General features: G+C 38.9%; 2 protein-coding genes across 3 annotated transcripts; one reads left to right on the top strand and one right to left on the bottom strand.

Annotated features, from left to right (window-relative positions):
* The first annotated feature begins 14,804 nt into the window (after positions 1–14,804).
* tshb.S (thyroid stimulating hormone beta S homeolog) lies at positions 14,805–26,459 on the top strand. The gene is made up of 3 exons (XM_018249167.2): positions 14,805–15,142; positions 19,747–19,909; positions 22,501–26,459. Exons 2-3 carry the CDS (start codon positions 19,748–19,750, stop codon positions 22,762–22,764), a joined length of 426 nt encoding a protein of 141 aa, XP_018104656.1. The 5' UTR covers positions 14,805–15,142; position 19,747; the 3' UTR covers positions 22,765–26,459.
* A 15,755-nt stretch (positions 26,460–42,214) lies between these two features.
* slc25a22l.S (solute carrier family 25 (mitochondrial carrier: glutamate), member 22 like S homeolog) lies at positions 42,215–66,670 on the bottom strand. 2 transcript variants are annotated; one of them, XM_041583117.1, is made up of 11 exons: positions 66,567–66,670; positions 63,899–63,941; positions 59,194–59,279; positions 58,989–59,114; positions 58,486–58,541; positions 54,434–54,524; positions 53,631–53,749; positions 53,091–53,295; positions 52,528–52,682; positions 48,466–48,541; positions 42,215–43,195 (listed from the first exon to the last, which is right to left on the bottom strand). In XM_041583117.1, exons 3-11 carry the CDS (start codon positions 59,211–59,213, stop codon positions 43,036–43,038), a joined length of 1,008 nt encoding a protein of 335 aa, XP_041439051.1. In that variant the 5' UTR covers positions 59,214–59,279; positions 63,899–63,941; positions 66,567–66,670; the 3' UTR covers positions 42,215–43,035.
* Positions 66,671–70,505: the final 3,835 nt, after the last annotated feature.

Below are 70,505 nucleotides of genomic sequence, written 5' to 3'. Positions count from 1 at the left end.
ATGGTACAAGACAGGGATGGCCTTGTCGCCGTCTTTCAGGAATAATCCAGATATATCAGGTTTACAGATAAAAGGAAAAGAATACAAGTGCCCTACATTCGCAGACGATTTATTGATGTATATAACAAAACCTTTGGTAACAATACCAAATATAATAAGCTTATTAAAATGATTTGGAGAATTGTCCAATTTTAAAATTAATTATTCAAAATCAGAGATAATGAATATTAATGAGAAGGAAGAAATAGCAATGCTAATTAAACAAAACGTTCCATTTAAGTGGACCAATTCGACTATTAAATACTTGGGGGAGAACTTAAGAGGGGATCTTGAAAGAGCATATCAAGATAATTATGTTCCATTGTTAGCATCTATACAAAAGACAATGCATAATTGGAAAAATATTAAGATATCCTGGTTTGGAAGAATTCATGCTATAAAGATGGTGGTTATGCCCAAAGCCCATCTATTCCAAGTTTTACCAGTAGATGTACCTCTGCTTTCTTTAACACATTAAGAACAATAATTACAAGATTCATATGGGGAGCGAAAAATCCGAGGCTAAGCTATAAGATCTTAACAGAACCAAAAGAAAAAGTTGGAATAGGAGCACCAGACCCTCATTTATACTTTATAGCAGTTCATTTGGTTAGATTATTGAACTGGACTACAAGAAAAGAAAAGAAAAAGACTGGTGTGAATTAGAACAAGAGTGGTGTCATTACCCATTAGAAAATACATTATGGGATGATAAATGGGCAACGAATAAGTTAAAGGGATACTGTCATGGGAAAAAAATTTTTTCCCAAAATTAATCTGTGAATAGTGCTGCTCCAGCAGAATTCTGCACTGAAATCCATTTCTCAAAAGAGCAAACAGATTTTTTTATATTCAATTTAGAAATCTGACATGGGGCTAGACATTTTGTCTATTTCCCAGCTGCCCCTGGTCATGTGACTTGTGCCTACACTTTAGGAGAGAAATGCTTTCTGGCAGGCTGCTGTTTTTCCTTCTCAATGTAACTGAATGTGTCTTAGTGAGACATGGGTTTTTACTATTGAGTGCTTTTCTTAGATCTACCAGGCAACTGTTATCTTGTGTTAGGGAGCTGTTATCTGGTTATCTTCCCATTGTTCTTTTGTTTGGCTGCTGTGGGGGGAAAGGGAGGGGGTGATATCACTCCAACTTACAGTACAGCAGTAAAGAGTGATTGAAGTTTATCAGAGCGCAAGTCACATGACTTGGGGCAGCTGGGAAATTGACAATATGTCTAGCCCCATGTCAGATTTCAAAATTGAATATAAAAAATCTGTTTGCTCTTTTGAGAAATGGATTCAGTGCAGATTTCTGCTGGAGCAGCACTATTAACCGATTCATTTTGAAAAAAATTTTTTCCCATGACAGTATCCCTTTAAAGGACATGTCAACCCCCACAACAAAAATCGAATCATTAAAATGCCTCACTACATTCTTTACATACCTCTTACTCTTACTCAAACAGCTCAGCTGCTTCATTCGCTTGTTGTTCCTGCTTCTGTCCTGCTCGCTCAGTCCCTCTCCCCCCTCCCTTCAGAATTGTCCTTGGCGCTTGGCGATCTGCACACGCGCACTTACAAGCAGAACATCCTGAGCATGCGCAGTAGAGAGGAATCGGTGTTCGGATAAAACTTTCAACTTACAGCCACATCATCACTGACCCGTCTACACACACCTCTACAATAGATCCACCAATCGACAGATAGCATGGGGGGAGGGTTCCTATAGTCAATTTATACTAATGCTCTGCCCCCTTGTTCCTAACACACATTCCTTCTTATGACTGCACGAGCGGAGCAAGCGAGGACATGCAGGAGAGTTTAACAATTTCACCACCTTCCCCAACCAGGATTTTTTTCTAAGTAATTCAGCATGTTAAAACATATTCAAACAAGTTTAAATAAATTATTTTTTAGGGAATAAACTGAATGGAGAGGTCAAGTGGGAGGGGCTTTTGGCTCATGCCCATTTACAGCCGGAAGAATGTAATGCAGGGAAAATGGCTGCCGGGTGAGCTAATGAATACAGCCACGAACGAGGCAGCTGTGTGGGGCACAGAAGGCAATTTCAGGAGCGCAATTGATGCCGTTTGGGTTGGGTTATGTCGCTCTACCTAGGCATGCTATAACATAAAATAAGGTTGACATGTCCTTTAATGCAACAACACCCGTTATTAAGTACGACCCTGAAAATATGGCATAAGAATAAAACTGTATTGCATTTGACGAGGGCTCCCTATGTGTTACAACCTTTTAGACATAATCCAAATTTCCCTCCAGGTATGGAAAGTGGTGCATTCGCAAGATGGGAGAATTGGGAAGAAAGACCCACTAAAATATAGGATTTGGTTAAAGATAGTAAGGTGACTTCATTAGAGGAGTTGCAGAGGAGGTGGGGGAAAACACCCAAGAGACTTATGGGGATACTACCAACTGCACCACTTTATAAATATTAATATAGAAAAGAAGTGGGACAGACCCCCAACTGAGTGGGAGCGGATAATAGAGCTAGATCAAGAAGTCATCAAACCTTTATCAAAAATGTATAATATGGTACTAAACATACCATAGAATATACAAGAGCACACCTGGATAAAGGGCCGTGAAAGTAAAATAAGCAATATATAAAATGGTGACTAGGCGGCATTATACTCCCGTTAAACTCCAAAAGATGTACCCACATATATCCAACTTATGCTGGAGATGTAATAAAGAATATTGGTCCCAGGTGTTAGAGAGCATTTATAAAATAACATCTATTAAAATCAGTGCAGATAACTATGCAGTAATACTTTTGAATGTGTATCTAGAGAAGTCTAAGCAGATAGAAGATTCACTTACCTTTCAATTAATCCAGGCAGCCAAAGTACTTATTCCTAGGAATTGGAAGTCCAAGGACCCCTACACACAATAATTGGTTGAAATCTGTGGAGGAAATAAGAGGAATGCACAGTGCAATGTATTGGCAGATATGGCCCCCCTGGCACAGAGTTATAGAATCATTAGAAAGGGGAAATGAGCGGTAGGGAGTGATATAGGGTGAGTAACATGGGAGTTCTATTAAGCAAGAAATTGACTACTGTTTACACAGATGGTAATATATGATATGATAAATGTATCAACAAATTATATTATACAACCTAGTCTGGATGATTTGATATGTGATATTACCATTACCTTTTTACCTTTTTTTTTCTGTATCCTTTTTATGAGAAAATTGATAAAATAAAGAAATATTAAAAAAAAAAACCCCACTGTCCTGGTTCTACACCCTGCTGTGGCAAGCTAACCCTGATCGAATGGCTAAGACTAAAGGGAAGTGACAGAGTGAATTATCAAACCTGGAGGATGAAATGTGGGTATATGCCTTAAAACAAGTCTCAGATATTACAATGTCAGTCAGGGACAGGCTCATCCAAATTAAATTCATTGGCCAAACTGTACCCCCAGGTACCAGATACATGCCTCAAATGCAACCTAGTGGTGGGCACTTTCCTTCATGTCTTTTGGGAGTGCCCAATCATCAGGCAATTTTGTTCAGAGGTTTTAAGGTGCATTAATGAGAGACTGGCCCTCCCCCAACATCCAATGTCCGAAAGTATGTTTACTAAGTATTCTGGAGGACTTGGGTCTCTCGTCACAACAGCGGTTATGTTACCTACAGCTAATGCTTAATGCCAGTTTTGGTTTTTATAGATAATATTGATAACGTACCACATCATTGGTACCAAAAGATCCAGTTTAATTTCCATTTATTGCTTTCTTGCTCGGACACATGATTCCTCTAGATGTGATATTTAACGAAGCAACGTTTCTGCATTATATAAATACAATGAACAATCTAACCTTTCTATAACCTTTTTTTTATAACTGCAAAAGATACAGAAATAATCTTTTTGAGGGGTAGGTGACATTAATGCTCACACCATTCAATGAAATTGCTTTTTTAAAAAATGTATTAATTTAATGAAAACCAACTATAAATAATTCATACATGACCTTTATTTAACACAAAACAGATTGTTCTCTGATGTCATTAATATTTTCCAATGTGATACTTAGAGTCTGTTTTTTTCATGGCAACCAAGCTGTGCCCAAAGAAACTATGAATTGAAATCATTGCTCTGAAATTTAGCATAATTGATTGCCATATGGTTCCTAGATCTACCAACACTACTCGGGCTTTGTGCAAAAAGATCTCGGTCTTGAAAAAGGTTTGAACACTGAAAAGCTCTGACTTCCATATCTAGTGCCGACAATACACCAACCACTTCTGAATTGTTATGTAACACAATGGTCAAAGTAAAACAGATTGTATCAACAATATTGCCTGTGTTATGCAACCGGCTGAGACAACAAAGTGCTAGAGCATGTCCCACTTCAAATATTCCCCAAAAAAATTGTTAAACACACACTATATTTTTGGTAAGACTTTATTATTGTCCTGATATGTCTAATGTGGATCCTGTATTTTGGTGGTAACATTTGTAGCAAAGTACGTTTTTTATTTGACACCATTGGTCAGGTATTTGTAAGTGGATATAATCGTCATTTTGCCACAAGCCACAACAAAAGTGAAATTCAACCATCGAATGACTTTACTTTGACTTCGAATATCGAAGTTGAAGTTTTTTTCAGCGAATTTGACCGTTTTGCGGTCGAAGTAAAATCGTTCGATCGAATGATAAAATCCTTCGAATTGAACGATTCAAAGTATTTCATCCATCGATCGAACGATTTTTCTTCAACTTCAAAAAAAGTAGAAAAATGCTCTAGAAGGTCCCCATAGGCTAACATAGCACTTCGGCAGGTTTAATTTGGCGAAGTTTTTTAAAGAGAAAGTACTTAGATTATCGAATGGTCGAATATTCTAAGTATTTTTACTTCGAATCGAATTCGAAGTCGTAGTAGCCTATTTGAAGGTCGAAGTATCCAAAAAATTACTTTGAATTTCTAATTTTTTTACTTCGAAAATTCACTTCGACCCTTGATAAATCTGCCCCTAATTGTCAGTTTCCCTGCTGCCCCCTGGAAAACTGCAAGTTGGAGTGTTATCACCCCCCCTCCAGCAGCCTATCTGCAGTACAATGGGAAGGTAACCAGATAACAGCTCCCTGGTAGATATACAGTATAAACAGTATTTAAAAGTAGAAATCCATGTCCCACTGCGACTCCTTCGGTTACATTGTGTAGGAGAAGCAATAACCTGTCAGAAAGCAGTTCCATAGAACAGCACTGACTCTTTCTGAAAACACACAGCCAGGCAAAATCATCTGAGATGGCTGCCTACACACCAATATTAAAACTGTAATTGTACAAGTGTAAAACACACTTGTTGGGTTAGGAATTCAATTTTACATGGTAGAGTGAATTATATGCAGTAAACACTTTAATTAAGAAATAAAAACTACACCAGCATCTCCTGAAAAAGATTGGCTATATGCTTAAATCAATATAGTGAGTTTTGGCATTCTACATAGCTTAACATTTACAAAAATGTTACACTTTATATTACTCTTTTGGCATCTTTAATTCTGTCTACAATTGGATTTTAGTTCTTGTTGGGGGGGTGAACTGGAGTGAAGAAAAAAAGCTAAAAACAGATGGCTAATTACTTTAACAACTTTAACAAACAAAGTTTGTTAAAGTCAACTAATCTGCTCCTATTGGACACCTTTTGAAAGATTCATATTTCATCCCTTTGCTAACTTTGTATGAGTGTTAAGTAGTAACACATCTCACAAACATATAGACAAAGGGACTTCACACTAAGGATGGGTTTTGACAAAACTTCTGATGCTTCTGATGAACTGACACAGTAGCCAAGCTTTGTTTCCCTGCCCGCTTGTATTTAACATTTTAATATGGAATAATAAAGTCGTTTATACTTTTATGGAGTTTGATTCCACCGTGGATTTTCTTCCGGCTCAATCATCCCCATTATCACAGTTGAAGCTGATGGGTTTTGACAAAGAATGACTTGTAATAGTTAATGTTAATTAACAATTTTTTGGCACTCATTAAACAACATCAGTATGTAATAAGAGTTCTAAGATGTTTGACGTGACTAAACTATGCCAACATATTTAGTATTAAATGAATAGTTGAAACAACATTTACCTACAAGCAAAACTGCGACAAAATTTGGCCACAGAAAAATTTGCAGAGAAACAATGCCCATAAGAAAAAATGCCCATTGACTTTAATGCATTTGGACAAAAAATTCACAAGTCTGTACAAGGTTTTGCAACCCACAAAATCTGAAAAGAAAAATATAAGTGGGATTTCCCCAAAAAAATCAAAACAAAAATGAATACAGTTGAAATTATTTTTCAATTATTAGGACATGGAAAGAGGAGCCTAACACGTTTTGTGCCTGTTTGAACACATTTCTGTGTTTTTTATGTGTTATTACACGTTTGCGAATTAAGGTTGAATTGCCCTTTAAACTGCAAGTCACAGTTTCCCCAAGAGATCTGTTTATCTTAAATTGTTACAATTGCTTCTTTGATTATCCTAAATTGTTACAAAAGTATCTACTGTAAGTGCACTTGACACTATTCGGGGCTCTCTGCCAAAAGCCAATTAAGTTTTAGAAACGTATCCTTTTTCTGGGCTGTTCAGTGCAGGAGATCAAAGAGAAAGTCGGGACATTTCAGTAACAATCCGGGACTTCGGGTTGAGCTGTCAAAATCGGGACTGTCCTGCAAAAAATGGGACAGTGGGGAGGTATGCTAGTATTGAGTCAAGAACTGGATCAGTTCTTAATATATTAAGATTCTTTTCAAAGATTTTCCTAAAGTTGTGAGTTTCCTGCCCTATTTGACTCCCCTACTGTGTTTACATAGCTATTACTAGGCCCATAATTCAGTGCTTTAGAAAAAGCATTATGCAGGTAATTTTCAGAGTAGCCTCTAGCACAAAACCTTTGCATGAGTTTTTAAGGCTGAGAAATAAATTCTTGCAAGTGCATAACCTTCAAATTACCATAGTTTGGTTTTTATGGAGGGTGGAAGCTATCGTCCCATTTTTTTGGTGATAAAGGGTCTAAAAAGTTAATTGTAGGATTGAAGATATACGTACATGTTAGTGTAAGGCCCGAGGGCCCCGGGGTAGTAAGGACCAAGGAGGAGGTAACAAAGTCCGAGTTCGCAGTACAGAAGGAGTAGGCAGTAGAATAGTCGTAATCAGGCAGTAGAATCAGTTCAGGCAGACGAGGTTCAAAGACGAGAGTTCAGGCAAGGTCGGTACACAAGATAAACAACGATAAACACACCCAGGAATCAGCAAGCGAAAACCTATAATTGGGCATTGAGGAGAGTCTGAAGCTGCTTTAAATAGGCCTGGGTTTGGCGCCAATTTGGACGCACTGACGTCATGACGCGGACGCCGACTTACTGACGCCAGCGTCCTGACGCCGGCGCACATTCTGACGCCGGCGTCCGTTCCGACGCCGGCGACCAATCCGAGGGCGAAAAGACGCTGATGTCATAGTGCTGCGACCAGCAGGATCCAGGAGGCCGCCATCTTGGCCGCCATTTTGGAGAAGACAATCGGTTTCCATTACAGTACCCCCCTCCTTGGGGGGGGCCTCAGGACCACCTGGGCTGGAAGGGAACTGTCGATGAAACCTTTGGACCAAGAGAGGAGCATGGACATCGGAGCTTCTTACCCACGAGCACTCCTCAGGACCGAATCCCTTCCATTCAATGAGGTACTGCAGGGTGCCTCTAGAAATCCGAGAGTCCAAAATCTTCTTTACTTCGAACTCTTGATGCCCATCTACAATGGCAGGAGCTGGGGAGGAAGAAGAAGAAGAAGAAACTGCAGGTTTAAGCAAAGAAACATGGAAAGCATTGGGGATCCGCATCTCAGGAGGAAGTTGCAATCGCACAGCCACAGGATTGATGATCTCAGAGATAGGGAAGGGACCAATAAACTTGGGCCCAAGTTTAGGTGAAGGAACTTTGAGGCGAATATTGCGAGTAGACAGCCAGACCTTGTCACCGGGAACATACAGAGGGGAAGAAACTCTCCTCTTGTCAGCAAACTTCTTCTGTGCAAGGGAACTCTTCTCTAAGTTGATAATAGTAGCCTGCCAGATGGCCGACATGTGGGCGGCTTGATCGTTGGCGGCAGGAACATTTGTGAGCAGGAAATCTTGAGGAAAAGCCAAGGGGTTAAGACCATAAACACAAAAAAAAGGAGACTTTTCAGAAGAAGAGTGCAAGGCGTTGTTATGTGCAAATTCGGCCCAAGGAAGGAGGTCAGCCCAATCATCCTGACACAGGGATACATGACATCGGAGGAACTGTTCAAGAGCCTGGTTAACTCTTTCTGCCGCTCCATTAGACTGGGGATGATATGAAGAAGAAAACTGAAGGGAAATATTAAGGGCTTTACAAAAAGACCTCCAAAACTTAGAAATAAATTGGGATCCACGGTCAGAGACAATCTCAGCAGGAAAACCATGGAGACGAAAATATGTTTAATGAATAAAGAAGAAAGTTCTGGAGCTGAAGGAAGTTTCCGAAGAGGAATAAAGTGTGCCATCTTACTAAATCTGTCAATCACCACCCAGATGACAGTTTAGCCGGAGGAAGCAGGAAGATCCACGATGAAATCCATTGCCAAATGGGTCCAAGGGCGGGAAGGAACAGGCAAAGGTAAAAGTAGGCCTTTGGGAGGAGAATGTCCAGATTTGGATACAGCACAAGTGGAGCAGGAGGAAACAAAGTCTTTTCTTAAAGAAGGCCACCAGATGAGACGAGATAAAAGTTCAGTCGTTTTTTTAATTCCAGGATGACCGGCCTGCTTCGAGCTGTGAGATTGGACCAGAATGGAATGACGAAGCTCAGGAGGAACAAAGGCTACGCCTACAGGAGTTTCCACAGGAGCAGAAGCTTGAATAGACAAAAGATGAGAGGCAAGGGAAGGAAACAGGACGGCAATGATCTTTGTAGGAGGCACAATGGATTCTGGGTCTTCAGAAATGGGGTTTTCGGGGGTAAAACTTCGGGAAAGGGCATCCGCTTTCTTGTTTCTTGAACCAGGACGAAAAGTTAAGATGAAGTTAAAACGTGAGAAGAACAGTGCCCATCTGGCTTGTCGAGGATTGAGGCGCTTAAGGGTCTGGATATACTCTAGGTTTTTGTGGTCGGTGAAGATGGTTACAGGGACCGATGATCCTTCAAGTAAGTGTCTCCACTCTTCTAGAGCAAGTTTGACAGCCAGTAACTCACGGTTCCCTACATCATAATTTCTTTCGGAGGAGGAAAACTTCTTGGAAAAGAAGGCACACGGATGCAATTTACCATCAGAAGAGGATCTTTGAGATAATATTGCTCCTGCTCCAATATCCGAGGCATCTACTTCGATGAAGAAAGGTTGGAGAGGTTCAGGGTGCCTAAGGATTGGGGCAGATGAAAAGGATTCTTTAAGAGTCTTGAAAGCTTCCAAGGCTAGTGGAGACCAATGCTGAGGTTTACCCCCTTTACGTATAAGAGCAAGGATTGGAGCAATCTTTGACGAAAAACCTTTAATGAACTGTCTATAATAGTTAGCAAAGCCGATGAATCTTTGAACAGCCTTGACACTGGTGGGAAGAGGCCAATCTTGAATTGCCGAAACCTTGGCTGGATCCATCTTGAAGCCTTGTTGGGAAATGATGTATCCTAGGAAAGAAATGGTTGATACTTCAAAGGAACATTTCTCCAACTTGGCAAACAGATTGTTTTTTCGTAGACGGGAAAGAACTTCTTGAACCTGATGACGATGTTCTTGGAGGTTTTTAGCAAAAATAAGAATATCGTCCAAATAAACGACCACATATTGCCCCAACAGATCCCGGAAGATATCATTAACGAATTCTTGAAAGACCGCAGGAGCATTGCAAAGGCCGAAGGGCATGACCAAGTACTCATAATGCCCGTCACGAGTATTGAATGCGGTCTTCCATTCGTCTCCTTCTCTGATCCGGATAAGATTGTAGGCCCCACGCAGATCTAGTTTGGTGAAGAGGCTTGCACCCTTGAGCTGGTCGAACAATTCAGAGATGAGAGGAAGAGGGTAACGATTTTTCACCGTAACTTTGTTTAAACCCCTGTAGTCAATGCAGGGCCGCAAACCGCCGTCTTTTTTTTCCACAAAGAAGAATCCGGCCCCCGGCCGGAGAGGAAGATGGACGAATGAACCCCCTTTGGAGGTTTTCCTGGATGTATTCCTTCATAGAAGAAGTTTCAGAAGGGGAAAGCGGGTACGTGCGGCCCCTAGGAGGCATGGATCCAGGAAGCAGTTCAATAGGACAATCATAGGAACGATGAGGAGGTAAGGTTTCAGCAGACTTCTTGTTGAAAACATCTGAAAAGGCTTGGTAAACTGGAGGTAAAGAAGAATTCGGGGTCACAGAAGAAACTTTAATAAGAGATTTGACAGGCAGACAATTCTGTTGACAAAAATGACTCCAGCGGGAGATCTGAGCAGAGGACCAATCAATGACTGGATTGTGAATACTCAGCCAGGGCAGACCAAGTACAATGGGAGTTGAAGGGCAGTCAATTAAGAGAAAAGACAGTCTTTCTAGATGCATCGTTCCCACAGTAAAAGAAAGTTCCAGGGTAGACTGTGAAATAATAGCAGAAGATAATGGACGATCATCAATGGCAAGAACTCGCAGGGGAACAGCCAAGGGTTGAAATGGAATGGAATGCAGGGCTGCGAGGTTCGGAAATCTGGAGCGGAGTAGCTGGGACCGTTGGACGAACTGGTGCCACTGGAGACAAGGCAGAAAATTTCTCCAGGATTGCTTCTAGAGCCTGGCCGAAGTGGGTTTGCTGGGCTTCGTAGGTCTGCATGCGAGAAGCCAAACCACAAACGGCTCTGCCGACATCTGTAGGGACATGAGGCTCCTCAGTAGGGTCCATGGCCCAATTATAATGTAAGGCCCGAGGGCCCCGGGGTAGTAAGGACCAAGGAGGAGGTAACAAAGTCCGAGTTCGCAGTACAGAAGGAGTAGGCAGTAGAATAGTCGTAATCAGGCAGTAGAATCAGTTCAGGCAGACGAGGTTCAAAGACGAGAGTTCAGGCAAGGTCGGTACAGAAGATAAACAACGATAAACACACCCAGGAATCAGCAAGCGAAAACCTATAATTGGGCATTGAGGAGAGTCTGAAGCTGCTTTAAATAGGCCTGGGTTTGGCGCCAATTTGGACGCGCTGATGTCATGACGTGGACGCCGACGCACTGATGCCAGCGTCCTGACGCCGGCGCACATTCTGACGCCGGCATCCGTTCCGACGCCGGCGACCAATCCGAGGGCGAAAAGACGCTGATGTCATAGTGCTGCGACCAGCAGGATCCAGGAGGCCGCCATCTTGGACGCCATCTTGGCCGCCATTTTGGAGAAGACAATCGGTTTCCATTACAGTTAGTCCTGCAAAATTGTTGTTAGTGTGTTTCACAAACTCTTGGGACTCGAAAAAAAAGAGCCCTGCCAAATGTTGATTAGGTCATCTATAAAGCATTGGCATAGATAGAGTAGTTCCCAATATAAGGGGTGGAAATATTCATTCTGAGTTACTGAGACTAGAGACCAAATGGATTTTTTACTTAGGCACAAGGCAGCCTCTTGGGCTAAATTTAGACTTTGATATTTTCCTGCTATGTATAAAAGTCATTTTTTCTTTTTTTCCCTTTTTTGACGTATTTATATTTTATTATGTACTCCGTAATTAAGTTAATTCCAAATTAGTCTAATGGAAGTTTCTCTTTTTCTTGAATGGCACACCTGGTAGCACCGCCTACTAGTTTCCCATTGGCATCTTTTCTTATAAATATCCTGTATGTAGTATTCAATGTTTAGCTTATGACTAAGTGTCCCTGGTAGACACGAAACGCGTCAGGCCTTGGTTCTTAATTATGGAGAATAAAATGTGAGCTTTTTAACCTTTTACAATCTGACTCTGGCTCTACTACTTTGTTGTTCTAGGCTTGTGCCAGCCTCTTCTGATGTTTCCTCATCTATAAAGCAGCCAAAAAAAACTATATAATTTTTAAATGGGTTCTTAGTAGTGATGGACAGATCTGACCTGTTTTACTTTGCCAAAAATTAGCAAAACAATGAAAAAAATTTGCCAAATGCATTGAAGTCTATGGGCGACAAATTTTTTAGATGCACAACAATTTTTTCACAACAAAACCTGGAGGAAAATTTTGCTCATCACTAGTTCTCAGTATTGTAGATGTTTTGTTCTTCCCACCAACCCATGCCTTGTTTTTGGAGGTAAAATTTATTGTTGTACAGAAAAAAAGTTAAACTAAATTGTATTGCCTTCAACAGGAAAGATTGAAGGTGTGGTAAGTAAAAGTGCTGTATTTGCAGAGATGGGTATCTGACAGCATTTAGACCAATATAATGGGAAATAGACATGTAGAGGAGGTCCAATTATAGTGGCTCTTTCAGTTAAGTGAAGATAATTATTTCATAATGCATTGACTATCTATGGTGTGTATAAAAATCCTTATCTGACAACTGTCTTTTTGCTTCCTGATTATAATCGTCATAGTTAAGAGCCACTACCATGTCCCCACAGCATCCAATAACTACATAGAGTTTACTGAGCATCTGATCACATCAAATATCAAAAATGGCACATGGTAAGATTTGTTGCTCATGGTTGAATCTACACTACCGCAGGCAACAAATATCCCAATAATAACATCCCCTTCACTAACATTTTAATAACATTAAATGACATTACTCACAGTGATTCGGCTTAAAGGAACAGTAACATCAAAAAATAAAAGTTATTTAAAGTAAGGAAACATAATGTACTGTTGTGCTGCACTGGTACAACTGGTGTGTTTATTTCAGAAACACAACTATAGTTTAGATCAGGGCTGTCCCTCTGGCGTCCCACTGGTCGCATCTGGTCCGCTACCCCCCCTGCGTGGCCCCCACATGAAAGTCTGCCTGCTGTAATGCTTTACCTTGTGTAAATTTTAAAATGTATCAGTACTGAGATTAACTGGCCCCTGCATTGTTTACACCTCAAATACAGACAGGCCTGGATTTGTGGCAAGGCAAAATTTTACGGACAACATGCCGCCCAGCTGCATAGTAAGGTGCACTGGGGACGCAGAGGCTCATGTGTATGTGGACACACAGGGGGTGGGACGTGCACAGGAAGGCAGACAAGCAGGCACTAGGACCGATCGGCCTCAGTGCGCCACTGAGGAAAATCCGGCCCTGAATACAGACAGTAAAATCCTGCATTGTTCACATCTGTAACACCTTTATTGTTCACACCTGTAAAGCCCTTTGCTGTTCACACATCAGATCCTGACTGTAAGTGCCCACATTGTTCATCTGTTCACACCCCAGACAATGTGTTGGAGGGGCAGCAGCACTGTGTCACTGTGTAAATGTTTAAATTGGTGTGGCTTAAAAGAGGAAGCGCTCAACACTGGCTTCCATTATCGGCCCTCCACAACGTAGGCCAAAAAATTCCAGCCGGTCGGTACCACAGAATTTAGACTGCTGTGTAGCCATGGGGGCAGCTATTCAAAGCTGAAAAGGAAGAAAAGGCACAAGATACACAGCAGATAACAGATAAGCTTTGTATTATTCAATGGAATTCTTCAGAACTTATCTGTTTACTATCTATATTCTATCCTGTGTTTGAATGGCTGCCCCTATGGCTACACAGCAGCTTGTTTGTAGGCAAGTTTTGGTTTCATAAAAACCAGGTGTACAGCCAAACAGAGACTCCTATAGGCTGCCAGTCCATATAGGGGCTACCACGTAGCCAATCAAAGGTCATATTTGGAACCCCCAAATAACTTTTTTCATGCTTGTGTTGCTCTCCGACATCTTTTACATTTGAATGTGGCTCACGGGTAGAAAAGGTTGGCGATTCCTGGTCTAAACTATAGTTGTGTTTCTGACGCAAATACAACAGTTTAACCACTGCAAGGTAACACTATTTATTCAGTCCTTTTAAAATAGTCTGGGCTTCGTTCATGGCAAGTGGAAAATTACTTAGTACTTCACCATGCAGTCTGTGGTCCCATCAGTTAGTAGCTCTTAAGTCAGACCATGTATGGGACAGATTTCAGATTGTAGTACATTTTTAGACAAAAATTCACCCTGTGTGCTCAGACAGTGAATTACAACTAGAGATGCATCGAATCCAAGATTCGGTTCGGGATTCGGCCTTTTTCAGCAGGATTCGGATTCAGCCGAATCCTTCTGCCAGGCCGAAACAAGTCCTAATTTGCATATGCAAATTAGGGACGGGGAGGGAAATTGTGTGACTTTTTGTCACAAAACAAGGAAGTAGCCATGGTATTCAGCCGAATCTTTCGCAAAGGATTTGGGGGTTCGGCCGAATTCGGTGCATCCCTAATTACAACCTTTGCTAATGCTTATAATATGGGACTGAATCAGCTGTTTTTCCTTCTGTGAAAAATCGCTGGTGAAGAAACTGTTGAAGTAACATTAGACTTAGCTTACCCAAACAAAAAAATCACCATCCGCCTATGATTAAAGTGGCAAAATTATATTTTCACAGGCACTTTAATACCATCGCTTTTTAAAAACCACATTTATTTTTAAAAAACACAGCTTTTTAAATATGATCCATAGTGCAAGTCTTACCTCACTGAAACAAGCAATGCCACAGACATACAATACCCTACAGACAACAAAAACACAACTTCAAACAAACATTCTACAGTTTCACTAGGCCATATGTCAAAGATGTAATCAGTGCTAACCGACATGGTACATTCAGAGCCTGCACAAGGAAGCTGAGAGTATCAAAATCATTTACTTGAAATGCTGAGGGGGTTGAAAATGCTGATTAATTCAACCGAAAGTAATTAGTGTTAATTTGTTTTACTTTACTTTTTTCCAGCTTCTCTTCCTCATCTGCTCCGATTGAATTTTCTGCTGCTATAATGTGAATTTTTTAAAAAGATAACTCACAGATAAGGAAGCAATATTTTAATGCAGATTAAAGGCGCTCAAGGTGGAATTAGCCAGTAGGGTATAAAATGTTGGGCTGCAGCTGCTTTCATTTCTATTGCTGTTCTCAAACTGAATCAGGTAAGAAATAAAAAGCTATTTCTATATATTATAAGAATTCTTATATGTATTCTTATGTGAATAAATATTGTACCCTCTTAGGTACAAATATGTATTAATCAAGTCTGCAAAATTAGACAGTGACTGCCAATACCAGGCCTTATGTAGAGAAACGGAAGCATGAATGTATAGTAGTTGTTACCTATTGCTGTCTTATATAATAGTATATTGATTCCAGAGTATGGTATTTTGTAGCTGGCTTCATTTAGCCATGAGATATAGAAATGGGCAGTTGCCAGATATTTGGGTGTGGGGATTGTTATGAGAATATAACCTAGAGAGATGTCCCAGCCTGTTTCTTTAGGTCAGGATAAGCTGTTACATTTAAACATTATACAGCTCCGTGATGGAAACAGGTTAATCCATTCTAATGACTCGTGTGACAGTCCTGACTTTGACAGCTCAAAGTCACGAGTCCTGGTTTCCTAGTGTAATATCCTGAGTTTCTCTTTCATTCATTCCCTCCTTCATTAAAGCCAGAAAAAAAGCTACAACGTTTCTGAAACTTAAAGGGATCCTGTCATCGGAAAACATGTTTTTTTTCAAAGAAGTGCTGCTCCAGCAGAATACTGCACTGAAATCTAATTCTCAAAAGAGCAAACAGATTTTTTTATATTCAATTTTGAAATCTGACATGGGGCTAGACATTTCGTCAATTTCCCAGCTGCCCCTGGTCATGTGACTTGTGCCTGCACTTTAGGAGAGAAATGCTTTCTGGCAGGCTGCTGTTTTTCCTTCTCAATGTAACTGAAGGAGTCTCAGTGGGACATGGGTTTTTACTATTGAGTGTTGTTCTTAGATCTACCAGGCAGCTGTTAACTTGTGTTAGGGAGCTGCTATCTGGTTACCTTCCCATTGTTCTATTGTTTGGCTGCTGTGGGGGGAAAGGGAGGGAGGTGATATCACTCCAACTTGCAGTACAGCAGTAAAGAGTGATTGAAGTTTATCAGAGCACAAGTCACATGACTTGGGGCAGCTGGGAAATTGCCAATATGTCTAGCCCCATGTCAGATTTCAAAATTGAATGTAAAAAAATCTGTTTGCTCTTTTGAGAAATGGATTTCAGTGCAGAATTCTGCTGGAGCAGCACTATTAACTGATTCATTTTGAAAAAAGTTTTTTTTCCCCATGACAGTATCCCTTTAAGGCTTTTGGCAGAGAGCCCAGAACATTCAGCACCTGCACTTAGATCCAAGGGGAATGGAGATTTTCAGCTTAAAGGGCAAATCACCCTCATTAGCAAAAATCCCCAGAAATGTGTTCAGACTTTCCATAACCTGCCAAATTTTGTAAAATGGTCATGGTATTTATGGGGTGTGGCCACAAAATGGACGTGGTCAAAAAAATGTCACCACACTGCATACGGCAGAACTTTTTGTCCATCTTTCCAATTTTCAAATGTTGGGAGGCATGGTTTTAGCATGCCACATACCCAAATTCTTAACTAATAAACCAATATCACAATGATTTTAACTTCTGAATGAAGAACTTAACCTCAACAAGATAATAAAAATTTTGGAACATGGCTAGTTCTACCATTTTGTAACCCTGAGGTCCTGAGTTCAGTTCTAACCAAGCCATTAATTACAACTTGTTTGTTTGTTCTTCCTTCTGCTTTCTCCCAGACTACGAAATCATATTGGCAGCTTAATTTAAAGGGACACTGTCATGGGAAAAAGTGTTTTTTTCAAAATGTATCACTTAATAGTGCTGCTCCAGCAGAATTCTGTACTAAAATCTGTTTCTCAAAAGAGCAAATAGATTTTTTATATTTTATTTTGAAATCTGACCTGGGGCTAGACATATTGTCAGTTTCCCAGATGCCCCCAGTCATGTGACTTGTGCTCTGATAAACTTCAGTCACTCTTTACTGTTGTACTGCAAGTTGGAGTGAAATCACCCCCCTCCCCCCTGCAGCCTAACAACAGAACAATGGGAATGTAACCAGATAGCAGCTCCCTAACACAAGATAACAGCTCGCTGGTGGATATAAGAACAGCACTCAATAGCAACATCCAGGTCCCACTGAGACACGTTCAGTTACATTGAGTAGGAGAAACAACAGCCTGCCAGAAAGCAATTCCATCCTAAAGTGCTGACTCTTGCTGGAAGCACATGACCAGGCAAAATGACCTGAGATGGTAGAGTGAATTATTTGCATTGTAGACAGTGTAATTTAGAAATAAAAACTACACCATAAAAATCATGATAGGATCCCTTTAAGAAAAAGTGTGTTTATGTATGTTTCAATGTAACATTTGCTTTAAACACATTGTATAATGCTATAGTATATGGCTACAATCTTGCATGCATGGAATGTACACAATAGCTCATTAAATTCGAATCCAAGATGGAACATCCATGTAAGCGTATGTTTTACAATCTGAATTTCTAGATCCAGAGAAACCAGAGCTTTGGCTCTAAGAAAACAGAACTGCTACAATGCCTTTGCTGCTACCTTACTAAAAATAAGGCAAAATAGCTTAAGTTCTATAAAATATCACAACTAGGGATGTTGGAACACCAGGAGTCCATGAATACCCTGATCAGAAAAAGGCAAAATGACTGACATAAGATAGATATAAAGTATAAAGTATAAAGTAACCTGCCATTTCAACCTTGTGTATAATTGGTTGCCTGGCCATCTATCACTGTTCCATAAGATTTTGAGCTACATTGTTTACGGTCATTTTATCTTTTTTTTTTTTAACCATAAAAAACATCTTGTCGCACAGCTTCCCACCTGGCTTATGCACTCTCAGGCTCCCATACCTAGCATAAGTCTGGATATCCAATGGATAGCATATAATCCTTGGTCCATTCACTGAACCCGTCAAGTGAGAAGCTCTATTATGCTGAATACATTTAGGCTCTGAAAAAGTAGATCTGACAATACTCAGAAGGACATTGTTTTGCTTTATAAATCTAAATTTGAACAACATAAGTCTTAATTTCCTGCTGTCTACTATAAAAGCCCATATATCTGCACCCCTAGTGTTAATTACAATAAATGCATCTGTAACCCCACCTAGACTAGGCTAGACCTTGTCTGGCTAGGAAACAGGCAGAGCACCGATTTGACCCTCTCTCCACAGGATGGGCATTTGCTACATGAAAGGGTGAAGAAATTGTGTTGTGCAACTACACCTCACTTTGCTGCATGACTAAATAAAATAAATGGATGCCAGAAGATTCTTGAACAAACAAATAACAAGCTTTATTCTCTGAAAGCACAAATCAGGGTTTTCATACTCACAGTCCTTGAGGTTTATCACATACATGTCAGATAACATCACAGCAATTCAGAGCCAGCACCTTGTGACATACCTGGGGAGATAACATACCACATTGCTAGATGCAACATCGGGATCTTTGTACCATGACCTGAATCCCCACACGTTGGATCAGGTAAATCACTGATCTCAAATCCCTATGAGGCTGTGATCCCTACACTACAGGCTAGACTTGGCTGAGGGGAGAACTACCCCCTTGCTATCCCTCCTAGAAGGAGCACAGGCTGCTCTTGCTTACTAGTTCTATCTGCCTCAGTTTCCTAGAAAGTGCTTTACAGAGAACTACCCTGTCCTGACTACATCTCATTCACAGGGTCCCTGTATCCACCACTTCACCAACGGCCTTGCCACCCTTGGGGCCTGCCCTTTACTGGGGCCTAAGCTCCAGGCTGCCAGTGCATCCACTCCCTCCTGGAGGGGCAGGGGAAAGAGGAAGCTCCACCCTCTGCCCAGCACTATACTGAAATGTGACAGGAACTTAAAAACCCATAGGGGAGTGTTAACCTAATGGGTCCCTACACATAATTATATAAAAACATGTAATTAGAATTAAACAAAACAGGTATTGTTTGTCCATATATTGCAATATATTCAAGGTGGCCTATGTCATCCTAAATCATCCCTGGCCTGATCAGTTCTACACCCAACTTGCATCTGATTCATTAAGAATTAAATTGCTTCATTATACATTTTTCACAGGGATTTAGTTTTACCTGCAACTTAGACATTTTTTTAGTATCTTTAGTAGCTTAAGGCACACAAATGTCTCTTAATACATTGATGGGTTGAGTGCAGAGGACTCTTGTTTTTGTCTATATGAACTTTGTGGTCACAGCCTCATTGCATCCCCGCCTGATGGTTTAAAAATTAGCAAACATTAGGTAAAATAATTAACGGTTCAACATTTTCATTGAAGTCACTATAATGATATGAGCATGTTCCAAAATAAGTAGATTTAGTAGATTCACACACTGTTTCTTGCACAGAAGAAATGTATGGCTGCAGCAATATAAAACAACAATAGATATTCAAAGATAAGTTTCTTTATCCTGAGAGTTTCACTCTGGAATCCTAGCTGACAAGAAGGACAAATGGAAATATTTATCATGAAACCAGGATATATGTTCCCCTATGTATGCAGAAAATGGCTATTACTATTTTTTTTAGATTTTTTTTCATTACAATTCACTTCAGAGCATTTTGCACAAATCAATCTTGTCTATTGCACCACTTTATGTTTTTTTTTTTTAAATAATTGTTTTTCTTTTTCAGAATGGGAGCTATTTTTGTGACAGCTTTGCTTTTCTGCATGGCCATTGGCCAGGCTGTCTCAGTCTGTTTTCTAACTGAATATACCATGTATGTGGAGAAGAAAGAGTGCGCTTACTGCCTTGCCATTAATACCACTATTTGCTCAGGATACTGCATGACAAAGGTATATTTTCTGTTTAATTATTATTATTATTATGTGTGTGTATATATACACAAAAGCCATGACTATCCTGTTAATTGTATCTTTACAAATGGCTCTTCGTGATGCCATCTGCTATAAATGTAGCTCAGTGATGTAATTTTTTATGTCATTTTTGACACTACCCTAAAAAAACCGAAAAAGTGTGTATTATAAAAAAAAAGTACTCCTTGTTGGAAAATATAAGGATATTATAAGGATATTGGAAATATAAGGATATTAGAAGTAACTTCGGAGTTCCCTGGTCATGAGACTTCTCGATGACATAATATGATTATATATTTTACAATAGAGGGCACTTTATTCACTACATATGCTAATGAACTTGATGCATCGATTAGAGTACAGTACAAGTACAGTTATGCAACATTTTATCCAGAATGCTCGGGAGTCTATGGGAGATGGCTGTTCAGGGCTTTCTGGAAAACGGGTTTCCGGATAATGGATCCCATCTGTATATTTAAATGCTATTCCCTTAATTTTTGCCACTGCATTTTGTGTAAGGAAATACTTTAGCTGCTGTAGTTTTTCGCAGGCTGTAACAAAACATAGGAAACTATCTTTACCAAGTCTCTGGCTATCTACCCCCCTTGTGACAGTGTTACTGGGCAGCTAGACCACGTCCCTGCTAAGAATTATATAGTAAATGTCTATAAGTAATAAGGAAGATTATGGACATCCTGACCTTGATAAAAGTGAGGTTATAGCTTTTAGGATTTCTTGACTTAATACTGCCTTGATCAGAACAAGGTTATACATTTTCTTGAATTACTCTGGCATAGTGCCAGTAACCAAGTAACACTTGTTTACATTCAGCTTAACGTTTACTAAAAACACCATCCTAAATGGCCTTACCTTCAGTTACTTTAGTCAGCTCCACTGTTTCAAGAATACAGGTAAAATATCAATATATTTAGGACATGGGGGAGGCCCATTTATAAAAAATATCGAATTTCGAATTCATGTGAGTTTTTTAAAAACTCCCATAAACTCCCATGAACTTCGAAATTCGACCAATCGAAATTTATTTATTATTTAAAACTCGGGTGAATAGGATTGACCTGAAATTCGAGTTTCCGAGTAAAAACTCGATCCGAGTTTTATTCTCTGACAAAATACTCGAATGTCAGGAAGGCTGCAAACAACTACAAATTTATCCTTGGACATCTCGCATTGACTAAAACAGCAATTCGGCAAGTTTTAGGTGGCGAATTGTTGAATTCGAGTTCTTAAAGGGCCAGAGTATGATAAAACTCGAAAATCAAATTCAAATTTTTTGAAAAACTCAAATCGAATTTGAATAACTCCCTAGTCTAATCTGACAGTTTTGACCATACAATTTAATTTTTTTACTTTCAAATTTTGAATTCAACCCTTGATAAATCTGCCCCTAAGACATTTTGTGCATAATGCTACTAAAATGCCCTCCCCTTTAAATATTTCAATATATATAAGCTGGCCAACTGCATCATAGTTATCCCTGGTCTGACCTCACTCACTTTCATCTGACGCATTATTTCTTTAGAACTCACTTTTGCCTTGGCACAAATAAACACATTCTTCACATATATCAGAGTGCTGCTTCGTGATTGATTTGGATTACATGATTGATTGAGCTCAATTACAGATGCAAGCGAATTATCCAGTGAGAACCCTACCAACACATCTCAGTTATCTTGTGTCATCAATCATACTGTGAATGCAATTTGTGCTACTTTTATTATGTAGTCAAATATCAGCAGGATGGTATATTTCTATGTAGGTGTTTGTTGCTAAAAGCAAATGCTTCAGAACTAGGGGACAAGGGGGCCATGGCCCCCCAGAAGGGGTCAGGGCACGGGAAAAGCTTTGTACAACAGTGAAACCTAAAATAAATGTAAAGCCTCTGATTAAATAAAAGACAGTCCCATGTCCCATTTCCATTGGAGCTTATAAGGGGGCAAATTTTTTTTGTAGGGGTCCTGAGCTGGAAAAAGTATGCTACTGAATCCAACCTTAATGTTACTGGACTATAACTTCCAACATGCACTACACCATATTCATATGTTGGATTCTGAATAGTTTTGCTGAATAGTAACCTTTGCAGTAACAGAGCTGAGAAAGGGTCCACTTTAGCCCAGTACAAATAAAGCCACCAATATGGGTTATCAAAAATGAATAACCTGTTTCTTATTCATATAAAATAACAATATGAATCCCCACTAAGCTGATAATTTGTTTATGGACCCCTTTCCTTGAATTAAAAACCAGACAGGTGCAACCCCCAGAGAACATATTCAGCTGCTATGATATATAACGTGTTGCTTGCCAATATGTGTTGCTTGCCAATATGTGACTCACAGCATGATTGAAAATGGCCAGCAAGCAAAGTATTACAGGTCTAGAATGACTTGATGGAATGGTATTGAATATATATATATATATATATATATATATATATATATATATATATATATATATATATATATATATATATATATATATATAGTATATGCATATATAAAAAGATAACATAGTACACTGATGCTAACAGTGTTGTTTTATTTCATTCCTAGGATCCAAATCTGAAGGAAGGACTGCCTAAAATGCTCATGTCCCAGAAAGCCTGTTCTTACAAAGAATATATCCATAGGACAGTGACCATTCCTGGCTGCCCAATGCATGTGAACCCGCTCTTTTCCTACCCTGTAGCTATTAGCTGTGAGTGTGACAAATGTAACACAGGCTTCACTGATTGCATCCAAGATACCATCAAAATCAATTACTGTACAAAACCATTCGAGCCTCAATATCTCGGCTTCTCAAACTACATTCAGTAAAAATGTGTTTCACTTGTGAGTGGTGCATGAAAATATTTAGACTAGAAACGCGGTTGTACAGATTATTGAACTTTCTATGTTCCCCATTCTTATTCAGTGCTTTTGGGGCACATTACCACTAACATAGAATAAAATTATTACCAAGATTGATTAACATAGGTTTCTACACTGTTTTGTGGCAAATAGTCACAACTGGTATGAAACTTTTTTTTTTTTTTAAATAAAAAACCTTATTTATGAATGACAAGGTGCAAAGAGCTAGAAAATGGGTGTAAAATGTCCTGTTTTGTTTACATACATTGTGCACAGCTCTTTATGCTCTTAGAATGGAGAGTAGAGTTTTGCCTGACTCTAAACATAACACTGTCTGCATCTGGTAGTGCTGCATTCAGGGTGGTATGTGGATGTCTCTAAGAACCCCCAATTTAGCACTCATACAGACATGCAAGTTAAAGGAGAAGGATAGGTCCATTCTATTGGGGGTGCCAAATGTTAGCCCGCCCACCAAGGATACCCCAGGCCAGTGCTCCTGTTAGCAGAAAACTGCACCGACCTGGGGTACTTGCTTATGCGCATTAGAATTAAAAGCCTAACTTTAATGAAAAAGCTTTATCACTCTATTGTGCTCTACTGTGCAGGCATTTGCCACAGGATTTTGGAGAAAGAAGAAGGGAGGATGCTAAATAGTGCTCTGTTTTGGGGTATCATTGCTCGCCTTTACAGTAATATGAGGCAAAGTTACAAAATAAGGCAAAACCATTTTAAAAAATAAGAATATTCCCAATAGGAGTTACTGTATATGTTGTCTTAGGAAATCTGCCCTATACTATATAAACATTTCTGTACAATGCTAAAGTTAGGACAAAGATGGGGGATGACAACTGCTTGCGGTTAACAGGATTATCAGGAAGAAACAAGTGCAAAGTGTAAGATGTATAAAACTACACAAACAATATAGAATTCTAGTGGTTAGTGCACAGGTCTAAGGTCTTCTATAAACTCCTGCAACAAAACATCCAAAGGCAAAGCTCTAATGAGCACGGGGATGTCAAAGTATATTTTTATTCCATATTTTCTCATGTAATAAAGATGAAAGTTTTTGTTTCTAAATATTTAAATGAGAAGGAAAGGTGCTCTTTACTAAGGGGTGCCAAAAGTTAGTGATTGTATTCACTTACCTTACACCCCAGGCTGGTGCTTCTATCAGCAGAAAACTGCACTGGCCGGGATTTTCTCCAATGAGAATCACAGAGAGATCGGCTTCCTTCTTCTTCTTTCCTCCCGCGGGTGTGCATGTGCTGTAGAGTGAAAAGCTGAACTTTAAGACGAAGATGGGTATTTGGTTCTACTGCACATGCGTCTGCTCCGGGAAATTGGTAGAAAGAAGAAGGAAGCTGATCGATTGATGGTGCTCGCTGGAATAACCCCTGGACCATTGCAGTTTTATGCTGAGCACCGGCCCCAGATGTGAAGTTAGTATTTATAATCATTTGGAGTGCCTAATTTTTGGCACCCCCAATGAAATATGCATTTCCTCCTCCTTCAATAGTAATAATCTGCTTCCAGACAAGATCAGATTTGAGATTGTGGGGTTACAGATTTATTGTTTGAATTATATTCAGATCCTGTTCCATTCATCTTTCATTCAGACTAGGGGAATTAAACCCAAGCAACCATGTGGCAGTTTCAAATCAAACAATGGAACTGTAGAAGAAAAAGTTCTAAAGCAAAAGAAATAATAGGGATGGTCCTAGAATAATTCTGATTAATAGTGATGGTCCTAGAATAATTCTGATTAAGCCATTAAAAACTTACAGTAAAGGTTAAAAAGCGAATCCCTTAATTTGTCTTTCATCGTTAAATTGAAATTTTATATATATATATATATAAAACTTTCGGAAAAAAACCCCAAAAAAAATCTTAATTTACATTGATGATAATTAAACAATTGCTTGTTTCGTTGACCATAAATGCATGTATAAAGTAAAAGAATTTACAATAAAATGTCTGATTCTTAACTTATTAAAGGGCCCATAAGACTCGACTCGTCTTTTACAACTGCTTTTGCAGTGTCATTTTTCCCCCTAACAATGCAGGTTTTTTCCCCCCAGAATACTATTGTGGTTGTGTTCAATGGGGGCAGTTGCATCTGACATAATTGTGGCCAGTCAAAATGAACACAAAGACACATTCACATGAATGGGATGTTTTGGAAGCTATAAGGGACGGCAACTGGGCAAACTTAGTGCCTTTTATTACATATAGAGGTAAGGAATTGCACCAGTGCCTGTGGCAATGGCAGGTGTATAGTGCAACTGTGTAGGGCACAAGGGAGTCTTGTACTAAATATCCATCACAGTAAACACAGGGCTGTCCAGTGTTCCCTAGTATGTTCCCAACTACCAACCCTATTGTATTCAGCACAGAGTAAGGCAAAACTTGTGTTAAGTGTCCTTGTATAATCGTCTCTAGCCGGAAATGGCAGTAAGCATGCTTCACCACATGGGGAGGTGAGAATCCTGGAGTAGACGGCACTTGCAGGCAAAATGTGTGCATTTTTCTACACTTTTACATTCTCAATACACAGCTGTTGCAAAGTAATTTGAGGATCCAGAGGGAACATGAAGCAAGTGGCTAGTATCTTACAAACCCGGCAAAATGAGCTGTAAGTGATTAGACCCCCTACTTCATCAGCTTCCAAAATAAATCTAATTCAGTGAATCAAAGATAAAGGTTAGATCAGCACACCCCATCTTAATAATAGACAAGAGAGAAGGCCAAGGGCATATGGAGCGTGGGCTCTGCTGCTCTCAGCCTCCATATTTTTTTCAGACTTGGAGAAGCGGATCCTCCACATCTCCATAATTGTTATTATTATTAACATATATTTTTACAGTGCCAACATATTCCACAGAGCTGTAAAATAAAGCGGTTTATACAAAGAACATACAGAATTATGTACACAGCGACCAGTAACCAATACAAAAGGTGAAGAGGCCCCTGCCCAAAAGAGAACCACTTCTGATTACATGCAGGTACACAGAGCAGAGTGGAGGTTGGCCTGAAAATGCCTGCTTTCGTGTGTGTTTGGGCCCACATCCACCTACAGTGTGTGACTGCACAAAAGTGCATCTTATTCAGATAATTGAAGATGGGGCACGGGGTGGATCCCCTTCTCCCAGCCTGAAAAAAAAAAAGACACAGGTTGAGTCCAACGCTCCATCTGTCCTTGGCCGAAAGAGTACCGATGTAATCACAATTCATATAATAATATAAATAATGATAGCTTGAAGATTTACAGTTCATTACTGTGTCTTAACTGCAGATGAAAAATGGCATTGGCAAGTAGTTGTGATATTAAATATATGTAATTGCTAAAATGTAGGAATACGGAAAACTCTGTAACAGCAAAATGATGTAATCTGTATATCTTTGTATCTATTACCTGATATTGCTTATGTTGCTAAACCTGATTCTAATGAACAAGATACTGTTTCTCATCCTTGCAGCCCTGTAACCAATGATTTAACCTGTTGATCAGCATGGAAAGGATATCACTAAGCATGTATATGAGTATTTTATCTTTCTTGAAATGTATTTCTCCGCTACCTACAAGTATTACCTAATGCTTTTGTCTCCACAGTTCCTCTGTAAAACATTTAGGCAAAAATAAAGGTTTAAGTGTTGGCATTGAAGAGTGTATAGCCTAATACAGTTGGAATGCAGTGATCACATAACATTATTCACACAGGCTGCAGTTACCTCAACAAACCGCAACGCTGGGCCATATTTATATTTAGGGGTGCCTGTTTTTTTCGTTTCTCTGTTTTTTTTTTTAAAACCCTCCCCACCCTCCACCACAGATTTCCATAGGAAATATGGTGACGGAGCTGAGGGGGTGAGGCAGAGCCACCATCAGGTGGGTACAGGGGGTACAAGTGGCCCGGGCCTGAAGATGTGCCACCTCCATCCCAAGTCCCGAATAGCTGAAATGCAGAAGTGCCGAAAGTCCCGAAGCCAGGGCCGAATTTACATAGTGGGCGCCTCTAGGCCCACTGCCATTCATCGCCACTGTCCCCTCCCCTTTATTCGTGCAAATTTTTATCATCTGGACTGGAGCAATGGGGATTGATGCAATGGGAAATTTAAAAAATGATTGTATCTCCAGCACATCCCCAGTGTTTTTGAACCAATGTGGTTGTGGTTGGGCAGCATGCCGCCCCCCTAAAATCCTGCCTGGGCCCTGCCTAGGTGGCCTTTCGACAAATCTGGGCCTGCCCAAAGTGGCGAAAAGACCCGAAGCCACGAAAATAGCCAAAGTCCTAAAGCGGCGAAAAGACCCAAAGTCACAGAAAAAGCGAAATTGAAGTCCTGAAGCGGCGAAAAGACCCGAAGTCACGGAAAAAGCCGAAATTGAAGTCCTGAAGCGCCGAAAAGACCCAAAGTCACGAAAGGAGGCGAAGTTGATGTCCTGTAGCCACAGGTTCAATTCCTCTGAACACCAATGTGTGTGTTTTTTTGTTTTTTTAATCCCCTGGCCACCAATGTATTATTTTTAAACTTTATAGGCCCCTGCCACCAATGTTTTTTTAAAAAATATTCTTTTGGGCCCCAATTTTTTTTAACTTGTAAGGGGGGCCCTGGCGCCCATGTTTTTTTAAAAATTGTTCGTTGGGGCACCAATTTTTTACTTGTAAGGGGAGGCCCTGGCACCAATGCTTTATAAAAAAAACTTTTATTGGGGGCCCTGGCGCCCTTATAGGGGGGCCCTGGTCTCCAATAGCTTTTTATAACTTGTGTGTGGGGGGATTACCTTTTTTAACGCTGATGTCTGTGTGGTCTTTTAACTGTGATGTGTAGTGGGCGGGATCTGGGGTGCGGCTTGAGGGACGGGATCTGGGGTGCGGCTTGAGGGGCGGCTTGAGGGATTTCTAACGGCGGCCCTGGGGTGAGGGGTAGAGGGGCTGAGGGATGTGTTTAGGTCTGATGCCTAGGGCATCAGACCTAAATAAGCAATGTAATTTTCACCAGTGAATGACTTTGCTTTGCGAGCAGCACTAAACATTTGCTAAAACGCCATGGTATTTATTAAAGGGTTCAAATGTGAATGAAAAAAAGCTATGAATGATGTGCTACCTCAAAAAATATATATTTTTTGGACAAATACTAGCAGAAAAAAAATCAGAAAACTCTAAAAGTCCTAATTGATTAAAAAAATGGTCCAGTAGGATCAGCACAGGTCCCACTGACTTCTATGGGACATCAAGAGCTTTAACTTGGCCCTGGTTTGTATTAGAGTTTTTTGTGTTGTTTACACTTCATGAATCTTGAATGTCAGTAAGAATATGACCGCTCAAGACTCACCCCACTGCTTCAGTCTCCCCAATAAGCTCTATGAGCTCAGTGTGCTCAGCCACCAGCGCTCCAACTGTGATAAATCCAAAAGAAAAATGTTCCAGGCGGCAATCCGAATAAGTATAAAGAGGTATCTTCATTGTGTCTTGGTGGGTAACATCATCGCCTTACGCGTTTCGGGAAAGCATTCCCTTAGTCTTAGTTGCCTATGACTAAGGGAATGCTTTCCCGAAATGCGTAAGGCGATGATGTTACCCACCATGACATAATAAAGATACTTCTTTATGCTTATCCGGAGTGCTGCCTGTTACATTTTTCTTTTGGATAAATCTTGAATGTTTTGTATTTTATAGAAATTAAAATAAAATCTTAAATTTTCAGAGAATTGTGAAAAAAATTTAACTTTGACTGTTAGTAAACAAGCCTCTTATTGTCCGGTTTTGGTTGACGAGTGCTAGGTGGAAGCATGCTAGAAAACAAATTGGTGCTGGTGTCGTTAAAGGGGAACTATCGCGAAAATCAAAATTTATTATAAGCTTCATCGAAATTCGCCATCTAAAACCTGCCGAATTGCTGTTTTAGCCTATGGAAGACCTCCTAGAACCTATTTGGAGTCAATTGGTGGACGATTCAAATGCGCTATTACTTCAAGTTGTACTCCGCTCCTTCCCTCCCCACGTCACTCCCCCATCCCCTCGTCACTCCCCCCTCCCCTCGTCACTCCCCTCCACCCTCTCGTCACTCCCTCCCCTTGTCACTCTCCTTGTCGTCCCCTCCGCCCTTAATCTTCCCTATGCACACACGGTTACTAGGGGGAGGGGCGGGGGTACCCGACCGAGCGCCTAGGGCACCCTGTCAGCTTGTTCCGGCCCTAGTCAGGAGGACTGCTGGCTAAAACACTGACATATTAATAATAGTGCTCATTATAGGGGGGACTTTGTAGAGTTCAGTATTAAATTGAGGCAGTGCATATGGGTAGTGTGCTTGTAAAGTGGCAGTGCAATGGTAAAAGCCCACCCTAATGACCAGTCATTTTCCCTTGGCAGTTGAATATGAAAGACCATACAGGCAACTACATCACCCTTTATTGCCATATCTGTTGCCAATGTCTCTAATTAGACTCTAGATACACTAGGTTAATTGTGGGTTTGGCCACTGGGGCAAGGCAAGGAGACATCTATGACAAGAAGCTGCACCGCCAAGAATCACAGTACATCTCTGGCATATTTAATATCCAGCACTGGCCATGGGCTAACATTGAAAAGCAGGACTTAACACTTCCTGAGCAACTAGTGAACGCCACACAGTTTCTCTATGTTTCTCTCTGTGTTTCCCTGTTATTGGGAGTTGCACTTTAGAAATATAATATAATTTATGATCAACCCAGGCTAAGGCTATTATTTATTAACATGTATTTTAGAGGTTTCTAGTGTCGTTTGAGTGTGCCCAAGAAACAACACACTGCAAAACTTTGTTGGGTGTGGTTAGCCATCACAAATGGGTGAATTAGAAAACCCAACATTTACTATATTAAATTATTCAATTTCTCTCTCTTTCTTGCTGTCTACTTCTGAGCTCATTGGAACGCCGGTCCATTCTGTGAGATTTTATGATAAGCCCCTGATGAAAGACAACCAGCCAAAGGAGAGGGAACTAAAGAAATCATGAAAACCATTGTGAGGTCCCATTAGCCAACAACTGATGCCAATGTATCCACCCAAGATCCTTAATAAATACACAGATCATAATCTTGAGAAACAATATTTTTTATTTGTATTATTATTATATACATAAAGTGAACATGACAAGCAAGTTATTTATGAAACGTGATCCATGGTATTCATCTCTAAATAAGATTTCCATTGACGGTCGCCGCTCTGTCTCATATCTCAAACAGAATCACAGAAGGAATTACATCTAAAGGGCAACTAAACTTATGAGCTTATTATAAATTAATAAGAAGCATGATGTGTTACTTCACTTTCTAGATGATTTTATGCTACACTTTATCTTCAATACAGCAAAGTAACCAGTAACTATCATGGGGGGTTCAAATGGTGTGCAAAGATCACATCTATTAGTAAGGCTTGCTGGCCCATCCCAGGAAAGGCCCATATTTAGCACCACAAACACATTACAAATCACTATGTGTTAACTGTACCTTAATCATTCGAACACATATATATTTAACACAATTATATATTGAATTTACAAATGAATTAAAGTGTATGAGTCTTTCAGTGCTCAGTACTGTTAATGGGATACAATTGTCAGACATTATCAGTAAAACATTGCACCAGGCAGTGGATGGATTAAACCTACTTTTTACTTTTCTTTTGGGCTGGATATTGATATAAGTACAAAGTATCCACGGCACACAGCTTAGTGTAAGCAAGGGTTTCCTTGCACGTTTATTGCGGTAGTGAGCAACCTTTCGGGGTCACGCCCCTTTGTCAAGCCTGCGGCCATTAGTGCAATCAAACATAAATAGTCGTACAATTCCAATGATTGGTGCAACAATTAGTGCTTAAAATACAGGGAAAGGTAATGAACACCGCGCTTTTCATCATGTAGGGTAAGATTCATGGATTTTTTAATAATTATCATTAATGTAGGACATTTTCCTATTTTTCACTTTCAATTTTTTCAATTTTCAATTTTTAAAATTTTTTTTAATTTTTTCACTTTTTTTTCAGGATTTTTGGACTTTGGTTTATTAGGTATGGTTTCACCTTGTGCAATATTTTCTATGTAAATTTTATATTGAATTTTATGGAAATTTCTATGTATTTATTACACCAATCATTGTATTTTAAGCACTAATTGTTGCACCAATCATTGGAATTGTACGACTATTTATGTTTGATTGCACTAATGGCCGCAGGCTTGACAAAGGGGCGTGACCCCGAAACGTTGCTCACTACCGCAATAAACGTGCAAGGAGACCCTTGCTTACACTAAGCTGTGTGCCGTGGATACTTTGTACTTCAAACAGATTGTGAGGTTGCCGAACCTCTACCACAGAGCACCAGATATCTAATTGAATTGTGGTGTGCGAGAGCTGGATATATTTTGTCTACCAGTAATTCGGCAATTGCTCTCTGCACCCTGACTGTTTGCCTGACAGCATGTCCTTTGCGGATATAGCGGCTACTACGGATCATAAGGCTGATACCTTTTCCTTTACCGAAGCCGAAAGGAAGAAAATTCTTAACGCTGCCCACAGCTTACCAACTACTACTGCACCTGTGGGGGCTGATATTCTACGTAAATTGGAACAGCTTAAACGGCGTGAAACGGCATGGGGGCTGCACTCTTCATCTTTAGCCGAATATGTAAAGGCTCAACGTATTCCACGCGGGCTACGGATTACCCTGCAACCAGCATTATTCAAGGACAATCAGGAGTTTCTCCTAAAATGGCAGGGCATCCTAAACCGCTGCAGCCTAGATTTAATCACTCTTACTGTTCAACAGTTACATTTGGGAATGAAGGAGTTAAAACAGCAAATACATGCTACCGAGGAGAGCTACAGAGAGAAAGTGGACGCAGACGACACGCTACTGCGGGATCTCGAACTGAAGATCGAACGGCTACAACAGGAGATTCTTCAATTAAAGCTCCGCAAGTTCCGACGCGATACACGGGATTACGAGCAGGGAGAAGTGTATACCTGGATGGAGAAAAGGCGCTTGTACCGCAAACAGCGTGGGGCCACATGGATGGCGCCCGACAGAAGATCACAACAGTCCTCCGATGCAGAGCATGGCTCCCCTACATCATCACAAGGCTCATCGGCTTCTTTTTTAGGGGTAAGCCCGGCGCAAGGAAGCCACCGACCAGGAGGGGTCACAGGAAATCGAAACCCCGACCCACCAGTACCATCTACCAGCAAGCGGGGACGCCAGCACCGCAGGTAAACCCGGTGTTTAATCTTTCTTCACATGAACTCAGTGACACTGAACTTAATGTACTCAATAAGGGGCTAAATTTTGTTCCCTCCTTCACCACCCCTGCATTTACTCAGTCCATCGATCTGTTTAAATTTACCAGGTCTTTAAAACTTAAAGCTTTTTTTTCGGATAAAATAGGCAGTACAAGTAATGATACTAAGTTGCCATTGTTGAAAAGTAAGTTAAGTAAAAAAAGTAACTATATTCCCCCAGGCAACTATGCGGCTATTGATACTTTTGAAGCTGTTGTTTCATGTGAATTGTCTAAAATGCTGGCTAATAAGACTAGTAAGAAACAATGTAACATTACTATGGCTGAAAGGGGTGCTGTAAAGGCTTTACAATCTAACGACAAAATTACTATTTTAAAAGCTGACAAAGGCGGTGGTATTGTCGTACTTAATACTATTGATTATGACAAGGAGGCTGACCGGCAATTAAGTAACGGTACACACTATAAAAAACTTGATAGTGATCCTACCGTTAAATATAAAAATGAGATTAACATACTTTTAAATGAGGCAACCTTGGAAGGAATTATAACAGAGGAAATTGGACAACTTTTATTTACACAATTTCCCAAGGTGCCGCAAGCTTATTTTTTGCCTAAAATACATAAAAGCCTGACGCAGCCACCAGGAAGGCCCATTGTTTCCAATGTAGGCTCTATTTGGCAACCCCTTGCAATTTATATTGATACATATCTGCAGGAACTACTACCTAATTTGGAACCAGTGTTAACTGACACAACTGAATTTCTTTCCAGACTTGATAAGATAATAATACCTACTAAACCTTTCTTCCTTTGTTCTTTAGATGTGAAAGATTTATTCACATCTATCCCACATGATGAGGGCATTGAGTGCATCCGTACTTACCTTTCAAAAGGGACATTACCCACTTTTATGATTAATTTTTTAAGTACATTACTTGAGTGCGTACTTACAAAAAATTATTTTCAATTCAAAGGTGAATTTTTCCTTCAATTACAAGGTTGTGCGATGGGTGCCAACATGGCGCCCGCTTACGCCAATATTTTTATGGATTTTTTTGAAAAAACCTTTATTTTTTCCAATCTAGAGTTTGCCGTACACATACAATCGTACATGAGGTATGTGGATGACACATTCTTTATTTGGACAGGCACCCTTATTGAACTCCAAGATTTTGTCACCTATCTGAATAGTATACATGGGACAATTAAATTTACTTTTGAGGCCCACCCTTGTGAACTACATTTTTTAGATGTGCTGATTAATTACACGGGAAATTCCTTTACGACTTCTCTTTACACTAAACCTACAGATAAAAATAATCTGGTGAGGGCCACAAGTTTTCATCCCCCAGGTTTACTAAAAGGTCTACCTAAGAGTCAGTTGCTACGCGTTAAACGCATTACATCCACAGAGGATCTGTTTGATACTGAATCATCTAAAATTTTAAAAAAATTTACAGAAAAGGGTTACGACCCAAAGGAATTATGTGCAGTAAGGGAGGAGGTTAAGGTTATTCCTAGAGAAGAGACCTTTAAACGTAAAACTATGAATCAATCTACATTAACTCGTATTCCCTTTATTTCCACATATGATTCTAATTCCAGATTATGCAGAAAGATCATTCTCAAGTATTGGGGTATCTTGAAGGCTGACCCGAAATTCGGACATCTTTTTCAGTCACCACCCCTCTTTTCGTATAAAAGAGGAAGAAATATAGGTGATTTAATTAAACCTAAACCAAAATTTGAAAGGGATAAGTATCAGTCTGTGAAATCTAAAGGCACCTTTCCCTGTCGTAATTGTGGCCATTGTAATGGCATTATTCCAGGTGATGTAGTAACACATCCTTCACTAGGGTCTAAACATAAGACAAATGGTTTCTTTACTTGTGACTCCTCTAACGTTATATACTGCTTGAAATGCCCATGTGGCTTGGCCTATGTAGGCCAAACCACTAGATCGATTAAAATTCGTCTAAACGAGCACAAGTCACTAATAAGAAATTTTAAACCTATAAGCAATGTGACTGAATCAGCTAAAAAGGAAGGTGTGAGAATTGATAAAAAAGATAAGAAAGAGAAGAAAGAAATGTTGTTGGCAAGACACTTTTCAGCTCATGGACACAGGGTGGCGCAATTGCGTTGGCAAATACTGGAGAGAGTGGAGAATAAGCAGGGACAGGATATTAAGAAGTTGTTACATCAAAGAGAGTGTTACTGGATTTGGCTCCTACAGTCTAGACAGCCTAAAGGGTTAAATGAAGAATATAATCTTGCCTGCTTTTTATAACTAATCTTGCTATTTTCCCCTTTTTACAGATAATATCCTCCCATATAATACAGGGAAAGGTAATGAACACCGCGCTTTTCATCATGTAGGGTAAGATTCATGGATTTTTTAATAATTATCATTAATGTAGGACATTTTCCTATTTTTCACTTTCAATTTTTTCAATTTTCAATTTTTAAAATTTTTTTTAATTTTTTCACTTTTTTTTCAGGATTTTTGGACTTTGGTTTATTAGGTATGGTTTCACCTTGTGCAATATTTTCTATGTAAATTTTATATTGAATTTTATGGAAATTTCTATGTATTTATTACACCAATCATTGTATTTTAAGCACTAATTGTTGCACCAATCATTGGAATTGTACGACTATTTATGTTTGATTGCACTAATGGCCGCAGGCTTGACAAAGGGGCGTGACCCCGAAACGTTGCTCACTACCGCAATAAACGTGCAAGGAGACCCTTGCTTACACTAAGCTGTGTGCCGTGGATACTTTGTACTTCAAACAGATTGTGAGGTTGCCGAACCTCTACCACAGAGCACCAGATATCTAATTGAATTGTGGTGTGCGAGAGCTGGATATATTCTGGATATTGATATAAACCATCTTCAATATCTTCTTCTTTAGATCTCCCAATGTGGGCAACTGCAACCTAGCCAGGAAGCAAATAAAATCAATACAAGGTACTGGAGAATGTTGCTGTGACAATATACTGTTGTATACTTACTTTGGTGCCAGATCTTACTTGCCTGTTTCTCACATAAGGCAAACAAAAGGTCCTACTACACAAGAATCCAGAGAAACACTTATAACGTGAACTTCAGCAATGTGTAAAGGGTATTTACTACTGGCAGACTTATAACCAGGACCCCATTCCCATACCGGTACTCTAAACAATATGTGAGTTATATAAACGTAACCAAGGTAGGTCTAACACCAGTGTGGATGCATAGTGGATAAGGTGGCAAGCAACCCCTCAGAATATGTGCCTGCCACAGACATCTCAAGTTTAGGAGTAATGAATGTAATTAATGTAACATCTATGGACAGCACTTTGAGAGGAAAGGAAAGAGAAATGGAAGAGACAGATACTTTAGAAACAAAAGCAGCATCAGTAAAAATGCCCAGGAGCAACTGAATCAGGAAAATCCTTAACTGAACCAGATGTGAAGAAGGATAACAGTACATTAGCCTTCACAGTCAGAAACTTGTTGAGATGGGACACCTGACATTCCTTCTTATAAGGATATGAATCATATGGAAGGATACTTATCCAATTCTGATTTCATTCAGGTGTATAATCAAATCTTCTGAATGCCTCTAGCAGCTCTGATGGGATCCTTAAGGTTCTTGTAACTCTCAATATGGCCTTGGTTGTTTGGCTCAAACTAAGGCTTAACTGTTATATTGAGAAATGCATCCAGTGTCTTTGTTATAAAGAATATGTTTTTGGAATCATGTGAGGAGAATATTCCAACTTGGGCCTTCTCTGTCAGAACTTGACACCTGATGTTGCCTTTATATGACTTGGACTTTTGTCCATATGGATATGGACTGGTCCTCCACCTACCCCGTCCATTCCACCGCGCTATGACTTCCGATCCGACTTGCTGAGAAGAAACACAGGTGACCAGTCGGATGTGCCAAACATGTATCAGACACAACACAACTGTCTGATGGGAACACCGCGCGCTGCATCTTCATTCGACAGTCGTGTTGTGTGAAGTTCGTAGATGCGATTTTTCTATAACTTACATTACTGTATATACTCGAGTATAAGCCGTCCCGATTATAAGCCGAGGTACCTAATTTTACCTCCAAAAACTGGGAAAGCTTATTGACTAGAGTATAAGCCGAGTATAAGCCTAGGGTGAGAAATACAGCAGCTTCTGGTAAGTTTCAATCAAAAAATTGAGGGTTTCTGTTCCCATTGGAGGTGCCGGCGTCTCGTTTTTGGATGCCGAAGACCATTCTCGGATGCCGGCGACTATTCTTGGAGACTATTCTTGGAGGCCGGCGACTATTCTTGGACGCCGTTGACTATTCTTAGACGCCGGCGACGTTTTTTGCACTTGACCCGCGTATAAGCCGAGGTAGAGTTTTTCAGCATATTTTGGAGGCTGAAAAACTCGGCTTATACTCGCTTATACTCACATGTTCCACATGGACTGGCTGGAAGCCATGACAAAAAATTAACAACAAGCTAAAAAATTCTCTCTCACTTGGACCACATATATTAATTGTCTTCCCTCTCCACTCCGATATATAACCATCCACACCTTCATAAACGCAACTTGGTATGACATAGAAATTTTAAGAGGTAATTCATTGTTACAAGAAACAAACCACTATATCCAAAACATACTATCATTATACCTAAGGTAAATAAATTTAGCCTGTTTGGATTGTAATTAAACTCGTAACTAGTTTTACGGAAATATATCACTATGTTAACTCTTAATTTTCTTTTTATGTACTTTATTTTTCTTTTCTTTTATTTAAGCATGTACTATGACATCAATGACCGATACATACCAATAATAAATATAAAAAAAAATAATTAAAAAATAAAATGTCCAGGAAATGTATTGCATGCCCCAAAAAAGGGGCATCTTTCATGAAATCTCCTGCTGAAACATCTAGACATAAATATGTTTATAGGGAATAAGCAATAAACCTAAACCAAGTGAAACACAGAAAATAAACACAGGATAAAAACTCTGGGTCCCAAGCTCAAGGAGTTGTACACATATCCTGAAAGGATTGATATTTAATACTATTAATACTTAATATTTAATACTATTATGCACTCACTTATTGAATGGACTCTATGCTAATATTACTAATGCTTCAGGTAGGTCTAAAACCTGTTTGACCCTTAAAGGAGAAGGAAACCCCCTGGGCGCAAAACCTTGGGCAGAATGCAAACATACTACATAACATTGATAAAAAACTTGCTCAAAGAGAGAGTTTTTGGATTTGGAAGCTAAGTCCCCTAAGGGACTGAAAAAAATTGGGGATTGCACTGCTTTCTTTAATGGTTAATTAATTTAAAATAATTGATATACACATGTTTCTTTTACAGCCCTAAGATAGAATCCTCCAGTGTACAAGTGAAATACAGGCATCCTTCTCTTACTCGTGTCCTAGATAGTGAGTAATTATCAGTAATTCATATTGTTTGTAATTATTCACAGGACAGACTATCATTGACAAAACAAAAGTACAAAAAGTACTTTAATTGTAAAACGGACATATTAAAGACCTTTTTTTATATTCACACTTCCTGTTTTTTATATTCACATACTTACCTGTTGACCACCACTAGGGGTCGATGTATGTTTGCCAATAAATTTTCACAGTGTCTCTGGTTTATTATCACTGAGGAAGGGCCATGTGATCCCAAAACGTTTGATCTTGGTAAAGTGTTTACAGCAACATGGAATAAATTTTGGGAACACCCGGTTGCAGCATAACAAGGTATCGGTGTTCTTTTTTCTTGTTGGATTCACTGCTGGCGTGTGGCTAGGCCAGTGCCTATACCTTTATCTCCTAAATTTACTTTTTGTGTGAAGTTTGGCAAAGTCTTCTCTGGCGAAAATTTACCATTTAGTTAATTTGCCCCAATGCCTTCATAGAAGTGGTGAAAAATGACCATTACTCCTACTGAGGTTCTAGTGTTTCAGCCCATGGTACAAGTCTTAACATTATGGGGACATATCAGTATTTGATCTTCATAAAGGTTATGCAAATGAATAAAAAAGGGAAAACTGTACTTAACCCTTGGATCTAATACCTGGTATTGCCCTTTGGCAGAAACAAGCTCAATTATGTATTTCTTATAACGTATAATTGTCAATATATGTAACCATATGCAGGGCCATCAGGGGGGCACAGGGGGTACAAGTATACTGGGCTCGGGCCTGAAGGGGGGCAGACCCCCCTTGACAGCCATGCCGTGCTGTCCTTCAGAAGTCCTGAACAGCCAAAATGCGGAAGTGCCGAAAAACCGACCAGCCGAAGTCCCGAAGCAGGGAAAAGACCCAAAGCCACAAAAATAGCAGAAGTCCCGAAGCGGCGAAAACACCCGAAGTCCCGAAAACAGCCGAAGTTGAAGTCCTGAAGCGGAGAAAAGACCCAAAGTCACAAAAATATCTGAAATTGAAGTCTTGAAGTGCGAAAAGACCCGAAGTCATGAAAACAACCGAAATTGAAGTCCTGAAGCGTCTGGGGGGTTATTAATTGTTATCATAACTTGTGTGTGTGGGGAGGTTACCTTTTTTAGCGTTGATGTCTGTGTGGTGTTTTAACTGTGGTGTGGGGTGGGCAGGATCTGGGGTGGGCTTGGGGGCCGGGGCACAGAAAATGTTGTTGTACGGGGCCCTGTGATTTCTAATGGCGGCCCTGACCATATGTATGAAGGGTCTTGCATGCACAGCTCATTTCTCCCCACTGCATCTTTATGGAATTCAGGCCCAAGCTTTTACTTCCAGAATTCTCCTTTTTGAATTTACTGGGCCATTTAGGGTTATTGACATTTTGCAAGGCCAGCTTTTGGTTCAGTTTCAATCCTCTAACAAACACCCTCTGGTAGAGACCTGCATGGGTCTGTTTTTTTTTTTTTAAAACCAGCACTCATCCCGTACCTGCTTTTGAAACTCCATGAATTTTCACCCAACCTGCTAACCGCTGTGTTCGTCGAGCTGACAGGAAGTGATGTCATTTTGCCCAGAAGTTGACGTTACAGCGAGCATTTTTAACCATTAGGACACTTTAGGATTTTTAGCTATTTCCCCTGTATTGGCCACCTGTAGCCCCCCACTGCAAAGGATTGGGCACCCGCACACTGGGCAAATAAAGAATAATCTGGCCGAGTCCAAATCATACTGCGAGTATTTCATGGGTACCTGACCCTAGAGTCCTGCGCGAGTCTATTTTTTGGTCCCGTACCCTGCAATCCACAACCCGGACCTGCATTCTTACCCGCTTGGAACCGCTACCCGCAAGTACCTCATCCGCAACGCGGACCCCTTGACCATCAAGAATCAGGAAGTGCTGTCATTGTAAACCGGAAGTGCAATCATCGGAAGTAGACGTGATCAGAAATGAAGGCGTAAAACAGGAAGTGCTGTCATTGTAAACCGGAAGTGACGTCATCGGTAGTAGACGTGACAAGAAAAAAGGAGTAATTATCGCAACTGGAAAGACCTGCGGCCCGACCCACAACCTGCAAACCCGCAGAACCGCGTCTTTACCATCACCCGGAAATTCTACCCGGAACCCGCAGGATAAAACAGGTTTTTGCGGGTAACCCGCGGGTACCCGACCCGCTGCAGGACTCTACCTGACCCGATGCAGGACTCTGGTACAATGAATAAACCATGCCATGCTTTACAACTGTATCAAGTTCTAGTGAAAAAAGGGATTAACTTACTTTTTCCATATGCAATATTGCCCTGGACACACTGCCCAGGAAAACACATGGAGGAGATGGCATTCGGGAATATAAGAATGACAACACAAAACCTTGTTCAAAAGCAATGCATATTTATTCAGCCAATTTGGATAGAAAGTACAAGTATTAGTTAAACATTACTACGTGCACATATTCACCATAGCTCTGTAATAAATTATGTATCTAATATGCAAAGCAAATATAAACTACAAACCTTGAACATAATAAAAGAAAGGTTTAACAAAATGTTTACAAATAAATGTCATTAATATACTATTTACAACTTTCACGTGTTTTTCCTTTTAACAAAAAACATCTTTTGGCAAATAATCTGTCCAATATGCTGTATAATTAATCTTCCATTTATTAAAGAGAATAATAAATGCATCGGGCCATATCTTTCACTGTTTCCCAAACAATCCCTGCATGTAAGTGGGATTGTCCATATTCCAAGCCTCAGAGGAAACTATGGCAAAAACGAATTCTTCAGAGGCAGACAGTGTAACCAACTACTAGATGATGTTCAGCAGTCAAAATACTAATGACTGAATGAAGCATCTTCCCAAAATGGCAACGACTTAAAAGCTGATCAGTGGGAAAAGTCATACTTAAGAAAAAAGTAATGAGTGTAGAATGTACACACAGTTCCCATCAGCACATGTGAATAATGGCTTATACAATGTACTTGGAAGCACCCACAACAGCTTCTAAAAACTGTGAACAAAAGAAAATTGCTATGCACACTCAACACTCTTCATATGACATCAATCTAGACCGAATATAACCTGCAAGTGGCTCATTGTAAAATAATCCAACACATGGAAAATGCTGGACTTTTGCTTCCTGGGGAATGATGATAGATCTATTTCCCCTGCTAACTGAGCAAAGATACATTTAGTCACATTTGGACTGATCCTCAAGGGACCATTTTGGCATATACCAAATCAGTCCACCTGTTTAAAAAAAGAGTAAAAAATACTCTTTTTTTAAACAGCACAAGCTTCAAAATGTACAAAAGTAGGACTACAATTGTATGTCTAATGTTCTTGTCAGAAAACAAACATGTGAGCAACATTGCTGCAATTGTATTAAAGAGCTGTTTGGTCAGTACCAAGTGCCTGTCACTTGTGGAACATGCTTCATTTAAGTTGCAACTGTTAAAGGAGTGTTCTAGCTTGCCCTTTGCTAGGGAATTACGTCCCCCTTAACAGTTGCCCTCATCACCAATCTTCTTTCTTGGGCTTCAACTTTATACTGTTATTTATAAACTATTGAACCTAAATTTTTTTTTGGACTAAAGCGTCTCTCAGAAATGGCAGACCCCTAATGTTAAACAGCTCAACCCATTAATACTGTTGCAGCATTCAGACATTCTAAGCTATCATCACAAGGCTGTTCACAAGACAGCATGTTTATAGACTGGGAGAACTAATGCTGCAGTATTTGGAAAAACAAACACATAGGGGCAGATTTATCAAAGGTTGAGGTGAATTTTCGATTAAAAAAAATTTGAATTTCGAGCTATTTTTTGTGTACTTCGACTAGGGAATAGTCCAAATTGGATTCAAATTTGAAAGAAATTCGAAAATTCGAGTATGGAAACTTTCATGTACTGTGTCTTTAAAAATTCGACTTCAACCATTTGCCATCTAAAACCTTCCGAATTGCTGTTTTAGACTATGGGGGACCTCGTAGAACAGTGATCCCCAACCACTAGCTTGTGAGCAACATGTTGCTCTCCAACCCCTTGGCTGTTGCTCTCAATTGCCTCAAAGCAGGTGATTATTTTTAAATTCCAGGCTTGGAGGCAAGTTTTGGTTGAATAAAAACCAGGTGCACTGCCAAACAAAGCCTCAATATAGGTTGACAATCCACATAGGGGGTACCAAATGGCCAATCACAGAAAATGTTTTATGCTTGTGTTGCTCCCCAACTCCTTTTACTTCTGAATGTTGCTCATGGGTTATATATATATATATACATACACACACAACAAATTCTACTTTGTGGGGCTCTTTGGTAGAACTAGGAAGGTCCCTGCTTTTTCACACATGAGAGCAACACATAGGAATTATAACTGAACCCTACTTATCAGGCTGGCACATCAATACTTTCAGAGCCAAGAGGTAGATACTGCAGCAACTGAAAGTGATGACTTACTGAACATAAACCATTGGGTGACAAACAGAAGTCTCCTCCCAATAAGAGGCATGTCCAGCCCAATAAAAGCATCTGTATAAATATTATACTAAAATGCTATTGATCCTTATCTGCAGCTCAGCTACCAAGGAATACAATAAGCCTCCTTACGTAGCTAATATAAAAGAAATGGCTTTAGTATTTATTAGACCAATGATGCTGAACCGTAACGTGTAAATGGAGAGTTACTCTCCCTGAACATAAAAATATATACAGTGTTTTTTTTTTTTTTTTTTTTAAAAAAAACTATTTAACCAACCATAATGATTTGTCAAAAAAAAAAAACAAACAAAATGTAGCTGCACAGAGAGATATTCAAGTTTTTACTTCAGTCTGCACCTTTGAATATTTTAAACAGAAAAAAACTTGGCCACTGTGAAGAAATAACCCATTGTGCAGTGAATATATAGTGAATAAAGTACCTCTTCTTGTAAATTATAATGATATTATACGTTACCGAGGAGTTTCATGACCATATAAAAACACGAGGCCAAAGGAACTCCGAGGCAACTTCTAATATTTTGCAAGTTTCAGTGAGTCACGTGACAAGAATGACATCACTACTCACCGTTTATAACTGATGACATCAGTACTCACCGTTTATAAGGATATAATTTACAAGATATTCGTGGCTTTTGTGTATTATAAATGTATATGCATTCCCAGAACAATTTAACAGCAATAACGCATCTTAGCAGGAATGCTTACATTAGTTGTGAAATACATTGGTATTCAAGTAACCATTTTTTATACTAATGTAGACAAACATTGTTCTTTTTTTAGTTGTATCTGTGAGTGAGTATTACATTCGATTGTTGTAAGTGCTAAAAAAGGTAGAGGGCTTGTGAGAGACAAAAATCACATGTTAACCCTTCTTTGCCTTTGGAAACTTTTGAGCTTGCCAACTCGGGAGCTATTATACAAAAGTATGGGGGATCTAGAGGCTGACTTTATAGAGGATGGTTGCAGCCAGTTTCACTCTATTGCAGTCTTGTAGTTTAATCCCTCTGGAATGCTTAGCTTTAGGCCATCAAGCGATTGAATTGAGACAGCTCAAGAACAGTTTCTCCAATACCGAAGAAGTACACAACCTGAGCTATACCAAACAGAGGTGCAATGACTAGTGCTCTGCATCCCGCTCCTTTAAAAAAAGCAGATGGACCCTCCTTCATCCAGATTTTCCTGTAAAAATAAATAAATAAATAAATATATATATATATATATATATATATATATATATATATATATATATATATATATATATATACGTACAAAATGGAGTGGAGTGCAGACCCAGTCTGTGACTTAGTCCACAATAGGACAAATTATATATCAAACAAAAAAGTCCAGACCACTTGCTTAATGAAACAAAAAAAGTTTTTTACCAAGCAAGAAATTGCATTGCAACGTTTCGAAGCTCCCGCTTCTTTATCAAGCATACATGATCACAATGACATCACATCCTATATAGGGTCATGGGCATAGACTCCGCCCACCCTCATGTTAAACAAATCAAGCATAACCCCATAATATCAAAAGGAATCACCCAAAATTAGAAAAATTCGAAAACATTTTTTAACATTTTTTCAAACACTGTTAGCATAATTCTTATATATGTCTGGTTATGCTTCAAATAGATTTTTAGTCACAATTATATAGGAACACCATACAATGGTTTCACTTAAAGTAGAGAAACAATGTAACATATAGGATATGTAATGTCATGACGTCCCAAATTTACCCCTTCCTATAACGATGTATCATACTCATATAAAAGCATGCAGATCATACTCTCTATTGAGTCCCTTTGGATGTAATGTTTGTAATGTATGGATCCAAAATTTTTCCCTTTTCTGGAGTTGTAGGAGTCTGTTGCCCCCCCGACGTGGGGGGGCAACTGACTCCAACACAAGAAACCTCAAGGTTGCTACCGAATGTCGTGCTGCATGAAAGTGCGCCGGAACCGGTAACTTCAGTACCTCCTTTCTGATGGTTGATTTGTGCTGGCTAATCCTATCACGGATTGGTTGAATGGTCTCACCTACATAGGCCAACCCACAGGGACACTTCAGCATATATACTACGTATTCAGTGTCACACGTATAATGGTCTTGTATCTCGAATTTCCGCCCTGTATGAGGATGTGTAAAAGCATTTGTGCGTATGACACTGGAGCATTGATTGCATCTACCACACGGGTACATGCCATTTCTCAAAGGTGCTAAAAGTCTCTGCGGGTTGGTCCGTGCAGTGCCTAGATCTGCCTTAACCAATCTGTCCCTCAAACTCCTCGGGCGTTTATACGACAAGAGGGGGGGGTGCTTGAAATTCCAGAATATCTGGGTAAGCTTTTTGTAATAAGGGCCAGTGTTTATAAATAATTTGATGTATCTTACGTGTGCTTGGGTGATACGTGTGCACGAACGGTATACGTCTTGTCTTCGACACCTCTGGTACTTTTTCCTGTATAATAGAATCCCGATGTAGTTCCCTGACTCTTGCTACCTCCTGATTAAGTAGTGTACTCGGGTACCCCCTCTGTGTAAATTTAGTTGTCATCTCCGTCAAACGTTCAGTAAGATTCTCTTCCTCCGAAACTATTCGTTTAACACGCAACAGTTGCGACCTGGGGAGAGAGGAGATGTTAGCCCTCGGGTGTGAGCTATCGAACGGACGCGTGTACCGGTGGATACCGGGCAGTCCTTACAGCGCACCATCTTCCTTCCGTAGTCAGAGAACGCAGGCACGCACAGCACGTGCACCACGCCAAGAAAGGTGTCAGGAGATTGGCCGCAGCAGCTCCGGTGAATCAGTTGCCCAGCGCACTACAGATTCGTCTGGCTCCTCGCGTTCTTTTTTAGGGGAGGACAGTGCTCCCTCCAGCAGCGGGGAGCACGTAGAGGCTGTTCCAGAGGCACACGCCGCAGGAGCAGGCAAGACACGGCAGGCACGGACTACCAGCAAGACAGCACGGAGGAAGTGACATCGCTGGTGATAAACATTTCTAAGAAGGTACTGTCACAATCAGAATTGTGTGTGTTACAAAAGGGCCTGTCATTTTGTCCCTCTGCTAAACTAGACACATTTTCTTTGGATATAGACCTGCAACGGTTCTATAGACTACTGAGACTTAAGGTACAATTTAAAGACGAGGGTGTTGGAGAGGCTCACGCACATACAGAGACACTTACGATGCAACGCTTTAATTTGCGTAAGAAGAGCAAGTATCTCCCACCTACTTCCAACCATCCGGTTGAGACCGTTATCAGCTTTATAGCTCGTGATATTAATCACTTGGTACAAGACCCCAAGGGACTTAGGTCTATGCGGTTTAATAATAACTTATCATTAACTGAACGGGACTCTTTGTGTTCGATTATGGGGGATGATACAGTAATATGCAAACCTGCTGATAAGGGGGGAGCTTTGGTGATTCTAGACAAGGAATATTATATACAGGAGATCCTGGGCCAATTGAGTGACGGTAATACGTATATGTGTCTGGAAAAGGATCCGACAGTTGAGATAGCAAGCTTGATATCTGAGATATTGTCACGTTATCAGGATTTGGGGATCATCAATGAGGGCCTTAAGGGTTTTCTTACACAGGAGTTTCCGTGTATTCCTGTGTTTTACACTTTGCCTAAAGTGCATAAAAATCTACAAACCCCCCCAGGGCGACCTATTGTAGCAGGAGTCAATTCGATACTTTCCCCCTTATCGATATTTTTGGACAAAGTATTAGCACCATTTGTACCTATGGGGCGGTCATATGTGAAGGATACATCCTACTTTTTGAGGTCGTTACAGACCTTGGATGTAGGTGAGGAGAAGGCAATATTGGCAGCTTTAGATGTAAGTAGCCTGTATACTTCCATCCCCCATGAGGCGGGCATGGCAGCGGTCCGCTCTGTGTTAGAGAGATCTGAGTATGATGTAATACAAACTAACTTCTTTATGGAACTTCTATCTGTGGTTTTACATAAAAACTATTTCTTGTTTCAGGATAGATTTTATCTCCAATTACAGGGTACCGCGATGGGATCCAACGTCGCTCCTACGTACGCCAACATTTTCATGAATTATTTTGAAGACACATATGTCTATACACATGAACTATTCCAGAGGCATTGCCTTAAGTGGTGGCGCTATATCGACGATTTGTTGGTAGTATGGAGGGGTGACGATGGATCCCTGTCGGAGTCATACTTGGATACCTGCATTCCAACCATTACATTCACATATGCGTATAGTGAAGAGATGGTGACATTTCTAGATACTACAGTGTACCGGAAAGGAAGACAATTGCACACTGATTTATTTGTTAAACCAACTGATAGGAATAACCTATTACGGTTTGATAGCTCACACCCGAGGGCTAACATCTCCTCTCTCCCCAGGTCGCAACTGTTGCGTGTTAAACGAATAGTTTCGGAGGAAGAGAATCTTACTGAACGTTTGACGGAGATGACAACTAAATTTACACAGAGGGGGTACCCGAGTACACTACTTAATCAGGAGGTAGCAAGAGTCAGGGAACTACATCGGGATTCTATTATACAGGAAAAAGTACCAGAGGTGTCGAAGACAAGACGTATACCGTTCGTGCACACGTATCACCCAAGCACACGTAAGATACATCAAATTATTTATAAACACTGGCCCTTATTACAAAAAGCTTACCCAGATATTCTGGAATTTCAAGCACCCCCCTCTTGTCGTATAAACGCCCGAGGAGTTTGAGGGACAGATTGGTTAAGGCAGATCTAGGCACTGCACGGACCAACCCGCAGAGACTTTTAGCACCTTTGAGAAATGGCATGTACCCGTGTGGTAGATGCAATCAATGCTCCAGTGTCATACGCACAAATGCTTTTACACATCCTCATACAGGGCGGAAATTCGAGATACAAGACCATTATACGTGTGACACTGAATACGTAGTATATATGCTGAAGTGTCCCTGTGGGTTGGCCTATGTAGGTGAGACCATTCAACCAATCCGTGATAGGATTAGCCAGCACAAATCAACCATCAGAAAGGAGGTACTGAAGTTACCGGTTCTGGCGCACTTTCATGCAGCACGACATTCGGTAGCAACCTTGAGGTTTCTTGTGTTGGAGTCAGTTGCCCCCCCACGTCGGGGGGGCAACAGACTCCTACAACTCCAGAAAAGGGAAAAATTTTGGATCCATACATTACAAACATTACATCCAAAGGGACTCAATAGAGAGTATGATCTGCATGCTTTTATATGAGTATGATACATCGTTATAGGAAGGGGTAAATTTGGGACGTCATGACATTACATATCCTATATGTTACATTGTTTCTCTACTTTAAGTGAAACCATTGTATGGTGTTCCTATATAATTGTGACTAAAAATCTATTTGAAGCATAACCAGACATATATAAGAATTATGCTAACAGTGTTTGAAAAAATGTTAAAAAATGTTTTCGAATTTTTCTAATTTTGGGTGATTCCTTTTGATATTATGGGGTTATGCTTAATTTGTTTAACATGAGGGTGGGCGGAGTCTATGCCCATGACCCTATATAGGATGTGATGTCATTGTGATCATGTATGCTTGATAAAGAAGCGGGAGCTTCGAAACGTTGCAATGCAATTTCTTGCTTGGTAAAAAACCTTTTTTGTTTCATTAAGCAAGTGGTCTGGACTTTTTGTTTGATATATATATATATATATATATATATATATATATATATACATATACATATATATATATAAATATGATTATTGCCATTTTTAATCTGCATTTTTAAGCGGCAGAACATGCAAGTCCTCATGTGTTTTTTCCACAATGCATTGTTTTTTTCATACTATTCCAGCATAGTTGCACATGCTGCATTAAAAAGAAAACGATTGCAGATAAAGAACTCAAATATTAAGGGGCAGATATAGCAAGCGTTGTATAGTAAATTTGAATTCAAATTTTTGAAATGTATTTTTCCAGATTTATCAAACCTTGACCCTGGGAATAATTCAAATCCGACTATTCGCCACCTAAAACCTGCCGAGTTCATGTAGAAGTCAATGGTAGAGCTCCAGTGACCCATTTGAACCTGTTAATTGCCTTCCTGACACTCGAGTGTCTTTTGGAGGAAAAAACTTGATTCGTATTTAGTCATATTCGATCAAGTCTTTTGAGTCGGTAATATTTGTTTGTGTTTTAGAGGTTTGAATTTTTTCTTAAATAACCTTTCAATCGAATTTCGTGTATATTCAAATTTATTAGAGTAAAAAAGTTCATGAATTTGATATTCAACAATTGATAAATCTGCCCCTAAGAATTGATAATTTACTCTATGTTTTCCCTATCAAAACACAGCTTTGTAGTAGGGATGGCAGGGCAGCTTTCTAGGTGGCTGTGTGAAACTAGCTCAACACAGTTGGGTGCAGGATTACTTTGACATTACTGATTTTACATACCTGGCACAATCCACAATTCCACTGTAGGTTTCTTCATTTGCTCCCTTGTTTAAAGACTGAAGGCGTGTCTTTATTACTACAAAGAGAAATTATACATGATCACACACAGTTTGTTTTCTGCACAAAGGCAGGTTACTCCACAAACAGATAAACTGTTATATTGAGTGATATTTATCTTGAGGATGGATTATGGATTGAGCATCAGCAGTACCAACAATGTGAATATCCAAATTGGATATGTTTTTTCACTTTAAATTGTTCAAGGAACAGAAATATAGCAGAACATGAGTTAATTTACTAAAGGAGACAATCAAAGATCAGATATTGGTCACTGATTTGGCAGCTTTAGAGAGAATTAGTAGCAGTCCCATTGGATCATGTGGATCCAGAAATCATACCTCACAATGTGGATGCAGTCTGCACAAACACCTCGGGGGTTATTTACTAAACTTAGAATGCTGAAAATCTGAAAAATTGTGTTTTATTTAGTATAAAATCGGAATTAAAAAAAAATAAATAAAAAAAAGTCTGAATCTGAAAATCCGGCTTCTCATATCTGCGGAGGTTGCATATTAGTCAATGGGAGAAGTGCTAAAGATTTTTTGATCTGCCTGGATTTCGTGCAATAATCCGAAGTTTTCAGGGTTTTCGGGCAAAAATCCAAAAAAAATCTGAATTTTTCACAATTTTCATGCAAACAAAATTTTCAGTAAAGTGCATTAATACATAAACTGAAAAAACCTGTGCGGATTTGGTCAGAGCTTTTTTCAGAAAATAGAAATAAATTCGGACTTTGATAAATAACCACCCTCATGTGAAGCTGAAAAATCAAATTAGCCTGATCTGCATAGAACCACCCAATGGTAAACTGACATCATGTGTATGGCCAGACTAAGAAGATATTTGCTCAATAAGGGACAAAAAGTATGTGCATTTACAAGGATAGGGAGTTTTTAATGAAGCATCAAGTGAATTGGTTTTTTAGAAGTGGTCTTTATAAGTAAAGATCACTGTGTCACTCTATTCACACTTCTTGTCACCACTCACTACTTTCCTATTCCTAACTTCGTGATGTCAGTATTTCAGTAAGTACAAAAAATAAACACTAACTACAAGCTTAAAACTAGCTGTATACCTTTCCTTCTCCTTAAAATATTTATTTTAATATTACATACGCAAGATGCTGCCCCAATCTCAGTAAGCCTGTAGGAGCTGTCATAAGACACGTACATGAATCATAAGATACTCATTTGGGATTAAAGCACCAGTTAACTCCTGAATTACGACAGTCCTTATATTACATTACTAATTTAGATACCCACAGCAGCTGTTTTGAGGATGCATCTACATTAATTACTAAGTATAAGAATTTATGCTTAGGGGTGAGCAATATTTATAAAAAGGGATATCACTTTCCAGTGTAAGTGCTTTACGTTTTAGCCCTCATCTAACATAAATAAAAAATATATTTGTGTATTTGACCCCCTGCCCCTACTTATTCTTAGTGAGAAGTTATATATTTGGCACTTTGGGGGGGTTGGTTTGTTTTAGGATTATCCTAGGAATTTAAATTTAGAACATAGGTCTTTAATCTGCATTTTCCTGCCCAAATCTACTTACATTTTAATTTCAACCTTAAGGGCAAGGGCACATGTAGCAATTTTAGCACATCTTGTGACCCAGGAGATAGATAGCTCTCTGGGCATTCAGCCTCAAATCTGTGGGAGTATTTCTGAACATTTTGTTGTCTACTCATAGGGCTATTTACTGGTTTGACAAAAACGGAACAGTAACATCAAAAACATTCAACAACATGTTGTGCTGCACTAATAAACTAGCATGTTTGCTTCAGAAACAAACTATATTTTATATAAACAAACTGCTGTGTAGCCATATATATATATATATTTCTGTTCCTTGAAATTGTTCAAGGAACAGAAATATAGCAGAACATGAGTTAATTTACTAAAGGAGACAATCAAAGATCAGATATTGGTCACTGATTTGGCAGCTTTAGAGAGAATTAGTAGCAGTCCCATTGGATCATGTGGATCCAGAAATCATACCTCACAATGTGGATGCAGTCTGCACAAACACCTCGGGGGTTATTTACTAAACTTAGAATGCTGAAAATCTGAAAAATTGTGTTTTATTTAGTATAAAATCGGAATTAAAAAAAAATAAATAAAAAAAAGTCTGAATCTGAAAATCCGGCTTCTCATATCTGCGGAGGTTGCATATTAGTCAATGGGAGAAGTGCTAAAGATTTTTTGATCTGCCTGGATTTCGTGCAATAATCCGAAGTTTTCAGGGTTTTCGGGCAAAAATCCAAAAAAAATCTGAATTTTTCACAATTTTCATGCAAACAAAATTTTCAGTAAAGTGCATTAATACATAAACTGAAAAAACCTGTGCGGATTTGGTCAGAGCTTTTTTCAGAAAATAGAAATAAATTCGGACTTTGATAAATAACCACCCTCATGTGAAGCTGAAAAATCAAATTAGCCTGATCTGCATAGAACCACCCAATGGTAAACTGACATCATGTGTATGGCCAGACTAAGAAGATATTTGCTCAATAAGGGACAAAAAGTATGTGCATTTACAAGGATAGGGAGTTTTTAATGAAGCATCAAGTGAATTGGTTTTTTAGAAGTGGTCTTTATAAGTAAAGATCACTGTGTCACTCTATTCACACTTCTTGTCACCACTCACTACTTTCCTATTCCTAACTTCGTGATGTCAGTATTTCAGTAAGTACAAAAAATAAACACTAACTACAAGCTTAAAACTAGCTGTATACCTTTCCTTCTCCTTAAAATATTTATTTTAATATTACATACGCAAGATGCTGCCCCAATCTCAGTAAGCCTGTAGGAGCTGTCATAAGACACGTACATGAATCATAAGATACTCATTTGGGATTAAAGCACCAGTTAACTCCTGAATTACGACAGTCCTTATATTACATTACTAATTTAGATACCCACAGCAGCTGTTTTGAGTATGCATCTACATTAATTACTAAGTATAAGAATTTATGCTTAGGGGTGAGCAATATTTATAAAAAGGGATATCACTTTCCAGTGTAAGTGCTTTACGTTTTAGCCCTCATCTAACATAAATAAAAAATATATTTGTGTATTTGACCCCCTGCCCCTACTTATTCTTAGTGAGAAGTTATATATTTGGCACTTTGGGGGGGTTGGTTTGTTTTAGGATTATCCTAGGAATTTAAATTTAGAACATAGGTCTTTAATCTGCATTTTCCTGCCCAAATCTACTTACATTTTAATTTCAACCTTAAGGGCAAGGGCACATGTAGCAATTTTAGCACATCTTGTGACCCAGGAGATAGATAGCTCTCTGGGCATTCAGCCTCAAATCTGTGGGAGTATTTCTGAACATTTTGTTGTCTACTCATAGGGCTATTTACTGGTTTGACAAAAACGGAACAGTAACATCAAAAACATTCAACAACATGTTGTGCTGCACTAATAAACTAGCATGTTTGCTTCAGAAACAAACTATATTTTATATAAACAAACTGCTGTGTAGCCATGGGGGGCAGCCATTCAAAGCTAAAAAAAGGGGAAAAGGCACAGGCTACACAGCAGATAATAGATAAACTCTGTAGTATACAATTGGATTATTCTGTTATCTACTATGTACCCTCTGCATGAATGGCTGCCCACAGCAGCTTGTTTATATAAACTATAGTTATGTTTGCTGAAGCAAACACAGTTTTACCAGTGTAGGGCAACATGACATTATATTGTATTTAGTTTAAAATACTTAGATTTTTTGGTGTTACTGTTCCTTTAAACAGTTTCAATAATGTCTGGCTCAATACACTTTGAGGATATTTTCTCAGCAGTTAGATTTACTTTATGTCAGAGTATACTTACTATTTACTAAAAGATAAACCGCTGCACATCTGCATCAGGCAAGTATTATCATTAGTAACATTCTCAAACAAGCAGTGAAGTGAAATGAATGTCTATACATGTGGATTTTCGCCTATAAAAACAAAATATGGATCATATAATCAGATCATCTTACCATCACAAGGACTGACAGCCAAAGCAGCAGTGGACCCAGCTATGCAGCCTGCAGCAAATGAATGAAGGAATGGAGCCTTCTCATCAGGAGAAGCCTTGCCCAGCTTGTTGAGATTAGAAAATAATGGAAAGTAGATGACAGAGAATGGTACATCCCTGTGAAGAAAGAAGTGTGTTGGTTAGTGGTTTCCAAGGTGTTTATGTTCAATAATAAAGAGTTATTCAAATTCGATTTTAAAGATTTATCATACTCTGGGTCTTTAAGAACTCGAATTTGACTATTCGCCACCTAAAGCCTGGCGAATTGCTGTTTAAGTCCATGGGAGACGTCCAGGGATCATTTTGGAGTTGTTTGCAGCCTTCCTGACAATCAAGTTTTTTCGGAGAAAAAAACTTGAATTAATTTTTTAAAATTCGAATCAAATTTGATTCGAGTTTTCGTGTTGATCTTATTCACCCGAGTTTTGAAAATCCAATTTTTTTTAATAAGTTTTGATTGATCGAATTTCGAGTTCATGGGAGTTTATCTAAATGTAAAACAAAAATCTTTAATACAAATATTACCTCAAAACGGTGGCTCCTAGCCCTCTGTAGAGTCCTTTTATGCCTTCTGTGCGAAGAAGCTCAGAGGCAATTTGTGTAGCAGACACTTTGCGAGCAGCAGATGTTGGTCCAACATTATAAGACCTTGTCAGTACAGGAATTGTATTTAAGTGCTTAGTGCCAGCTGACATGCATTGTTTTCCTTTTACAGTCTTATGCTGAGTAGCTAAAAAGAAAGGTAAAAATGATTAGGGCATTTTAAAGATTGTATATTTTACAATAATATAAATTGCTCAGCATACATAAAAGCAAGATATTGCCTACAGTTATCTGTAAGGCAAAATATTCCAAATGGAGCAAATAAATGATGCTGTTACTGTGTATTTTTAAAAGAGAGTGTTACAGCAGCTCTACTCATCTGCAAGAATGCAAGTGTGTAACCCATGACATCATATTCTTTTTATGTATTTATTTTCAATCATAAAACTAAGTAACATATACGTCACATGCAATAAATTCAATTTTATTTGGGTATTTTATATTAAAATATAACACAGATACCTAGTCTTCCAGCATCTTGTAGCTGTATTTTTAACATCTCCATCGGTGTAGTGATAATAACCTGACAGACTCCTGCACCACATCCTGCAAGCATTTCTTTGGACAGAGTCAAAGGTGAACTAAACAAAGGTAAAATAAACATTAATAATAATAATAATAATCACTGCTTGTGAACATTTGTATCCATACACCCCCTCTGTATAAGGCACAATCTGATAAATCTCAATGTTGCTATTTTTACCTTCAGAAGCCAAAACTTAAAGAGAGATAACAGATGGAGACAGAGTCCAATTTCCTATAGTGCTGGAACTCTAGTTCATATGATATGTAACTGCTACAGAAGTAACTTGAGCTATGGGCATCTTCTTACTTCAATTTGGCAATAATGTAAGAGCGCACACTACGCACCCCAAATTATTCAGTGGTGCTGGCACTTAAAGCTGCAGGCTTTCCGACATGATATGTTATCACAACAAATCAAAAAATCAGATGAAATTTGGGCAATGACTAGTCATTGGACAATAGTATTTCATTTCAAAACTGGCATCTCTTTCTAAACAGAAATAGGAACCATAATTCCTGCTAGTTGCAAAGTTGTTCAAACTAGTCAAAAATGCTGTTTAATTTTTTGGAGACAGGTGCCATTTATAGATATTGTAATTGTTTTAATATATCAATCACTTTACCTATGCTACAAAATGAGGTATGAACAAGACACTGAACATTACTTTATATTTCTCACAAATAACATCAAATTCTCTTTATAAAAATCTCCCCTTACAGACTTGTCTAGAACTACTCACCCAGTTTTAGACAGGTGGTGTCTGAAATAGTCATTAGCAGCCAGTTTAATTGCCTTTTCAGGGGTTACAAGAGTGAGATTTACTGCTGCACCTGCAAATAAAAGACAACAGCTTAACACAACTGTGTAACTGATGTATGCATTAAATACGTGTACTTTTAAATTACCATCATCTCACTTATATTTTAAAACAATGGTTTCATCAGAACAGGAAATAAAAACAAATAGAAGGAAGCTAAAAAATAATGTTTCAGTGCATTACAGAAATGCACATTTACCAAACACACTAACACCCCACCATCACACTACTTGGACTAATGGGCCAAATAAAGTTATGGGCATCTTTTTAAAACAAGTTACTCTCTTGATAGAATTCATTATGAAAATTCAAATTGCTATTATTTATTTGTACAGTACTTATGTAAGTACTTTAGTAAAATTTAGTAAAATTTTTATTACTAAATTACTTTAGTAAATTTAGCATTGTATTTGTATTAATAGTAGTTATGCTCAGTCAGTTTTTTAAGAAGTATAAAATTAACTTGCATTTTGCGAAAATTTCTAATTAAAATTTTTTCTACAATGTGGTATGGTGCCATTACTGTTAAATAAGTATTCATACATTCTATAGGAAGATAAGAATTTCAAGAGAGTTAATGTTCACAAACTAGTAAAACGGATTCTGTACTCTGCTATAAAAATGTAAAGTGTCAAAATTATTAGCAGATACACTAGTATTTTCAAAGTGACTATTACCAAAGGTGGGATTAACAGCATAGCAAATTAAAGTGAAGTATTAAAAGGGAACATTAGAGACAGGACAGTTTTAAAGAGATGGTGATGATGATGGTGGAATAAAAAGAAAAGAGAATTCAACAGATGTCATGCATACGCATTTTCTTCCATCTGAACTATTAATCCCAAGACATCTCTTGCAAAACAAGGTAAATGCTTGAAAAGGTGCTTTAACACAGAAAGCCTATTGTATTTTAAACACAAATCATTACTAGATCTTCAGATTTATTCTTATAGTAGTGTCTTCCACATCAATATAAAATTTGATTCCTAAATCCAATATGTCTAGCCCCATGTCAGATTTCAAAATTAAATAAAAAAAAACATGTTTGCTCTTTTGAAAAACAGATTTCAGTGCAGAATTCTGCTGGAGAAGCACATTTAAGTGATGTGTTTTGAAAAAAAAAATTTCCCTATCCCTTTAAAGAAAAAAAAAACATTCTTAAATAGAGCCCCTGTGTACTATCACACACCAAAATCCTGGACAGCGCACTCTTCGGATCACATCAAGGAATCACTTGGTCATCAAATCATTGGTAAAAAAACATAATTTTATTTAAATGTTAAACATCTTAACAAACTGTTAAACCCTGCGCCATGAGGTCTGACGCGTTTCGTGTCACTGCACTTCATCAGAGACCTGTGTACTATCATATTTAATTGCCTGCCAAAGGAATTACACCACATGTGGCCAAACTTCTCATGTATTATAGTATAACATAGTGGGAACTATATGAAAGGGAAAGAGTGAAAGCTTCACTTGAGAAGACTTATTGTATACAGAATGTGGTAATATATCACACAATAAAATAAGGGGTAATACAGATAATGATGATGTTAATCATGGGCACAGCATATAATGTACCCATTTGGCTTAATGGGACATGTTGGGACATGGTAACTGATTTTAAAGGTTCTTCAGCACATTTTGTGCTGATAGCTCTTGCAGTGATTAAGGATTGCTGTAATGCTGGAATATATGGACAAAATCTCTCTATATATAGGGGGTCTAAGTCTAATTTTCAGACTCAAATATCTCATTAAGATTGGAACAGGAACATTGGAATATAAAGGCTGAGCGAAAATGTGCTGTTTCTGATCCTTTTCTTTAAAAGAAAGAACTCTGTAATATAGATTGCTTTTTCTTTACATATTTAACAATAGAACATTTGATTTTTTGGTAAAATAAATAGGCCAGATTTGGCTTTTTTTTCCTCCAGGCAAGTATAGCAGCCATGTGTGTGGCTTTGAACACTTTCATTTATAATAAGGGTAATCCCCATGCCTTTGAGATGCTTAGTTCAAATTTTATTTTTTGGAAAACCAAAGCAGTGCACCACCATATTTCTTGAAAATGTGGCCCCAAAGGTCACTGTACCAATATTTCTTTTGAATTGTGTTACTGTATCAGAGTAACCATGCCTGTTCCAGCCCACATAAATAAACACATTGGCCAAGTAGTTTATGTTTCTCCGGCTGGTGTTTCAAATGGATAGCTGCAGTACAGTGCTCAGTACATAGTAGGGATTTCGATCAATATACGACACATTTTCAGTCGACTTTCTATAGGCACAGTATATAATTTTATATATACAGAAATATCTTCCTCACAAATTTACTAGTGAGAGAGACTTCAGTACAGCAGTAACCCTAAGGGCCATGTTTACTAACATTAGAGATAAAAATCTGGAGAGATTTCTGGAGATGTTGCCCATAGCAACCAATCAGATCTTTGTTTTTGTTTTCTAACTTATATATGGCTGTTTAAATCTAATAGCTGATTGGCTGCCATGAGCAACATCTCCAGAAATCTCTCCAGATATTTATCTGCAATCTTAGTAAAGATGCCCCTAAGCCTAAATGGCATTGTCCATTTGGAGTCTACAGAGAATTCCTGTAGAAAACATTATGCTGACTACCAAAACACACAAATTTGCAAAAAAAAAAAAAGATGAAATATTTAATTTTTGACTCTTTTATAACCCTTGGTGTGTCAGGCTCTTTCAGTGCTGGGCCAATAGATAATAGCACCGCATGCCTCCCAAGAGGCAACAAGTGGGTGGGAGGGGTTGGTTTGTGGGGATGGGATTGATGTCACTAGCAACCCCCTTCTGCTTTTCACTAAAGCCTCCCTCCATTGCGCAGTAGACACGTGCCTCCCCTGCCTACCCATAGTTACAGCTCTGGTCAGATATGCAGAATCTACAGTGCTGGTATGTCGGATTTTTTGGTATATATCCAAATATCCACTTAAATTCTGAATATGAAAATATTCAAGCATTTTGGATATGGCTTTTCCATATTTTGATCATTAGTTTATTTTTAAAGCATTCCACCACAGTACAGACACACCTTGTTGGTTTTTGCAATGAAATGTCTTGGAAATATTGTCAAATAGGAGAAAAACAGGAAAAGCGTAGGACATAAAAAACCCTAGCTTTATAATAAGGGGGAAGAAAAAGAAGACAAACATTTAATCAAAAGTAAAACATGAAGGGGAAAAACTTTTTGCCTAGTTACAATTGTAAGTAGTTCTGTAAGAACCATTCTAATGATCCATCCTGGCTTCGCCACATCGGCTAGCCCTCAAAATCCACGCCGAAAAGTCTGCAATATGAAAAACACAGATGCAACAAACAACATCCTTTGCAAACAGTCTAGCATATTAGAAAAAAATTCAGACCCTAAGAACAAGTGCTAAAAGAAGCATATTTTAATAAAAAGCAAAAAGCAACACTGTGGATAAGGAAATATTAAGAATGAATTCACATTAAAAAACATGGAATTCAGGATTGGGGAAAAATAATATATTTTCTAAAAGAACCATTTTAATATTTAGGCTAATTTTTAAGGTGAAAATAATTATATGGCTTGAAGCAATGTGGCTGCAACTCAGTCAAGAATACTTGCGACCCTTTCAGCATTGAGCTTCATCCTTTTCTTCTATGTGGTGCATTATTTTTTATCTTAGGAAACAGAATGGGCAATTAGGCCAATTATTATTATTATTATAGCTGTATGCAGTAATATCATGCATGTTTCAAAGAAGAAATAAACGTATTGGAAGTCTAATATACCTCACTGTTACAAAACAAAGAGCAATTGCCTTTCAACAAATATAGTTTGTAGCTACATTCTTAGAAAAACAGGGGAAGATTGCTCCAAACCCATTAGGAAAAATGTAGATATGCCAAGAGTTAAATCATCTTTCATTGGCATTATAGGTACAGAATGTTGGCCGTGGGGCAGGACACATACCTCTGTACATTCCAAAATAACCTTCAGAGCGAAGTGTCTTTCTCAAACAATCCCACCTGAAACAGCAAAAAATAACTTTTGTTTCAAATGATTTATGGATTCCAGAACAGTCCTTAAAGTGATACTGACACTAAAAAATGATTATTCACAATATTAATGCACATCAGAAGTTACCTATAGCTCGTATTTCACTCATAGGGCTGCTTTTATAAGTAATTGCTACTTGAAGTTCCTAAACCCGACTGTTCCTTCTTAACATGTCAGTTAAAAGTTTCTAATGCTAACGGACTACACAAATATGGCAGCCCCCTCATAGAGGAACATGGGGGATCAGATGAGTAATGTAAAAGCATCTGTAAATACTTTTATGGCAAAGCTATAGTTAGCATTCGAAGACAATATTATGACAGATGTAAAAACAAGTTTCGTTTCTGGGGTCAGTATCTCTTTAATAAGACAAAAATCCTCCTGTGTTCTGTTAATAATGCGCCTGAAAAACTTACATGCTTTTATAGAACTGCTGGCCGTTTCTCTGATTTTGCAGGCGTGTTTTGGCAAGGTCAATGGGAAATACGCAGGTCACCCCAATGATTCCAGCAATGCCACCATTGATGAGCTTGGCAGGCAAACTGAAATACGAATATAAAAAGTCAGGGTCTTTGATAGTCAAGTAAAAATCTAGATTAAAAAAATGGAGAAATAAATTACCTAATCTGCTTCTCGGCCATCTTCAAGTTTTCAGGAAAAAAAAACTTTGGTCACAGTTGTTCTGCCTCTTGCTGCACAACTCCCAACTGTGTCGTGAAAAGGAAGAGCTCATTATAAGTACATCTCGCCTGAAGTCTATAAATATATAACTGGCATTCTTTTGCAAGATCAATTGACTCAAATAGCACATACTTCTCACTGTCACACCACTTACAAGCAAGCACTTAAACCAAGCCTTGTATTATAAAAAGCAATTTGAATCACCTAGTTAAAATGCGACATAAACCTCCCATACATATTACCAAAGTTAAAATGCCCTTTACATCACCCATCAAATCTATTCTACCCCATTTTTAAAACACTTCCTTCCAATTTCATGGAAGAAAAAAAAATATCATGCTTCAATACCACTCTTCCTCTTTTCCCTTCCATAAAGGACATCCATGAGTAAAGCCAAAGCACACACCGTAAGCATAGTGTATAGCCATCTAATGTCTTATGATACACATGCTGTTTTTCAGCCATCTGAAACATACAAAATTTACACCACTATACGCCACTACCTGTGAGTTATTTTTAATGGAAAAATGCCTTAAATCTCAATTACTGGCACTGTTTGTAAAAAAAAAGTACTGGAGGATTCAGGGGTTTTAAATATAAGTGAATAAGACCAACAGTAGATGGGTGTGTGGCACTTTTCAAAACAGCTGCAATGCTTAGGCTAAAATGTGTGCCATAACCATAAGTTACCCTAAGAGGAGTCTGGCACATTATTTTCAAAGAGTAAGCTATGTGTTGTCTAAGCCACACTCTTCTTTCTTTTTCATTTCTGTGATGCTTAATATTCTTAAAACAGTCTGGGGTGAACTGAATATGGGGGCAAGGCAGTGTCACAGAGAAACCACTCATAGGTGTATTTAGAGAAAGAGTAGAACTTAAAAAAGTTCTTGCTCAGTTACGCAGCTATGTTCAAAAGTCACTCTACATGATTCAGAAATCTTGTCTAAAGAGTAAGCAGTGTGAAGACTCACAGGAAAGACCCATAAAACAAATTAGTCTATTAGTACAAGATGATTTACTAGCTATTCTCTAATGGTTATGGCATACTAAGGGCAGATTTATCAAGGGACGAATAATAAATGTGAATTCGAATTTTCGAATCCCAAAATTTACACATTTGAATTTTAATCCCCTTTTCAAATGTATGATTTATCACCCTCGACCATGGAAACAGTCCTAACTCGGATATTCGTCACCTAAAACCTGCCTAATTCATTTACAAGTCAATGGCAGAGGACTGTTGAGCCATTTGAAGATGTTAATAGCCTTCATGACATTCGAGTATTTTTTAGGGAGAAAAAATCCTTTCGTACATATTGAATACAATTCGAATTTTCAGATCGGAACCATTCGAACGAATATTAGACATTAAAAGTTTTTCTTAAATAACTTCCCAGTTGAATTGTGAGTATATTTGAGTTTAACAAATTCACATGAATTCGAAATTCGACAATTGATAAATGAGCCTCCAAGTATTCTCTTTATTATATGCAGTGGAACACTTAAATCCATGGGAAAAATGGAGTGCATTAAAAGTGACAGAGCCTTACGAACAATGACATGTGGCTTTTTTGGTGTATTTTGGGTGATAGCAACTTATGTAAGAAGAGAAAATACCAGAGGAGTTTAGACAGTCTAACTGACCTGGCAGGATTTTAAAGTTATTTTACAAAACTGCCCTCCAAAATGCTATATATTTGGACATGTAACGCTACCTTTTATAACCTTATGACCAGGATCAGCCTTCAGAAGCAAACTTGCTTCAGGTACAGGTTGACAGATCAATGTTACTTTGTTGTAGTGTATGAGTGGCAACATAAGCAGCAGCATATCTGAGCGCTGAAAAATATAACTGTATGCAACCAATCAGATGAAGGAGAAATGAATAAAAAAAATTAAGGGAAGTACAATAAAAATACTGATTGTCAAATTGTCGAACTACTAGTGTGTCTACAGAATCACATCTGATATGCTGCCAAAGTTAATACTGACACTGAGATCTTATTTAGGCAATGGAGAAATTTCAGAATTTCTACATCAAAAATAAAAAATTCAAACTTGTTTAAGGGATACTGTCATGGGAAAACTTGTTTTTTCAAAACGTATCTGTTAATAGTGCTGCTCCAGCAGAATTCTGCCTTGAAATCCGTTTCTCAAAAAAACAAACAGATATTTTGATATTTAAAGGAAAACTATACCCCCAAAATGAGCACTTAAGCAACAGATAGTTCATATCATATTAAGTGGCATATTAAAGAATCTTACCAAACTGGAATATATATTTAAGTAAATGTTGCCCTTTTACATCTCTTGCCTTGAGCCACCATTTCGTGATGGCATCTGTGCTGTCTCAGAGATCACCTGATCAGAAATACTACAACTCTAACTGTAACAGGAAGAAGTGTGGAAGCAAAAGACACAATACTGTCTGTTAATTGGCTCATGTGACCTAACATGTATGGTTTGTTGGTATGTTTGTGAGTACAGTGAATCCTACGATCCCAGGGGGCGGCCCTTATTTTTTAAAATGGCAATTTTCTATTTCTGATTACCCAATGGCACATACTTCTAGAAAAGTTTATTATTATGAAAATGGTTTATTTACATGAAGCAGGATTTTACATATGAGCAGTTTTATGCAATATCTTTTTATAGAGACCTACATTGTTTGGGGGGTATAGTTTTCCTTTAATTTTGAAATCTGACATGGGGCTAGACATATTGTCAGTTTCCCAACTGCCCCAGTTGTGTGAATTATGCTATGATAAGCTTCAGTCACTCTACTGCTGCACTGCAAGTTGGAGTGATATCACCCCCCCCCCCCAATAGCCTAACAACTGAACAATGGGAAGGTAACCAGATAACAGCTCCCTAACACAAGAGCTGCCTGGTAGACATAACAACTGCACTCAATAGTAGAATCCAGGTCCCATTCAGTTACATTGAGTTGGAGAAACAACAGCCTGCCAGACGGCATGTCCATCCTAAAATGCTGGTGAAATCACATGACCAGGTAAAATGACCTGAGATGGCTGCCTAAATATCAAAATTATAAATTAAAAAAATACACTTGCTGGTTTAGAAATGAAATTTTACATGGTAGAGAGAATTATATGCAGTGTAAACAGTATCAAAAAGACACTATAAAAATCATGACTAATTTAAAGAGCCCCTTTAAATTAAAATTTGACCATAAATTAAATGTGTAAAGTGATACTGACACTATATTGCTCACTGTCCTAAGGTGAAGGACAAAATTTCCTAGGTAAATCAATAGATCCAGCTTCTGCCCACTTGTCCCTTTTGCATATTAGCAGCTGCTGCACTGCTAGAGTGACAGCACAGCAGTGACAATGCAAAGCAGCTGTACAGATTAAAAAAATAGTCAACCCAGAACAGCAAATCCTTGAGGTAAAAGGAGGGGGGGAAGAGGGGTAATATTCCCTGAAGTGTAAAAAAGAGTTGCTCATCTTCTAAGAAATGTTTCAGCTCAGTTAGTATAAACTACTGCTAGTACAATATAAATATAGACTATTTTCTATTGATTTCTATGTTTTATTTTTGATTTTTTCTAATATTGAAGATTAAAGTTTCATTTTTCATCTACGCAATTATCCCTAAAGCAGCTCTGGAAAGGTGATGCAAACTCTTCATATCGGATACATTAGTTGATACATCGCTCACCTTTAGCTCTGTGAACATATCTGAGTTCCATTAAAGGCAGCTGTTATAACACGCCAGTTGTTCACATTCCATACATGCTGCTGAGAAACATATCAACTAAAGTAGCAAATATTCAGAGTCTGTACTTGGACTGCTGAGCTGCCAGACTGAAATGCTAGAGAAGTGGTCCTGACCAAGTAGCTCACAAGCTAGAGAGTTTTTATGTTTTTTTATTGAAAACTTTACAACAAAAAATGAACATTATTTAAATAACATTACAATAACACTGTATTACAGTCATACAGAACCGTAACTGCAAGGCTATATTTCAGGTGAACTATCTGAAAACACAAAAAGTGTTTGGAAGGTGAACAACCCCTAAGAGAAATCATCAGTTGCATAAGTGAATTGTATCTTCATTTCCTACAGTGAGCAAATAAGTACCTGTGCGGTATATGAACCTTACTGAAAATAGAAAACTTTAGTAGCTCTTAGGGTGAAGACTTACAACTACATTACATGGGGTGAGTAACCTACAGTTAAATTAACAAATTACAAATTCCTTTTTACCCTTCCAACTACATATTGTAAGTTACTTAAAGTTGTGCTTTAAGATATGTCTCACTAAGATGCACTTATGTTATCTGAGAGTTGTAGAGAACTGCTGTGTCTGTACGTTTTCTGAGAAAACGGTTATCTTCCTGTGCACATGCAGTTACAGAGAAAAATCTCACTGATTCCATCCCTGTAACAGAATATTACTGTAAATGGCTATACAACTTTCATATGTAGTATGTAGATGGCTATACTCAATATGTGTGATTGGATAATCCTTTATAGGTCACTTACTAGGATATAAATTAAATGTCAGATGTTTTTATAAGAACCTAGTTTAGAAACTATAGTTCTCATGTATGCATTTAAAATAAAATATAACTAAAGAATATGAAATATCAGCTGTTGCAATCACCATAGCACTTACCAGAGTCCTAACTTCAGTGCTGGTTTCAAAGGTATATCTCAATCTGCCAATAAAAATAAAAAAGGTGTTAAAATGACATGTATTAACTAAAATATATATTTTCAGCTGATTGACTAAACATAGTTACAGAAATTAACTCATGTTGTCAAAAACCCTGCTCACATAAACTGGTAATCATCAATGAATCCATTTAAAGCCTCCAACTTACAATAAGGTCAGGCTAAAGGGACATTTAGTAGCCCATACTTAATATCCTTGAGTGAAGGTGACAAATTGTCCAAAGTTAAATTTCTACTGGGATTCTTGCAAATCACCAGTGGTAAAACACATCCGAAGTTGCCTTGCAAGTTCACATCAGACTACAATGTGTTGCATATATAAAATAACTATATGTTATTTACATTAATCACACTAAAATGTAATTTTGGACTCTGGAAGAGATTAAGAATGGGTGACAAAAGGTCCCTTCTTCCTTTGCCACAACAGTGTATAAGTAAACGTAAAACAATTGGGACAATAGTTGATGGCAAATGAGGCTTGTGGTTACTATGGCACTAAGTTAAACGACACAGAAGTGGATGTGACAAAGTGGGTTTTGACTCACCCACTGACTGATTTTGGCCATTTTATTTTCAGTTGCCTAAACTGTTTGACAATTTAATACAATACAAGTTTTCAAAGAGTTTATGTCCTAAAAGACCAACACCGTTTTTGCTTGATTCAGTAAGCAATGTTTTATGATGGGCAAATACACACATTCACAGAATTATGTACCATGTGGGACACCGCACAGTCAATGTCACAAAGCATGATAAAGCAACATTAGAAGCGGGTGTTTTGCTGTGATTTAATTTGCCAGGGTTAATCTCATAATCACACAGAATTGCCTTGGAAAATGTTTTCCTAAAATTACAAGATTTTACCAGTGGTGTGTTACTTTGTGGGCAATGACACAGCATTGGGGATGTTTTGTTGCTCACAATTTAACATGGGCAGCAAAACACCAAGTCAGAAATTGCCTGTAGAATTCTTGGTGTCATCCAAGGTATTTTTTTTGTTCAAAATGCATCAGTTAATAGTGCTGCTCCAGCAGAATTCTGCACTGAAATCAGTTTCTCAAAAGAGCAAACAGATGTTTTTATATTTACTTTTTAAATCTGACATGGGGCTGGACATATTGTCAGTTTCCCAGCTCTCCCCAGTTATGTGACTTGTGCTCTGATAAACTTCAGTCACTCTTTACTGCTGTACTGCAAGTTGGAGTATCACCCCCCCCAGCAGTCTAAAAACAGAACAACGGGAAGGTAACCAGGTAACAGCTCCCTAACAGCTGGATCAGCGAGAATTTTCGGAGTATCTAGAATATCGAGAAGCTCAAATCTTCATTTAAGGCTGAACCATACCAACAGCTATATGACACCACAGATGGAACAGGCCCACAGTACACACAACTATGGATTAGGGGGAAAATTGCTCATCATTCTGAGATACATCTTTAAATTAAGGGAAAATTGATTATAAGATGTTGAGAGTGTTAATAACTGATTACATTTTTGAATAGGGGTAAACTTATTCATTATGGTGGTCTGTAATAAAAATACTGCAAATAACAATAAATCATTCTGGAACAGTCTAAAGTTAAGACATTAGATCACTAATATGAACTGGGAAGTTCCAGTAGGAGAATTCTGAGGTTTAACATACCTGATATACAGACAAAAATCACCCATAAGAGCTTGAAGTGATGTGAGTACATCGTCATAAGTTTTTGTTTATATTTTTACATATTCTAGTTTTCTTCTACAGTATTTATATTTCTCTAAACAGAAAGGGTTGGCTTGCTTCACCCTTTTACAGAACTATACAAGCAGTCATTTGTATTTTGTGAGATTCATTGTCTGCATGATACCTAAAGCTAAAGCCCCCTGCAGACATCTCATCTAGCCCCTCCACCCCTGCAGCCCCTCTAGCTGAAAGATAAGCATAGTCAATGGTCCCTAGGTTTCCTACTTTAAGGAGACAGTCACCTTTATAAAAAACCTTTTTACAGAATTACAGAGTCCATTTTAATCAAATAATTACAATTTTAAATATTTGCTTTTTCTCTGTAAAAATAAAAGAGGACCTTGTACTTGATCCTAACTAAGATATAAATAATCTTTATTGGAGGCAAAACAATTCTATCGGTTTATTTAATGTTTGAATTCCTTTTAGAAGGTAAGGAGATCCAAATTATCAAAGATCCCTTATTAGTAAAACCCCAGGTCTTGAGCATTCTGGATAATAGGTCCCATACCTGTATTACCATTGCTAGTCTCCCTATATCCAACCTGCAATAGAATATGCTGTGTGTTAGAGTCACCGAGCCATTAGTTATTCTTATATGCATGTCTTTCTTTGCTTGTCCTTTCCTATGACCTTTTATTGTGACTTTCAAACTGCTGCCAGGTTGCTAGGATAATTAAGCCCTAACAACCAAGCAGCACTTACATTACAAGCCTGAGCCTTGCAAAACTATGTGTGTAACTATTTCAAAACACAGAAAAAGGCTTTAAAAAATTTACAATTAACTGCTAAAAAAAGATACCCCCCTCACAGTCACACAGACCATTGTGAGAACTTCTTCCCATACAAAAAGGTGCAGCCTGTAACACTACAGAACACTTACTCTGGGAGCGTCTATCGCGTGTAGCAGGACAGACAGATAACCGATAAGGGTAGACTAGGGCTGGGCGTATGGCAGCAACAATCTCTCTTCTCTCTGTCCAGCAGCTGGTGGAGAAAGAAGAAAAGCTGGAAAGTTTCAAAGCAGCACATACTGTGGGTGGAACCAGTAACAATCTCCATAACCAATCACGTTTCGAGTTTGCTGACGGACAAGTTTAATATGACGGTGGAGCCACTTGAAGCAGCCCACTGGCATCGCATTCTTTTAGCTGAGGGGGAGGGAGGGAGAGTTATGTTGCGATATTGTACCAGTGTATGGAAAACTTTCTGGAGTTGGAGTGCGTGCTTTGTTCTTTCTGTCATATTCAGACTGGAGGGTTTTTCATAGGACTTTACAAGACCAAGAGCGCGGAAATGGTTTTAGTCAGACGTTACCAGTAGCGCAGGTTTTTAATGACCTGCAAAACAAAATGGATGTTTATGAGACATGTATGTGTCACTACACTGTCACTGTGGGATGTACTTTGGGCTTTTGTCACATTTTGTTTTATTATGCGCAAGTTATGAGCAGTTACAACAACATTTCATCAGAAGATGCAGAGAATGAGTAACACTTGTGTATATCAGATATAGGCAACACTCGTAAGAGATTTTAAACCTGCGCCAGAGGATTGCTGTACCTACATAATAGCATGAACCATGTTCATTTAGGCAAAATATATATTTCTACCCTTCATCTGAAATCTTTAAGCATAGTATAAGTTATACAGACATTTTGTGACTAGTTCAGGGTGCCCGAAAAGTTGATCGGGATCTACCAGTAGACCTTAAGCTGGTGATCTGTAGATCTCAAGACACTGTCAACAAAAAGCTTGTCACAGTCAACACAATCCACAGTCTTGTATAACTGCTTAAACATCCCGCAACAGCACAAATCTCCAGGAACTTGTCAACTGCCTGACAGCTAATCCCAACCTCACATGTCTTATTTCGCGAGACTACGAAGTCACAATAAAAGAATTAAAGTGCAGTGACGCTACACGAAGCTGCCGGCTAGGGATTAAGTGGTTTCAAATTTTGTGCGAGCCACATCAAAGGCGCACGCCTCGACAAATGTGTACTCAGCTCCCACAGCCCAGCTCAGGCATGTTCCGGCAATGGATCGCGGCCTGGCAGTTGGGGACCCCTACCCTAGGCAACCTGGCTGGTCCAGGTACCGGGAAATGTGCGCATACGCAAATCGGTGCTCCCACGCTCATGCGTGTAATTGTCGCTTACGCACATGCACAAAACGGTGGACGCACATCTGCAGAATCGCAATTACACTGAAAAATGGCAGCGGCAGTCAGGGAGAGAGGGAACCAGAAATGGGGTAGGCGACAGAGAAGGTACATGCCTGCCGCCCCCCAGCTTTGCGCCCAAGGCACGTGCCTTCCCCTAGTTCTCGGCCCTGCGTCACATTAGTAAAGTATGGGTACTCCTGCCCTAGTTTCTGTGCTTGTTAGCTTCATGGGTAGGGGCTAAATGCAACAAATATTCCCCTGCCCCTCCCCCCTTACAATTTGAAGGTGACTTGCCTGCAAACGTCTAGCGTCCAGTGACACAGGTTCTTAACAATGCAGAGCCGAGCTTTTCCAAGTAGAAACTTGATTTGCAGGCAATTAACATTTTGAACTGAATGGGGGGAGTTTGGAGTGTTTTGTCCTCCGCCCAAACACTAACACACTAACAAACAGAACTCAAAGTTAATTTTTTTGCATAATCGTTATTTTTATAAGGAAATATGAAGAGGTTAACTCTTTGGGTAATATAAATGAAATACACTCAAGCCAAAATGACTTTTTGTTAGACCAATGTAGTGTTAAAAAAAACCTCTTCTAGCACTGTCATTAAATGCTACAATTACATAAGCCTCTCATCCTCCAATAATGCAGAAGTAGGTCATCGCTAAATCTTTTGCATTCCAGCGTAGAGGGTGGGAGGTTGAGACGACTAAAAGATCCAAGACCAAATATATAGCAATGCAATGTTATATTCAATTCTGTTACAGAATTTATTATAATACTATGATAATAAAAGTTATAATTATTCACTGTTCCATGTAAATCAAAGCTTAGAGTCAAATGCTCTCGGTTACACAGAAGAGAATCTAAGTCATGATCCTTGTAACGATTAGTAAACATAAGTAAAGATCCTGCTTCTGACTGTGCTATAAGCCTAAGGGAATTATTTGCTTCCGTCTCTTTTAACCTAGAAACCCTTAAGGGGCATAATTATAAAGCAGTGTAAGAAAAGCCTGTATTTAAAATACCACAATCACCACTTTAAAGTTGGCCATATTCTGTTGGATCTGATTGTTTGGTTTGGCTGATCATAAACAGGGCCTATGGAAACCTGCCAGACGACACAGCCACCACTGTGTTGAAGATGGTGGGCCCATACATGGCCAATATGCTGCCAACTCAGTCTGGAGGGTCCAAGTCAGTGGTGTACCATGATTGACTCCCCCACATCTGCAAAAAAATCTTCATGCCCCCCTCCCCCCCGTCGGCTGCTTGTCGGCTAAACTTACTTGTGGGTTGTACAAATTCAACTTCACTTGCAAGGGTGTCTCCGTCTACCATAAACCAGACCCAGCAACCTGGGCCCTCTTTTACTACAGGGTCTGCTGTATGGTGGTTACAACATTTTTTATCAACCCATGTATGGCCAACCTCTACTCCTTGCTACACCATGCAAATTCACATATATCTCTAAAGCTGTGTAATTAATTTGTAGGCAAGTCTAAAATTCTGGTGTAAAGGGACATAAACCAATGTAAAGTTGCTCAAGTCTCTTCTTTCCCTAAAGGTGACCTATTGACTTAAATCTGGAGGTGGAGCAAAATGATGGTGTAAATATCTGGAAGAAATCACACACATCACACACACTTTTATAAACAACACACTTGTTGCTTTTTACATAAGAATTGCTCCTCAGCCCTTTTGACTTTAAAGGACAAGGAAAGTCTAACAATAAATGCTGCTTCATTGAGAGGCAGTGGTTTCTGCTTTTGCTTTTAGTCTGCTGTGTGTGTAAATCCATTTCTCCCATCTGGGCCTCTTTGTACTTAAAATGAAAGAGCCTATTTTGACTCCCAGTCCAGACCTGTGTATCCATTCCTCACCAAGACTGGCGATTCTGCGCACTTCAACAACTCTAAGGCGGCAGATGCACATAAAAAAGGCCTCGTGAGTGCGCTTTGTTAGCCTGAGAATGTACGATTCAGCCACAAACCTCCTCCACTTGCCCTCCTATTGGTATGCGCACACCAATAGCAATGCTTGTAAACAGTTGCTATGGTAGGAGCGCCCATTATAAACTACGATCAGCATTGTTTTATTAGTTAGTGCTGATTGTTTGTTGGAAATTCATCAGCGCTGCAAATACACAGGTCTGAAAGCACTCTATAACATTAATTAATTGTGCACTGAATAACATTAATTATTGCTGTATTCATCTTATTAATCAATCTATTTATTTATTAATTTATTTAATGTATTTCTTGATATTTCATCCAAAGTCCAGGCAAAGGGTCAGGATAACAATCAGGAACAAGATTCAGTATAATAACTGTTCACAGGGAACTGTAATAAAATTATCTGGTGGTCTAGTGGTGCGACGGCGTGGACGGCCGCCACGCCGCCGCACTCCTGTTCCGGCCTCCAGCGCCGGCACCATCTTGGTTTTTCTAGGGCGCGCGTGGCATTGGGCACATTTTGGCGCGAAATTTGGAGGTATTTAAGGCCCATTCTTACTCCCAGCCAGTGCCCGTGATAGAATCTTGATTCTGGTGGTTCCTGAAGCCTTGTGCTGTCTGTTCCTGTGAAATTTGTATCTGTTATTCCGGTTTTGATTCCTGCCTGTTCCTGACTATCCTGATATCCGAATCCTGACCTTT

Source organism: Xenopus laevis, chromosome 2S, assembly GCF_017654675.1.
Source record: "Xenopus laevis strain J_2021 chromosome 2S, Xenopus_laevis_v10.1, whole genome shotgun sequence".
Lineage (NCBI taxonomy): Eukaryota > Metazoa > Chordata > Amphibia > Anura > Pipidae > Xenopus > Xenopus laevis.
This window is presented reverse-complemented; position numbering and strand designations above follow the sequence as displayed.

What these genes read in the sequence shown, in the direction of transcription:
- tshb.S (XM_018249167.2), top strand. Translation starts at nt 19,748, where the DNA reads ATGGGAGCTATTTTTGTGACAGCTTTGCTTTTCTGCATGGCCATTGGC. An exon ending in CAGGATACTGCATGACAAAG is followed by an intron (nt 19,910 to 22,500) that starts GTATATTTTCTG and finishes TTTCATTCCTAG; the next exon opens with GATCCAAATCTGAAGGAAGG.
- slc25a22l.S (XM_041583117.1), bottom strand. Translation starts at nt 59,213, where the DNA reads ATGGCCGAGAAGCAGATTAG. An exon ending in CTAGGAGCCACCGTTTTGAG is followed by an intron (nt 52,683 to 53,090) that starts GTAATATTTGTA and finishes CTTTCTTCACAG; the next exon opens with GGATGTACCATTCTCTGTCA. An exon ending in GGCTGTCAGTCCTTGTGATG is followed by an intron (nt 48,542 to 52,527) that starts GTAAGATGATCT and finishes TTCTCTTTGTAG; the next exon opens with TAATAAAGACACGCCTTCAG.